This window comes from Telmatherina bonti (assembly GCF_933228915.1).
Source record: "Telmatherina bonti genome assembly, chromosome: 6".
Lineage (NCBI taxonomy): Eukaryota > Metazoa > Chordata > Actinopteri > Atheriniformes > Telmatherinidae > Telmatherina > Telmatherina bonti.
Genome location: NC_136624.1, coordinates 32,894,574 through 32,955,521, shown reverse-complemented (window position 1 = coordinate 32,955,521; position 60,948 = coordinate 32,894,574). Strand labels below are relative to the sequence as shown.

Here is a 60,948-nt window from a genome sequence, read left to right as displayed (position 1 = left end):
AAAAAGATAAAATCATTATTTCTATCACTCCAACATGAATTCAACATGTTAGATTTCATGCACCACTTAAAACGACGCATTCTTGGCTTCAACACAAATTGTAATAAAAATAGTACAGAAAAAACTGAAATCAACTGCAACTTTTTGTCATGAGATTTAAAAAAAAAAAAAAAAAAAAAAAAAAAAAAATCCCTCCCATTCTTCCTTCACCCTCTCAAACACATGCAGAAACTATAAAGCTTGGCCTCATTTATATGAGTAGCTGTTAAATTGTTGAAATTACAATATACATAAATCTAGACTCATGGATGGCAGCATCTCAAACACCAAAACGTCACCTAGGCAAATTTCTTTTCTTTTTAAACTGAGAAATCCCAAACGTTTGGCTCCAGCTCAACACTCCAGACAGCTCTGAAGGGCTGTTTATTAATCTAATATTTATCTTTATGGAGTAGTGCTCTATCAATTTGAGAAATATTGTATAGCCAACCATTCTGAGGTGCACAACACCCAGCATCAATTCTTTCTAAATGATATATTTACAGTATTTGACAAATTTAAAGTTTTCAACAATGTTGAGATTTTTTTCATCATGTTTGTCAAAACATATAGATTCATTTGTCTATTTACAGGCTTTACACATTTACACATAGCTTGGAAGTTTGCTTAAGGTCATATGTTAAAAGTCCTTAATATTTTTTGTTATTTTGGTGAAGTTGGGGGAATGTTCTGCTCCTTTCCAATGTGCCGGACTCCTCGCTGAGGGAAGAATTGTTTGCCAGAATTCAGGCCCCCCTGATTTTCCCTTGTGTTCATCCCTGATTCTTTCACTCTGGCTTGGCCAGGTGCTCCTCTGAAGCTGCGTGATGGCTGTCGAGGTGGCCGTTTATTCCCGCGTTTCTCTGGAGGTTTTCTAGAGTTGAGCCGAGGAGCTTCAACTGTGTTGACCTTGAGCTCCTGGAGAGGTTGGCTGTCTGAAGAGGCATGAGAGGAGGGAGAGGATGCTTGTGCCGGTGGTGGCTCTTTAGCTAGCCTTTGGCACACCTCTGCATAGCTGAGCCTTTTTGGTACCTGGCAAGTTAATGGAAAGGAGAGAAAAAATAGGTATGTACACATATATATGTAGACCTGTAAAATGTATGTTTGAGAAACACAAATTCAAGATATCTGCCATAACAGTGGCTGGAGGCCAATGAGAGGGGGGGGGGGGGAAAAAAAAAAAAAAAGAAAAAAAAAAAAGGGAATTTAGAAAGTAAGCCTTACCTGCTCTGAGGATGGAGATGAGAGAGATGGAGAGGACGTTTCCAGATGAACAGCCTGACTGCAAGTGGTGGGGTTATGCTCCAACTCTGTTGCAGGCGGGACTTCTGTGGATGGGAACATTTTTCCCTTTGCAATAGGAGATTCAGTCTTTTCTTCTTTTGTTACCGGTGGAGAAATGCTGAATTAAAAATAAAAGTTATGTTTATGTATGGCCTTTGGTCATTTAATGACATTTTGTTATTCTGAAATTGAACTTACCTTAATGATGATGGTGTTGTCATCTCCTGCATCACAGGTGCAGTATCAGTGGGCAGACTGACAGGATCTGGTTTACTTACAGGATTTTCTGAGCCTTTTAACTTTTGGCTGGATGTGTCCTCTTGGCTTACAGCCTAAAATAAAGGTGATGGGTGAAAAAAACAAACAAACAAAAAAGTTAATGATGTATTTATACTTTGAAACATTCTGCTATTGAAAAAAGAACTTAAAGTCACAAATAAGGGTTAGTCACCTTTGTTGGAACTTTAAGGCCACGCACAACATCAGAAAGACGCATCTCTGTTGCAGTTTCTCCCTGAACAGTGACTACAGATCCTGGCAAAGGGGGGAAATTTGAAGCTGCCAAGTCGAATTTAGGAGGTGGTGCTTTGGTCTCCATCACAGGTTTCTGGGTTTTTTTAGAAGTAATGCCACAGGAGAAAGAGGAGGGAGAGGGGGCAGAAAAAAGAAACCTTAAGATGAAAGTACACAAAGATTTTCAACAAGAAGTACAAGTACTGACATGACAAATATAAAAAGGGAAAATATCCTAACCTTATGTTCTTCTCTGTTTCTCCTCATACCTCTATGGCCGCCTCTCCTACAATGAAATTTAAAAACAAAAAAAAAGAGGGAGGGGGCAATGAGTTTAAGCGACATGGAAATGAAAATGAAGGCCCAAAAATCACTTCATGTCTAATGCTCTTTAGATCACCTTGGTTATTCTTCACAACTAATAGTTTTGGGAAGAACAAAAATGTGAGTTGTGAAAATTACTCAAGCAACTCTCATTGTGTATTAGCTGGTTACATCGCAGACAGAGTTCTTGCTATCAATTGCTTCTTTGGTGTTTTGAAATTATTTCTTGTATTTATTTAGTTTTTTTTGCACTTTTAATAACGTTTTACTTTTTTATAAAATTGTGTACATTGTGTATAAACTTGTGTCACTGCAATATGTATGTATTAACGTATATTTTACTGTCATTTTTGGTCCAGGTTTTCATTGTAATAACTGGTCCTCAACTGACCATCTTGGTTAAATAAAAAAAGCTAAATTAAAAAATAAAAAAAGTCTTAATATGTAAATTTTTTTATACCAAGATAATATTCACTCACCTGTCTCGTCCAGTCCGGTTTAGATCTCCATTTGGCATGACTGCCAATGAAGAACTGTGTTTAAGATTGAAGGAAGACAGAGGAATCATCTGAGGCGTGGTGTCAATCAGTGACCCTGATGTGTGGAGGTCCTGTGGACTCAAGGGACAAGACACGCTACCCATCATGGTTCCTGGATCCAAAGAAGATGGGAGGACATCCTCGGGCCTAGGGTGCCCTTTTGTATAGTTTCTATGTCCAAAAAAAAAAGAAAAAAAGAAAAAAAAGAAACACAATTTACATTATTAAAATGATGTTCAGCCATGAAAGAAGTATACATGATTCCACAAATCTAATAGTGGCACACCATTAGAAGTAATGCCAAACTGTGTCTAATTGTTTCCAACAGATGGTTCTGTCCTTTTTCAAAGGTATTTAATAAACAATATGTTTTATGTGCCTCAGACTTTTCCAAGTATGACAAAATAGTATGGGGAGTTGTAATATGTCAATATAATGAGTACAGAATCCACAAAGAAAAAATGTTGTTTATGACTAATTCCATGAATGCCTGTGATTCTACTTTTAAAACCACAAACTTTGTGTGTGACACTTAATGCTACAGCAAAACTATTCTGTAGTTATGTGCACCTATGTTGATTTATCCCTTAAATGTACCACCAGTTTGTATTAAGCTAGATGTGCTGAGGCCGAAAGTTTGGAAAACAGAACACTAACTAATTTTCCTAAATCTGGACTGCATTTTAGGCCAAAAATTAGGGACAGGAGTGACACCTTTATCATTTTGTAACATGCACTCACCTGTTCCTGCCTATGGGACGGTGGGCACTGATATAGCTTGAATTTGTTTTGTAGCTTCCTGAGGTATGATTACTGCGATAACCATTTATGAATCCACCATTAGGGAAGGGTGCCTAAACACAAAAATATATCAAATAAATAAATCTAATTACATGATTGGCAAAAAAAAAAAAAGCACCTCTGTTGTTCAGAGCATCTCTTGCTCTGAACAGAGATTCTCTGGATAAGACAACTGTAAAAAGACTGAAGTAATGTAGATCATACAGATTGAAATGAGATCTTTGATAAAGGTAATATGTGAACGAATGCCCAGCTCAAAATGAATGATAAATTCTGAGCAGGACTTACCAGTGGTGTTTCAAAATGAGGCATGACTGGAGGGTTCCAGGAAGGAGACACCACAGGATAAATTGGGTATTGCTGCTGTGGACTGTACACCTGCTGCATGTAAACTGAAGAGTCAAATTGGGTCTGCGGTTGGACATGTTGGTACACTACATGCTGGAAGCCATTCTTTCCAAAAAACGTGTTAATGGCCTTAATACGGGCCTAGAGAGAGAGAGAGAGAGAGAAAGGGAGAGAGAGAGAGAGGGGGAACAACAATGTCTTAGATGACTGCAAAACCAACACTTCCAGTATATCTATCATTATTGGTGTTGTTCAGTTGTCCTCAAGTCCCCTCAGATCTCATAATCTCATGGTCATAAGGCCATAAAACACTGCACTAACCAGGGGGAGAAAAAAAAAAGGGGCAAATGGAGGAAATAAAAGGTAAAGGAATACGAAGAAAGGTGGAGGTAGAACATAGAAGCAGATAAAGATGAATACAAAGTTACTGAAAGTTCCTCCCAGATAGCCACAGTGCATATGGGTCCTTCCAAGCGCGATACTGATCATCACTGGGGTACACATAGGACCATTTACAGATAATTGTCTAATTAGTTTTATCACAAGAAAAAAAGAGCAGAACACAAAGTTAAATCGAAAAAAATAAAAATAATTTTTTTTTCCTTTTTAAAACAAAGTTTAAAGATCCATTAAAGACCCTTTTTGACCTTAAACCTCTGCGTCCCAGACTTCTTCAATGACACAGTGACATCTATCATGTGCATTTCTACAGCCGCTACAGCTACAGCTGCTACTCAGCAGCATGCCGAAGCTGAGAAACTGCACTAAACAACTTTTACAACCAGGACACAATGTGATGTTATGCTTTGCAGTATAATAAGGAACTGGTTGTTTTGAACATGCAGCGTTTTAGATTCAGCAAAGAAACGCAAGAAGATCAGAAGAGGGAAAGAGACCAAACACTTCATCGTAAGATCGTCTTTTGCTGGCTGCAGAGCGCCAACAGGACAAGTAGGATGCAAGATGGATGCCAAATTATGAGTCGATAGGGTGCGCGTGACAGGTTTATGGCAAAAGTTCTATAGTGTGGCTTTAAGGAGCTGAAATTTTCACTTTTAAACCAAACTGATTAAAAGAAAAAAAAAAAAAACACAACAGGAGAAGACTAAATTAACCTAGTAACACTGAAAAGAAATTCAGAATATGGGAAATTAGGATAGGAGAGGCACACATGAACAACATCATGGGCATCTTTAAGATAGTCAATACTGTCACAAAGACCCTGCAGAGGTCCCCTTCCTCATCAAGTTTCTGTACAAAACAAACAAAAAAAATAGTCAGAGTGACCTATTAGGCTAAAGTTTGACCTAATGGCTTCTTCTGCTGAGTAGTGATGGAACAGCATGTTTGATCTTTGTGAGCTTCAAAATATTTCATGGAAAAGTAACAGATTAAAGGACAACATCAACATTTAGCAATGCAAATTACTCACCATGATCGGTTTCCCCTGGAACATTTTTACTTCTTCTCGTAGATACCTGTAGGCCTGAATGAGTGGCAAAACAAAAGCAAATGACTGTAAATTTTGTCCCTGTTAGAATGGAAAGATCAAATGAGAATTTTTTACTTTAGGACTAAAATTAACAAAATAAATACATTAAAAAAAAAAAATAAAGGCAGACATACCTTTAATGCATCCATATCCGACTGAAAAGTTATGTACCAGTTGCTGTTGTGAGCAAATTCTGTACTCAGCACTTCTGGGCAGTTTTCACTTTTAAAAAGAGCCTCTACTTCCTGTGAAAAGAATGTAAGGACCCCGTTATTTACTTGTACTTGAAAATATCTCCTTAGTCACCTGCAAGTCAGAATGGAGGAAGGGGTTTCCTACCCATCATTCATACAGAAATAAAACAATTCAGTTTTTAAAGTTTTTTGAACAAGCAGATGCTTTCCAAGAAAGAATGGTGTGTGTCCAAACAATTCCAGTGAAGATGTTGTCGTATTAAAGCCAAGCCTGTAAGTGGCGCTGCAATGCTGCCAAAGATATACACCAATAACTACACTATTCACAAAAAGTTAGGGATATTCAGCTTTTGGATGAAATTTCACAACAAGCCTAAAATGCATTCAAACCTGTACAGGTCAACTTAATGTGATCTTCTCTAAGCTTAAATGCACATGTCCAACTGTTAAATGTTTCAATAAATTTTGCACAAGTTGCTGTTCTCTAACAAGGAGCTTAACGGCAAAAATCACGGCAGGTGTGTGATCCTTGAATTGACCAATAAATGTCCTGGTTCAATTAGAGCTGGTGTTTAAACAGTTGTCTTCATCATGCTGTTCACATTTTGACATCATGAGACCAAGACGACGCCTAACAATGGAACAACAGTCCCTTGCCATTGCGATGCTTCAAACAGGACGTTCTCAGACAGAAGTGGCCACTGAGCTTGGAGTGTCACAGAGTGTCATCAGCAGGTTGCAACAGAGATATGAAGAGACTGGAAGAGTCACAGAAAGGCCTAGAAGTGGACGTCCTTTGGCCACATCCCGTGCTGATGACCGCTACATTGTGAACACTGCCCTGAGAAACCGGATGATGAATGCCACTCAACTCCAGGCACGTTTAAGAGAGGTGAGAGGCACCCAAGTGTCACGTCAGACCATTCAAAACCGTTTACATCAGCGTGGTCTGCGTGCTAGACGACCTGCACGGGTACCTGACCGCACCACCAGGCATCATCGTCTTGCATGGGCCAGGGAGCATTTACGCTGGACGAGGAACCAGTGGGCCTCAGTGCTGTTCTCTGATGAAAGTCGATTCACACTGAGCAGAAATGATGGCCGGCAACGATGTTGGAGACGTCAGGGAGAGCGCTATGCATCAGCCACTGTTGTCACCAGGCCAGCTTTTGGTGGTGGCGGTGTTACAGTGTGGGTAGGGGTGTCCACTTGGTACAGAACTGCCCTACACTTTGTGAATGGTACAGTGACAAGCCCATACTACCTGAATAACATAATTAATCCAGTGATTGTGCCCCTACATGAACAGCACAGGCCTAATTTCATCTTCATGGACGACAATGCTCCTGCTCATCGAGGCCGCATCATCAGGGAACGGCTGTTGGAGACTGGTGTACCTCAAATGGAATGGCCTGCACTCTCTCCAGACCTGAATCCCATTGAAAACCTGTGGGATCAGCTGAGCTGTCGTGTAGAGGCTCGAAACCCTGCACCCCAGAACCTCAATGACCTGAAGGCTGCCCTTCAAGAAGAGTGGGATGCCATGCCTCAGCAGGCAATAAAGTTGCCTTGTGAACAGCATGAGACGTCGTTGTCAAGCTGTAATTGATGCTCAAGGGCACATGACGAGATATTGAGACGTTCAAATTTTTTGTTGTGGTGTAACTACCATTGTTGTTACCTTTTGTGTTGAATGAATTTTTTGAGATGAGGAAATCAGTAGTGCATCCTTCTACTTAAATGTCTTACTTTTATGATATTATATCATTGTAGCATGAACATATTGCATTTTCCATAAATTTCACCTGAAAGCCAAATATCCCTAACTTTTTGTGAGTAGTGTAAGTAAGGCCATGTTCACACTGCTGCTGTTTGATCCTCTAAGCGGACCATGATCCACTTCCAGGGATGGTGGGATTCGTTTGGTGCAGAATGAACATCAATCCCACTCTGATGTGGAGCAAATAAGTGGACTCTGGTCTATTTAGAAGCTGTGGGTTTCGCTTCACTTGCAAACAGACTATCCAGTGCCCAAAAAGCAAGTGACGATGCCAACTGCAATAAAGCATCAAGAAGAAGGAGCGAAAACTGCATATAGTTTGTGTAGGAGCAAAAAACAAAATCTGATCAGTGAAACACTCATGTCCCAAAAAATAATAAAAGAGGGGAAAAAAAATAAAAATAAATAAAAATTCAAGCAAAATACACGCACCAAATAAATGTACATATTTGTCATTTTTACCTGTCAAAACTGTGTTTTTTACACAAGTATCACCCCGTAGCCAACAATTGTTTTAACCATGTGACGTTTCCCAGGCCGTTTGGTCTGCTTGAGTCAAGTGCAGTTTGAACACAAACCAAAGCACAGAAAGATACACAAAATTATATTTTTTAAAAATCTCTACCCAGCTGGACCGAGTTCCCCAGACTATCCTGGTGTGAATGCCCCCTAAAAGCAGAACCAAACCACCAGAAATAAAGTTCATGGTTAAGCTGTTGAGCTCTGTTACTTTTTAAAAATTGACCAAAAATCCCTAAAATTGTCTGTAGACAGATGGAAAAAAAAGGGAATTTCATCAGATGTTTGGATGTAAACACAACCTTATAGAAAATTTCCTACTGAAATTTAAAAATTGGGTGCCTTCTCATTATTTTACAGAAACTATATGCAATGCAGCATTGTGTGATTGTGACATTGTTATTACTTATAATAAAATACTGATAAAATCTCACCTCAACTGGGGTAGTCTCTGGCACTTCTCTTAGAATAATAATACAGCGACTGTGGTTAGGTCGAACCTTCTCACCAGCTTCATCAACTTGCACCATGGGTGAAGCTGTTAAGCACAGGGGGAAAAAAAGTTATTCTCCAAGTTATGAATGATAATAACAAAATGATGTAAAAACACATTTTAAGCCAAAAGATTGTGTAATTCTAGAAAATTCACAAAAATGGAATTGAAAAATAATAATGCAAACAATGTGTTTCTGAAGCGGATCTTGCTGTAAATTAACCAACGTTGCCAACATTAAACCACTTGAAAAACTAGCAAACAAGCTTGTGCATTGCTAACTTATACAACCCATCAGGTCGACAGCTTGGCCAGAATCTTCAACTTCACTGGTCTTCCTGTAACATGTTGCTCAACCAGCATGTCAATTTTACACTAAACTTTAAGAACAAGCTCCTGCTTATGTTTACATAGTAACAATGATACCAGTGTAATGTATTGAAAAACTTACAATGATAAAGCAATGTTAGCAAGTGGATATCTTGACATTGCATCCAAGGTTATTAATAGTTAGGAATGCAAAAATCCACGAACTTTACATTATCTGTTAATACTGCATTGGAAAAATAACTTCTCCAAGGCTCAATTTTGTATACCATCAGTAAAAATCGTAGGGTACTAAAATAAATTTCTCATACTGATGTCTGAACTTGTATCTATACATCTGTAAAGGCTTCTACAAACAGGGGAAACAGAACAACTGTAGTACCTCTTAGTACATCCAAAATTAGGTCCACATCAGTGGTCAGAGCTTTGATGTCCTCCATGCAGGCAACAGTCCAGATTGGAACAAACTGATCACCGTCCATCTGCGATATCAGGTACAAGTCCTTAGACAGGTTCTCTCTGTAAAAAATCCAAAATACAGGACATCATTCAAAATGTCTTGAATGATGCATATGTCCACATAATTTCTCTTGCAGTGTTAAAAGGATAATTCACCACAACATTAGTAGCTTGTTGAAAAATAGTTTAAAACTACACATTAAATCAACCTCTTTAATAACTCAAATGAATTGATTCGATGCCTGCACTCATATTTCAAACTTAGATCAGGATAAACATTTTAACATGCAGCTTAAAACATGACTCTTCTTATCATCTTGTAAGAAAATACACATTAAGTTGCAAATAGAGATATATGTATCTACATTTGATTTTAGGCAGTTGCAACAAGTAAACGTTATTGAATTTAATCAATTAATTAAAATAATTTAAAAAAAAACAGTATTTAACTGAAAATTAAGACAAAAAAACAAAAAACTTGCACATAACCACACTAACCTAGAAAAGCAGAACTCCAGTCGTTTTTTTAAAGACTCTCGCAAATCCTCTTCAGTCACTGGTTGTTCTTTGGGCACTTCAATATTTGTAGCAGATTCACCTTGTGGGTTAAAGTCTAAATACCCCAAGTCCTGCTGTTCAATGTCATGAGCATTGCCTGTGGGTACAGGTGTGTAGTCAGTAGTGGTGTCTAGATATTCGATGTAGTATCCTTTACCTCCTGAAGAGGGAACATCTGAGTAACAAAGCAAAAAAGAGAAACAGCAAGAGTGCTTATGAAATAACTGCCATGTTTACAGAAACCACAATGCTCTAAATAAGTTTCGTCATGCTTTACATTTAGGACAAATACCATATTCAACTTTACAACGACAACTTCCGACAAGTAAATACCATTCATGTCTATTCTGGTCACAAAGTCTTTCCACAGTCTATAGAGCTGTGCCAGAGCAGGTGCACTAGGGTTTTTTTTTAATTTTTTTTTATTATTATTTACCACAGGACATGAGCTACACACACAGATCATTTATGACACTACAAAAATAATAAATTAATAAAAATGAATACCTTCTGTCATCTCAGCAGGAGGAGGGTAGGCCTGTGGCCAAGGTGAGTCCTCTGCTTCTCCTGAGAGCTCATTCTGTTGAGCAGGAATTTCTTGCCAAACTTTGGCATTGGGATTTAGACCTGCTCCCTTTGTGGTCACCTGCAAGATTATCAGAACATTGTGGAGTTGCACTTCTTGCACCCAATATCAGACAGGCATGATTATACCTAGAGAATGGGATAATATAGCGCACCAAGTTGCAAACAGGGACAAGAGCACCACCTTGTGAGCACTGATGCTATCTGCACAAAAAGTTTTATTTGACTTAGAAGTTTGTTCAAAGTCATACATGTGGTTTTTGTTTAGGTACACTGAGTTCCTCTTTAAAAAAAAAAAAAAAAAAATCATAATAGTTTCATTAATGTTTTGAAATTCAGCGTAGTAAGTGGCTGTCTTTGTGTTGGCCATGTCATAGACTGGCTATTTGTCCAAGGTGTTTTCTGGATCTCACCGGAGCAGCAGAGTAGCTGTGATGTGCTTTAATTCATCTGCGATCCCGAATTGTATTAAGCAGAAGTAGAAAATGGATGAATGGAAATTGGCCAAAATGGTCAAATTTGGTGGAAACACAGAGGCATGCACACGTCAATACAGAGGACCTAACTAAGAGAAACTCAGTCACAAACAAGGAACAAAAAAACTGCAGTAACTTGTGGTGTGGGCAAGACTGGAAAACCCCAATATGCAAGTGTTGTTCATTCTCATGCATAATGCACAACTATGAGTGTAGTGTCCAGACTTTTTGGAGATCCTTAAGAGTTAAAGGCCTACAGAAGTTCACAGTTTTGCAATGCCTGAGTACACTCTGCAAAATATGAAATTCATGTGCCTAAATCTGATACCTGGCAAAGAGGCAAAGCTTTGAGTATGAGCAACACATTATCTGAAAATGATTATGCAGGGTCCCTGAACACTAAAGACAATCTCTGCTAGTGTAATTCTTACAATATGGTAAATAAACAAGTCCAACTAACCAAAATTCAACACAACATAATGGCAGCTTTACATCTTCGATTATGATCAAAAGAAAATATTCAATATTGAAACATTACTAGTTTCAAAAGTGGACTAAAATCTTTTTTAAAAAAAGGTGTCAGTGGTGAAAATGTGAATAGGAAATAAGTTTACTTGAAACTGTCGAACACCATGTATTTTGGTTACCTAATGTAAAACAGGCAAGTGGCAGAGAGAGTAAACTGAGCCTGTGTGTAACATGACCTTCCCCCTATATCCATGTCATGGTATAGTTTTGTCACTTCGTCACACATTTTGGAAGCAGCCTTTATATATATATCTCTAGCTATGAAAAAAAGGAAATTGTGTCGATATACCATTGCCTTTTTTTCTTTTGCTTTATAAAAATACATTTTGTCAATGTCAGATTTAAGACAGAAAATTTATATTGCCAAGAAGACACAAGATAGACGCTTAACATCTTTTGAGGTGGAGAAAGGAACAGCTGATATTAAGGGTGGCAAATCCACAGAAAAAAGGTTAGCAGACCATATTTATAAACTGGGTGACCAGTTCCATAACCCTACTCCAAAGAAAAGCTCTAAATTTGTACACAGACAAGATTCACGTTTCCAAAAACTGGAAGGAACAGTTTTGCAGCTAGAGTATGCAGACTACCTGATTCAACAGGTAAAAATAAACTCGTTACACAGTAGGATTGTGTTTTAAAAATAAATTCTGTTGTTTTAAGAAGAGATTAGGAGAGGATCAATTTATCCCTGAGGCAGGGCAAACACTTTTTTTTTTTCCTTTAAAAAGCTCACATTTTGACATTGAGACATTCTTACAGTTTCCACCAACATCCTGAAATAATGGCAGGTGTTTTTGTTTAAAATCCTTTAAAACTATTCTTTACTCAGTGGACAGTAAATGTAAACACATGGCTCATCTTATCCCATTCTTCCCACTAAATCGTCTAGTATACAAGCCATATTTACATTTGCAAGAGCCTTAGACAAAAAATATTTTAAAAAGCACATTAACATTTGATTAATATGGCAGAGTATAATGTACTTGCTTAAACACAAATAGGTACAAAAATTTCATTTTGAAAAAGTACATGGATGAGGGATAAAAAAAGAAAAAAAAGATATAAGGAAGATTATAAGTGGATGGATATTCATGCAATATTTTGTAGATATGGCTGTAAGTATATGTATGTATGTAGTATATCTGTGTGGGTGTGTTTATATGAATGGAGGTATATGGAAATGTGTGTGTAAGTGTTCATATGTGAATGTAAATATAGATAGTAAATTGAATAAGTATGTTGTGACGTGCAGCAACAGAATGGAAAACTAGATGAGTAGAAAGGGGTGGGAATACCAATCAAGTGTGCACTTCTTCCCACTCCTTTTATCTCATGAATTTATTTAATTATCAAATTGATGAGGAATTATTAGTTATTAATATTAATATTTGTGATTATTATTTTCTTGATTAGTATGCATATGTATATACGTGTATATGTATGTATGTATAGGTATGTACGTATATTTTTCTTTTATTTTCTTTCATTTGTTCGAAATAAATAAACTAAAACTAAGTACTCATTATAGCTCAATATATTATCTCTATTCTAGTGAATGAAGGACTTCAGAGTCTAATCCTTTCAAGGCTTTTCCACCCTCGCCTTAGTGCGCAGACACATAAACCTGAGTAGTCATTGGCTCTTTGTTCCTCTACCTCCGCCTCTCCGTCGATCACATGCAACCATACATGGCGCGGATCCGCCTCTGAGTTTCAGCGTGGTTACAACAAGGCGCTGTGACCTGTCATCATCCATTACAAAACTATGAGGGCGTAGCGGTCATTGATGAAAGCTAATGACTACGTTAATCTCAACTCCCACAACCTTCCAGCTTAACCAGTATTACAAAAGTTTGGTTTGTAAATCAACAATTACTCTGGAGTTAACAAAGTAACATATGAGGCTTGGGAGGAGCACGTGGCGCCAATGTGCCACTACTATTTTAAAAACATGTCACGACACCCAGAAAGCTTTAAGCTAATTTCAAACCCAAGTGTTGCTTGTAAATTGATAACCATGCTATCCCAACACGGATAACCTTTCCCAGTTTATGTCCCCGTCGACCTTTGTCTTCGGTAGCCGCTCAACTACACTTACGCAGTAGCTAACGTTTAACACAAATCACGTGCCACTTTCAACACGTGCATGTCAAATTATACTTTTCATGTAGCCTATGGCAGGACGATATGCACAAGTTTGACCCAAATTAACAATTAAGAAATACCCCTTGCAAAACTGTGGATGGTTATTTGATAGTTGTCACCGTCTTGTAGCCATATGTTACCACAACCTATACCGGCGTCGAGCTAACTAGCTTCTATTTACTAGCAGACCAGTTGGAACCGGCCTTACTATACTCTGCTAACATAAGCTAATTTATTTGACAGGTTAATGCAAAATATGATGACTTCAAACGGGTAAATGGACAGCACGATTCGGTTGGGAACAGGAACTCTTTTTAGATATATTGTTCAAACAGATGGCTGCGAAATGCTGCAACAATATTGTAAGTGAATCGAAAAAACAACTGAAACAGGTTGCCACTCATTAGCCAGGGTACCCGCTTCCAGGCCCTGCACTTACCATGTTTTCCGTCCTCCTCGGCCGCAACAGACTCAACTAGTTGCACGGCGTTGTTCTTCTGGAGAGACTTTACCGTGAAAAATAAAATAAAGTACTGGTCGCACTTGTTAAGAGTTACTCGCTCTTCTTATCCTCGTCTTGATGATCGTCTCCAAGTCAGCCGGTAAGAATACGCCAGCGCGTGCTCCGATTTGAACACTGCGTCACGTGAACCCACAACTTTAACCAACGTGTAACACTAACGGCTGTTAACGGTGTTTCATTGGAAAGCGTTTCCCCGTCTGATCGATTATCTTCTTCCGCGTACTTTCTCACACCGCAAGTCAGCTTTGCAGCGGTTACCCAGCATGTGACAGCTGCGTCTTTGCCAGCCACACTCCCGAGGCAACAACAGGCGGTACCCCGCCCGCTTCGACCTTAACGGCAGCGCGGCGTTTGTGACCTCTGAGGCGGCGGAGTCAGCACACAGAATATGCCATCTTGGAACGGTTTCACTTTAAGAAAAACTGTCATATAAAACCATCGACAACATTTATGATTGTTCCCTTTTAAAGTGAACTATACCAATATTATGACAGGAACTATCTAACCCAATCAGACTGTAACCAACTTTAAAACGTCACTAATTACCAAATAATAAAGCAGTTTTGCTATTAACAGCGTTTCAAATCGGTCAATAGATAACTTTCAATGCAATTATAAGAAAATAAGTCGGATAAAAAATGGAAGGTCAAAATAAAATGCGTTTTGAATATTAAACTGTAAAAACTGAAAGTATATTGTCCTGTGTACCCAAACTTCTCTTTGCTCTGTTCAAATCTACAGTCGTTTTATTGCATGTGACCTACGTGGAATTGTGGTCAGGAAAAGCCTAACCATTACAGTACACAGCAGATTTGATTCAAGTTCATTTCCATGTTGGCTCACGACTTACAGAGAGGCCAAAGGCAGTGCTATTCAACTTGGTCCACAGTTGTGCAGGTTTTTAATGCGTGCCTGCTTCAACACATTTGGCTCAAATTGATTTAAAAGCCAATGAAGTTCTGCACAATGTCTCATTGAGTCAGCTGTATTGAAGCAGGGACACATGGAAACATCTGCAAGACTGCAACCCTCTTGGTACAGAGTTGAATACCCCTGTTGTTAGTGAACAGTCATTTTAAATCAGTGTGAAATCAAATCTGATATTTGTTTTATTGTAGCCTGCATTAAGTCAAATGTCTTTACAGGGCTAAACTGAGAATAAAATCACAGTGCAGGTGCATTTTAGTTTGAAATTGCCTAGATTTTATTTTTTACTCGACTTTTGTGTACATCACCTTCTAATGAAGCATTCACAGTGCTTTAAAACGTCTAATTTAAGTGGAAAAATGCAAAAAATGAGGGTGTGGCTGCTCAAGAGAAAAAGGTAACCAATCTGAACCTCAAGTCAGATTTTTAATGACGAGAGAAAAACACATCTTTGTAAGAATGCAAGAGTCCTGCAAGTTGCACAAAGTATTTTTTTTAAATTCAAATTGTGAAAATGTTTCATTATCAAGCAAGAACAGAAATATTAATTCAACTCACTAACAAATGACAGTGACACACTTTAATGTCCCTTAAATCCACAATGACTTCTAATTTTCAAAATGTAGACACCCAATTTAATTAATTTAAAATTAATTATACATTTCTTTATTCCAACAATAGCCTACTTATATCAGACAGAAAATTTGTGCATTTCAGATTTTGTCTTATATAGACACAAATTTAAAAAAAGGCCCTGTCCCAAAGAGGTCAAACAGTTTTTGTCCTAGGCCTTGGTGCTTCCAACCATCTGTGATCCTTGTTGGCTCTGTTGTAACTGCTGGATCTTCACATTCATTACCTCAATCACAGCTGCAAGACAGGACACAATCCATGAAGTAAATCTGCATGTACTATATGGTCTTCTTTAAAAAAAAAAAGAAAAAAAAAAAGCTCCCGAAAGGATTAAATGAAAATATTTTCCAATAAACATTTCACTACACCTACATCTAAAATACATTTTTAGCTGCATATTTAATGCACCAAAATTTACAGTCAGCAAGGGCTAAAGTTCACTTCTCTCGTATTTAGTTTGTCTTGATTTAGAGAAATTGCTTTTTGATGGCTTGGTATATAGAGAACTACTTTCTCTAACAACTTTGTTATAAGTTTCCTGCTCTGTTCAGTCAGTAAGGTTCCTTTTTTATCTACACCAAAGCATTAGTGACCTCAAATATTATTTTTTTGTTTCATGGCATCTTGCAGATGCGGCATGGGGTGAAAGCCAGAGCTCTGTGAGAACTTTTTTGACTTGGCATCCTCAATCCTGGTCTTTGAGGGCATGTTTTTAGAAGCTTACCTGCTGCAACAGAACTGAATCAAATCAATGGGTAAGTAGCATGCACAAGTGTGAGTCAGGTGTATGGCAGCAAGAAAACTTCTAAAACCTGCAGGAGCATCAGCCAATGAAGGACAAGATTGAGTAACTCCGTCTTAGAGGTTAAATTTTTGGATTTAAAGTACTTTTAGCAGCACACGCTGAAATCGGTTGGATCAATTGTTCAATGATTTCCCATGAATCAAATTTCAGAAAAGTTATCTTGCACTTCCAACTAAAACAGATGCAAGCAAAATAGAGAATTGCAATTCATTTTAGTCCTGTGGGTCAAATTAAATGGATTCAACTATGAAGTTCAGCAGAATGACTTACGGAGTCAGGTGTGTTGTAGCAGGAAAATGTCTAATATCTGCAGGGCTGCAGCCCTGATAGGACAGAATTGAACAATTTAGTTCAGAAGGTATAGCTAATTGATTTTTTTTCTCTCTTTTTTTTTTTAAACTTAAAATAATAATTAAAATATATTAAAGACGTGATGCCAAACAAGAACAGTGGTCTGAATCTTCCAGTGCTTAGATTTAAAATTGCATCTGTATATTAATCCCATTTTTCCTCTGACACCTGTTTCTTATCCTTTTAACCATTTCTATTGGTGCACACCTCTATGACAAACCCCTGCAAACTGAATAGAAAGTACTTCAGGTCTACCTCTTATTGAATTTGTCATACAGATTAACATGAAACAATGAGTTTGATTCAAAATGTTGAGGCAGGTTAATCTTCAGCACTAAAAGACAAATGTCTTTAAAAAGGCTATGATTTTTTTTATGAAAATGAAAAGTCAGAGATACCCTAGAGAATTCAACACAGAGTCAAGGCTGTAAGACAAAAAAGGGGACTATGGTCCTAAGAATTATGGAGAATAATTTGTTCAGTAAATGGATTAAATTAAGAAAAACATAGGAGGAAACAAACCATAATAAAATCTTATAAAAAAGAAAAAAAAAATTCTATGTCCTCTTGGCTTACCTTGTTTCATAGCATGTTTTTCTTGAAGAGCTGGCTGAATTTTCTCTATCTGCTTTGTGAGAAAGTCTATTTTGCGCTTGAAGAATGCCTTCGAGTCCTCTACATTCTACAAATGTAAATAAAATGAAGACGACAATGTTCTGTTTAATTAAACTGAATTCAATTAGTTACTCAATAGTGTATCTTTGGTCTTTCAAATACAAATATACTTTACCTTTTCCACATAATAGCCTGTTCCCACATCCACTAAGACATGCTCCACATCATTTAATGTTCCTGGGACATACATCTTTTTAAAAGCAATTGTCAAGGACAACAATAAAGATTTGTTTATGTATGTATGTATGTATGTATGTAAATGTGACTATCCTATGGGTTCTTATAACAGATAAAACACATTTTATGTGAAGCTGCGTTGTTGCACCATGAAGTTTAATCAATGACGTCCATGGCAATAGATATTTGAACTATTAAAGAGGATACAGAGCTGGTTAGAGGCACAAGCAATTCTTTTCCTGTAAACAGAGAGTAGGAAGAGATGGTCACAAGAAAGGCAAGTAGGTGAAGATTATTATTTCTTATATTTATTTACAAACTACCGTGCTTAAAATTTAAACAAATATGTAATGCACCTAATTTGTTTTACCCATTTTTAAACTAGGCTGATCAAATTGCTCATTTTTCAACATTTCCTCTGCCTGTAATACACAAGTTTCCCATTAAAACTACATTTCGACTATACAAGTATGTTGAATAAACAAAAAAAAAAAAATTCACTGAACATAAATTACTCACCTTTATTGTTGGCGTTCAGGACATTTAAACTGTCTTTTGCGTCAACATACTTTGTCTGCACAACTTTGAGCTGACCTATTGAAGATGTCAGGAATTCAACCTCCTAGGAGAAACGTCAGAAATGTCAATATTAGCTACATAAATTGCAAAAGACTGGAAATGACTGAAGTATTGAGGTACACACAATAAACGCATGATGACTGGGTGTTTCTATGAAGCTAAGCGCAGCGTCTGCTGTGCTAGTTAGCTTAGCTAACCTGCGGTCCTGCTATCAGCAAGATCGTTGCTTTCTTGTAGCCAGTTTGTAAAAACGTAAACTTTTAACATGTACAATAAAATGTATATAATACCTGATCTAATTGGCTTTTCAGTCCCTCTAACTGAGGAAGGGAGAGGTCTGTGAGATTCACTGCCATATTGGAAGCGTGACAACAAATGGCCTTTTCCCGTTTGGACTTCCGGGTGATACATATGAGGAGTTGTCAGTTAAAACACCGCCACCTTGTGGACAGGATGAATATTGTCCTGAAAAAATATGTAATATTTTACAAGCAAAGGTAAATTACATTGCTCACCCTTTTACAGACCAGAAATGGTCATCTAATGTGTCAGGTGGGTTTTAACGTTATTCCTACAAGTAGTGCATGACCTATATTTATTTAATGCTTTCATTTAAAAAAAAATTATTTTCACAATTACATACGTGCAAACTGAAAATAGCTGCTACCATACCATACCATGCCATACCATACCATATCCACATAATGCTTCCAAAAGGCCTACTTATATATCCAAATTAGACTACTTTATTGATCCCAGACTGGGAAATTCTGTTCTGGGAAATTTTATGCAGTGTTATTCAGTGAAAAGAAAATCAGAGTGAAATTAAACTATATGACACAAAAATTTGACAAAACCCTTAGATTGAAAAATATACAATAAAAAGAAGTTAAAAAGAAAATAAATATAAAAAAATATCCACAAGATGCAAGCAAGATCACTTATGGCAGCAATCAGGTCAAGGAGGAACACAACTATAGTCACCAGAACCAGAATGCCAAGAGGATAGCATTAAAACATTGAAGCAGACTGTGATTTTAAGGGTCTTGAAACCAGATTGAAAAACCTCAAATACACTGTGCTTATTCAAAAGAAAAAAAACCAAAAAAAAAACCAAACAAACAAAAAAAAACCTTCAAATAACCAAAAACACATTTTTCTCCAATCCACACTTTGGAGGAGGGGGGGTCTAAATTTTAGAGAGAGCATGCAGGCACATGGAGTTTAGACACACAGCATCATTTTGATTGATCTTGAGGAATTTTCACAGTTGCTGGGTCAGCATGTGATCCAGACCTCCATGGATTAATGATTTTGATTTCCACTGATCATTTGTATGTATTTTTGTTGTTCACACATTCCACTCTGCAGTTTAATCCATTAAGATCTAAGATGTGCTGTTTAAATGTTCCCTTTATTAATATTGACCTTTAATTCTTTGACATTTAGATGACATTCTTGGTAATTCACTCATCTGAAACATTTATCAAATTAATTTTGTACAACAAAAAATGATCAAATTGGAAAAGAAAACACTTAAAGTATTCCAAAAGGGTATTTAAATCAAATGTTTTTGTTCCTATTTTTTTCTTGCAGGTATATTACCATTAAATATTGAAATGTGAACTGTTTTCTAGATGTAATCCGTTTCTTCATTGACGTCTTACACCGTCAATACTCCAGCTTGATCAAATAAGAACATTCTTATAACCATTCAAGATTCAAGTTCAAGTTTATTTATATAGCAGTTTTTACAGCAGCAGCTGCCCAAAGTGCTGCACAATAAAACAAACACTACTCCACAATTCAAACCTGGAATTAAAAACAAAAAATAAATGTAAAAATGATTTTACTTTATTCATTTTTATACCACTTTATCCAGTTCAGAGTTGCATGTAAGCTGGAGCCTATCCTAGCATTTAGCAGGCAAGAGGGCGAGTACAATCTGAACTGGTTCTTCAGTCCATCACAGGGCCAAGAAACAGGCAATGAATGGAGCATAATCAAATTGGTTGTCAACAGATTATACGTTTTAGTTTCATATGTGACAACAGAACTTCACTGGAGTCTGCAGTGAAAAGATATCTCCCAGATGGCGGTGGCAACTTTCACAGCACATTTCAAGCTTTGAATGCCACTTCTCAATCATTTCCACAGCAGAAACAAATGATGTAAAAACTCATTTATTAAAAAACAAGCAGGAAAAAACATTACAAAGCTATTCAAAACATTGAACATGTTTAGTTTAAAGTTAAAAACGTTCATTTTAAATAAAATTTATGCAGTAATAGGGTTGGGGGTAAAAAAAAGTTATCATTTAATTCCAAACTTAAGTCCTAGCCTCCAGATTGTCAGGTAAAATGATCAAATCAAGATGCTGCATTTGCTAGTTGGAGTTTCAGACTTTCAGTCTTATTCCAGGTGAATTGGTAGGCCATAGACAACAGGTGCGGCTCCTATGAGGTATTTGAGGTGTGTGGCCTGACGTGATGAAGCCATGTACTCCAGGAGAGGTGCGCCAGACCCAGCAGAGAACCATGACTCCAGCAAGGCTTTCGTGAAGCGATCAATATCTCGATCCGTTACATCCCACAAGTTTCCCAATATGAAGGGACTAGAAAACAACACAAACATATTAATGACGCAAAAGGGAGTCATTAAATTGGACAACTAATGCCAAGTCAGCATATTTTAAAGCCAATGACATGCCATTTACAAAATTAAACTTTACCATTCACTTGTGTAAAATCAAGCAGATACTTAACTAAATAAGCTTCTCCAGGATTCAACATTTTCAGACATTTCTGGTAACTATGGACACACAAGACACTAAAACTTGACATCTTACCAGCCTGCAATGAGGTAGTTGAGAATGATGCCTTGTCCCTCCTGATTGCCCCGTACAGCCAGAGCAGCGCTGCTGCAGCCAAACAGCAGGGAGGCTGCACACATCTGCTGCTTGAGAACCGACTGACTGTCCAGGAACCTTGCGCCGGCACCATGGCCCACATAACTTAAACACGTACAGAGAGATTCAGAAAATTGTTCACTTTAATTGTGTCTGCCAGTCTACAACAATAACTTATTGCTAAAATGAAGGCTTCATATTTAATAATATGCAGGGGATTCACACATATGGTACCATACTTCTGACCACATCCATTTTTCATTATTATGTAGAACAGATCCAACACAGAGAAGCCTATAACCAGAATCAGTGGAGCAATCTGCCTCAGACAGACTCACACTGTTAAGACATGTTAAAAACTAATCTCTTCAGTTTGATTTACCTCTTTATTTCTATCTGCAGTTCAAAGTCATACACCAATCCTGAAACTGAATGGACATGGCCTTGATGTGAACATGCAGGAGCTTTTCTTCATGTTTTCATTCTGGCTTTGCCATCCAAGACTCATTTCCAAGTCACTCCTGAACTGTTTCACTGTATGCTTTGGGTCACTATAGCACGAAAACGTAAGCCATTAGAGCAATCTCACTGTTCTATGAATTTAGTCATAACTGTTTTGCCCCTCAGTTCAGACCCGTCTCCTTGCGACTGAGGCCATGTACACATGTTGCCAGGTTTTTGTAAAAGCGTTTGAGTGTAAACACTGGCTGCACATTTAACTAGGGGTGGGAAAATCAAATATCAGGATTTTTTGCATCACAATTTTAAATATATATATATATATATTTCTTTTTTTCCTAACAAATAAAAATATATATAGATTTTTCCCCCAAGTAAATAAAAATGATTCATGATAAAAATTTGTCCTTTTTTTTTGTTTGTTTTGTTTTTATGGATCTTTTTACTTGTCTTCTTGGGCATTATAGCAGCAGAATGATGGTCTGACTACTGTTATTTTTTCCTAAATGAAATCAAGAAAAATAATGAGGAAAAAAAATTGTAGATTTTGTTTTGTTTTTAGTCTACAAAAATCAGCAATAGAGTGAGAATCGCAATCTAAATCGAATCGGCATCCAAAAAATCTGAATTGAATCAGGATGAAAGCATATCGTCACAGCCCTACATCGAACGATGAGCATTTTCTTGTCCCAGGTAGTAACATTTTGAAACCATAAACCCAGGTTATGCATGTCCACAAACGTAGTATTTGTAAATCCTCACTTTGGTTGAAGGTCTTTGAAAGAATAACTTTTCTGCGCTTTTCGTTGATGACGGGTCAAATTGTAGAAAAATTTCTTCGTTTAATGAGATACCCTGCTACGTTCAGTGGACATGGCCTGAGAAGCACACTTCCATCATGATTCACCAGTTTGGTGCTTGGTCTGGTCCAAAGTGTTTAAAATTCTGCTGAGTGACATTTCTAATATTTGACAATTATAATTTTTTGTTATTAAATGCAGATGAATACAAAATGACAATCATTCAGTATTAAAAATCAACCCATTGGAGAAAAATATGAAGCAGTCCGACTTTTGGCTTGTATAATTATGATTAGAATATTTTCATCTGAAGCTTACATGTACAAATCCTTGGTTGCAACAACTTCTTGTATTTGGACCAGATCAGGAGCAACTCCGCACACACCTTGCCAGTCCAGTTTACTGAAACAAAAATGTTTTTTTTTTTTTGGTTTTTTTTAATAAAAAAACAGAAAAAATACAAACCATTAACAGAATTGCATGAAAACATTAAAATCATATTACCCATTATAGCTTGTCTCACCTGCAAAACCATTCGTTGAATCGATCCCGAGTGTTTTTTAAGTTTGCATCAGGGTCCAAAACATAAAATACCTTCCTTGAGTTCACACCATGGTTTAGGATGGACCGGGGGTTAGTCTAACAACAAAGATTAAATCCATGAGAAAAATATAATGAAATGAAGTGTTATGGAGTGAATTATCTGCACCACAGTCAGCGATGGAACTTAATTTTTTACCTCTTTCTGAATGTTCAGTCCCAGCAGGGAATGCAGAGAAGGCATTCGGCTCATAGAGCAAGACCTTAAGATGGACATGCTTTCCCATGGCAACTTCTGAAGGTACTGCATCACACAGGACAGAGAGGCTGATGTTCATTAATACTTTCCATCTTCACACTGGTAACTAATTACACTTTATCTTTGACTGATGCACAACCAGCTGTTTAGCATTACATAGAGATAATAATACAAACCTTGTCCAGGATGAGAACCACATGACCACGGGGCTCATCTCTCTTTGAGAGCTGGGACACTGCAGTATGGAGAAGACGATCACACTCAACATCCCACTGGGCAGAAAGCCCTGCTGCAAATGCTTGAAGATTTTCCTCAGACAGCCCAGGAGATGCAGAAAGCACAACCTAAGAGACAATTCAGAAGTTTTAGTAGGCAAGACAAGTTTATTTTTATAGCACAATTCAACAACATGCAGTTTTGGAATAAAAATGAACTCAATAACTGATTAAAAACTCCTGAAATGCAGCTGAAAACAGGCGGGTCTTTATCCATGATTTCAATAAACCATTTCAGCTGATCTGAGACTTTCTGGGAGTTTGTTCCAGACATGTGGAGCATAGAAGCTGAATGCAGCTTCTCCATGTCTTGTTTGGACTCTGAACTGATTTAAAAAAAACAAACAAAAAAAAACACAAAAAAAAACACAAAAAAAACAAACAGATGCCGATGACCTGAGGGGTCTGGTAGGTTCATAATGGGACAAGAGGTCTCTGATGTACTTTGATCCTAAAACATTCAGAGCTTTATAGACCAGCAGCAGAACTCTAAAGTCTATCGTCTTACGTACAGGCAGCCAGTGTGACGACTTCAGAACTGGACTGATGTGGTCCACTTTCTTGGTTTTAGGGAGGACTTGAGCAGCAGAGTAGTTTCTGCTTTACAGAATAAGACCATGAAGCAAAAGACAAACCTTTAGCATCTCTACACTGACTGTCACTCCTCGTGCAGACAAGGCCTTGCAAAGTTGCTTGGCCTGTATGGAAAGCTCAGGATCTGATGAGATGGGCAGAAGAAGGCTCTTCCAGCATCCAAGCAATTCCTCCATTTCCTTTAACAGACGCTGAAACAAGGCCATTGGTTTCAGTTTTCACATTTTATGTCAAAGCATATCTGAACATAACCCATGGAAGCACATTTTCTAAATCTATGTCTATGTGATAAATTACATAAATTGTTTTAAATGATAAAAATAAGGTATTACAACCCATAAACCTCCACAGCAGTCTCATTCTGCAGCTCTTACCTCAACTCGAGAGTCAAGAGCCCGTCGGTCTTCCCACCACTTTGCTTTCTCAGCCACGCAGCTCACAACCTTTTGTTCCACCAGAATACTATCCATCTCCCGCACCAACCAGCTAATGTTGTGCTGCACATCAAAAAGAAAAAACTGTTAACTTGTAGTGACATAAAAACCTAGAATGAACTCTGGCGGAATGAAAAGTCCTTACAAATTAAGTATTTTAGGTCAAAATACTAAGGTATGAATGGAAATTTAAGCTGGTAGTATTTATCTTAAATATTTTTCATTCATTCATGTAGCTCATTTCAAGATAAAAAAAAGAAAAGAAATTACAATAAAAACAAAATATAGAAAAAAAAGCAAAAGGATGTTTAAAAGATGCTTTTTTTAAAGCTGCATTTTAAAAGGAATCGGTCCACAGATCTTAGGCTGAGGGGAAGGGAGTCTATGCTGCAAAAGCTCCGTCACCTTGCTAGTTTCCAGCCATGTTTACTTCAGAACCAGCAAATCCTGATCACTTTATCCCAGCGACCTGCTGGGAATATAAGGCTGAAAATGGTCGCTGGTGTAAACCTGCAGCCAGTGGTTACACAAAGCTGAATTGCACCAGAACAGAGGTTTTCTACATCTTTGTAGATGTTAAAGCTGGGGTAGGTAATCGTGCTCAAGGACATTTTCTTTTTACTCTGGGTGAAGTGGTTCCTCATCCTGACAGTAGTCTGTACATTTTGTCATCATGAACAATAGGAAATAAAGTTAGACCCTTCAATTTACTGTAAATCTGTAAAAAGTCTGGCCAATCCAAACGTTCGGGCCAAATTGAAGTTGTTAATTTCTTATATTTTGTAAGCTTCTTCTCCCCACTCCCCTCCTCCCCCTCCCACAGCACATACCCGATAGCCACACTCTGCATATAAATAGCGTGTTAGGATGAAAATACAAAGTAGTGAAGAAGAAACTCGGAAGGCAAACATGGCTGAAAAAATGCAGGAAGAATTTCCTGCTAAACAGCCGAGAAAGAGAAAATCATTGGTGGAAAAAGTGGAGAACTAGAAAAGCACTCAGAGCGCAAACCTCCGCCAAGGCCTTTAAAAAAATTCCTGGATCCAAACGGTGATCTGGATCACAACCAAAATTAAATCATTTCTTCCTGAAAATTTCATGAACATCTGTTCATAACTTTTCGAGTTATCTTGAACACAAACAAACAAACGCTGGTAAAAACATAATCTCCTTGGCAAGGGTAAGAAAAAGGTCTTGGATCACGCAAGGAGCAAATACCAAAGGGAGAGGAGCCAAGACAGGGTGCTACTTTTACATCTTGCTAGCTCCCCAACATTACCTACCCCAGCTTTAAACTCTGATCACACTGTTTTCATTTAGTATCATTAACAACTCGCATACAGATCTTAAACTTTCAGATACCCTTGTGTTGGATGAGAGGCTTTTTTTCTGCTTGTATCCAACAAAAGCAGTATGAAAAATTGTATGTTGAGTGGACAGTGAAAACGCAGGACTATAAACAGGCTGGTCTGCACGTCTTTCTCACCAAGGGACTGAGGTCTGAAAGTCTGACTGTTTCTCTTTAAAAATAAATCTGAAAAACAAAGCAGCTGTGTAATGTAACAACACTTTCCACATATGTTCTTCCTCACCTGCCATTTAGAGGTGGAGATATGCAAAGTGATGGGGGCAGAATCCTTCTCAAGACGAGACAGTAAAATGCTGTCTCCCATTTCACCTGGTTTTATTCCAAGCATCGACATCAAACAAACCGTCACCCCTGGAGAGGTTAAGACAGGACAGAGAACAACCTAAATGTCACGACAAGTAGGATTCAATTAAGTTTTACTCAAGCATCAAAGATTAGACATGGGAATTTATCAGTGAGGTTAAGACCTCTTTACCTGGAGGAATGTGTTGAATTTGTTTGATAAACTCTTGGCAGTGGTTCTGAGGGAAAGATGAAGGGTCGGCAGTGGGAAAGGAAAAGATGTCCTCCATCTGAGACAACCTCTGCTCAGTGGAAGCACTGGACACATTCAGACTCAAGGCATCCATCTTGTCTGCCAGCTCGCTGGATGCCTTTTTCAGCTTACTGTTAAAATCACCAAAGAATACAAAGAGTTCATTATTTAAAAACTATTTGTACAGAAACAGTGGCGAGATTATGCAAAAGTTACCAATCACAAAGTAAAAATTCATTTGTAGAGGATGTGCTTACTGCAGAGAACTGGACAAATGGCGGACTGTGCGATGACGACTGGTGACTCCTAAGGACTGGGAGTGGAGCATTGCTGTTGTTACAGGATCTTGCTGTCCCAAAGTCAAGGCAAGAAGAGCGGAAAGGGTTGGATAGATGGTGGGGCTGGGAAAGTGCTGGAGTGTCAGCCAGGCTGAGCGGAGCAACAACTGAACATCCTCCAGAGAAAGGTTGTCTGATTTTAAAGAAAAAAAAACAACATAAAAATAAAGAAGTTGTCATCTTATTTGTCACTTGGACATTTGGGACACTTATTCCACAGATCTGAGTCTAATCTAGTGGGTAGAAATGAAGGAAAAAAACCTAAGTAAACTAAGTATCACAATAGTGTTAAAAAGAATATTTCTCCAATACAACAAAGAATAAACCCAATTTTTATTAACATCAATGACACATAGATCAAATCTGAGCCTGAGCTCAACTCACCTGGCCTACAGTCTGAGTGAGAGATGTGGGTTCGTGCATCTTCCTGAAGATGGCCTCTGCTCCTCAATTCCAGCAGATCATCTCTGTCCAGGTGACAACCCATATCCCTCCGCAACACCTCAAAATCTATGTCTAAATGAGAGAAGAGAGCTTCGTATGTTTTTTGTTGACATATTACACATGCCCAACAGCACCCAGCTTCTGCAAGTGGCTCAGAAGACCCACTAATCCCGATTAGCTACAGTATGGCTGCAGCTTCTCTTCTTGGGGTCCGCAAACAAATTTTTGGCTAAAAATTTTCTTAAAACAGTTGACAGCTGACACAAAAACCACCAAACATGGCAGAGGCACTAAAGGAATACATAAAATGTTTCAGTATCTAATTGGTATCACTGACAGGGATAACTTAAAGAGTTGCTCGTGGGAAAGCCGAACAGTATTTAAGTCCAGTTTTGTGTGTACAAAAGACATACCAATTTCTTTACTTGAAGCTCCGTTATCCTCAGCCTCCATGTCTGATGTCCGAAGCTCCTCGATGCTCATGTCCAGGACTTCATTTGTTTCCTCCTTAATGGTTCTCATTGTGTCTGGCTCCTCCACTGCTTTTTCCACTTTGGAAAGATTTTTTCTTGTTCTTCCTCTTCTTGTGGAGACAGGCTGACTGATCAAAGTGTCGTCATCCTCAGAAGAACAAAAAGGAACTGAAGCGCTCTTTTTCCCCTTTGCCTGCTTCTTCAGTGGCATCCTCTCTGCAGGAGGATCCTGGGCCGTTTTAGCGCAGGAGGCAGCTTTTCTTGTGGTTGTTTGCTTTTTAGGGACATTTTTTATTCTGAGTTCTCCTTCGGTTTGGGCCTCCGAGTCACTTTCATCACTAAATTCCACCTGTATTAACACATTAAAGAGTTAGATATTCTTCATAAAAAAAAAATGTAAGTAAATTTCAAGATCAGTCACAAAAAGAAAGCCTTTCTCCAACCCATCTAATTGTCTAAAATTTATTCAACTACTGGTAGTTTGGAAGTACTTTTCTAGTCATGAAATAATTCCAATAACCTGTTGAAGAATCCAATGAAATACTGAATCATTTTAAAAGCAATAAATCCCTTCCTTTTTTTTTTTTTTTTGCTTACCTTAAAACGTGATTTTTTTGTCCTTTTAGGGGCAGCAGGCACACGCTGGGCTTTGTCCTGAATTGGCGACACATCTTCATACACATAAACCTGAAGCTTCGAGGCGGTCTTTGGTGCTTTCTGCACCATGGCTGGGCATTTCACTTTCTGAACAGGGGTACAAGCCAAAGTAGGTACCACTGTGTTGAAGTCAAATGGGTCAAGTTTTCTTACAGTGGATTTAGATTTGGTCATTACTGGCGTCTTGGGAACAAGGCTCTTCTCTTTGGTTGAGGAGCTTTTCATTTCAGTCTTTGTCTTGACAGCCTTAACTTTCCTTGTTTCCTTTTTATGGTCAACGACATCTGGGTTTTTAAAAGATGATTTAGGCTTTTTAACGGAGGATGAGGGACAGACTGTTTTCTGTTCTAGTTTGATTACTGTTTTGTCCTCTGGTGCATTCCAGGTCCAGACTTTTGAATATAGTTCCTCTGGGCTGCAGCCTTTTTTGGCAGCCAAGATGACCATCGATGCAATGGCTTTAGTTGCCATTAAGCCAGCTTTCACAGGCCTCAGGACAGGACGGGATGCAGAGTCGACAAATGCTAAGCCGGCTTCTAGTGTTTTCCATATACCACCGACCTTGTTAAGCCTTGTTTCCAGCCCAGTTTGGGCCATGTGGAGATACACATGGCCTATGACATCCTGCATCAGGGAGGGTTTAGGGATATCTTTAGCAGGATCACAAGAAGGGAAGAGCTCAGCCAATTTTCCTCTGAGTCGTGTGGTGATATTTTTAGATTGAAATAAAGCTGCCCAGTGAAGTTTGGAACTGACACTGATTTCAGTGGGATCCAGCTGGAGAACCAGATCAGCCTGTGTGGCTGACCAGCAAGCTATGGAACGGCTTAAACAGGGTTCAGAGCAGCAGGGGCATTGACAATCAGATTTATGGGCCAATGAGGAAAGCCAAAGCCGAGGTGGAGCTTTGAGAGGTGGGGAGCTGGTCAGATCCTTCACAACAGGCTCTTTGGCAATCCACCTGGTGCTCAGGATGTCCTTTAGATCATCTTCCACTGTTGGAGGAGGAGACTGAGGTCTCCGAGCTGGACGTCCTTTCCTTGGCTTGATTTTAACATCTGTTTTTGGAGCTTGATCAGAAATATCTTAAGGGTGGGGAAAAACAAGAGTGAAAAACTAAAAACAAAAAAAGATAAAATTCATCCATCAATCTAAAATAAAACCCTATCTTATTACCAACACATTTTCCTGGATAGATAATATATTATGGCAAATGTACAAAAAAAAAAAATTACATTTTTTAAATTAAAAAAGGCCTATATATATATATATATATATATATATATATATATATATATATATATATATATATCTCTCAATTGACTTCATGATGAATTTCTAGCATGAAAATAATCAACTGCTTCATCTGAATTGATGCACCTTTGCAGATACAGACCTGTGCAGTGCTCCAGAAGGTTTTTGACAATATTCAAATCTGTTCTGCTTTCATCTTTCTCCCCCTGCATCAGCTCCAACTCTGCTTTGATCACCAGCAGCTCAGCACAACTACAATGGGAGCAAAAATAAAAACAATTAATCCCAAAAAACATTTGAGGTGGAAAGTCGGAAAGTGACATTCGTAGCTTTAGTATATTTAACTTGTACAGCAAGATACAAGAATAATATACGTCAAACCGACCAATATTCTTTTAAAAACTTGTTCCCCCATTCCATTTTCTATATACATACTGGCTGAGTGCTTGGAGCTTGATGGCCAGTTTCAGGGCTTCTAGACACTGGAGTCTAGCATCGTTGATGGCTCCGCAGCTGCTACGCATAGCCACCATCTTCTTAGAGCAGTTCAGCAGCTCTGAGAGCAGCTGCCACTTCAGCACCAGGTTGTCAGCTGTTCATAGACAAAAAAAAAAAAAAAAAAAAAAGTGTCAGAGACTCAAATGGACCAAAAATGCAAACAGATACATTTTACCATTTGTGGCGAGCGTACCATGGTAGATAAAGCGCACATCTGAGTTGCTGCTGTTGGGACCGTACAGGCCTTTTCCGGTTAAGGTGACCAGCAGGCTGCAGAGAAGCTTCAAGCTCTCATACAGTGCAGCATCAGGTGATTTTAAGCCTGAAAAAGTCACTTGGTTATATCGCTGATGCACCCTCACATTACAAATGACAATTACAAAACCATCTACGTACGCTAAATGGTGCAAATAGTTTGACTAACCATGCTGTGTAACATGGTGTCGCTGGGCTTGTGGTAGCTGAGCTGAATCCAAGTTTAGATAGGAGCTGCAGACCTGGAGAGTTTGTGCACGCAGCAGGTACCAGCTCTTTGACTGTTTTTGCTCATTTACTTTTGCAAGCACTTCACACAGATGAAGCAAGCCACGGTCAACCTGAAACATGGCCAAATATTAGATCAATGCCTAAAAACTAGAAACTGACATATGACAATGCCACATACCTGTCCTACACTGTAGAAGTACTGAGCTTTCAACAAGACGACCAGCATCGAGAGAGCAGAAGGTCCCTCATCTGTGGGGGCAGAAGTTAGCATTTTCTCTGCTTCTTCTAGCTGGGCCTGAAAAGAATTGGTTTTAAATCAATCAAAATATATACATGTGAATACACTATAAAAAAAATGGGGAGGGAGGGGGATTATTAATAGTTTACCGGTTCAACACAGATATAAAGTAGGATTTATTGTGTTTACAGAAGAAAAAAAAAAAAAAAGACAAACAGTAAAACAGTGCATTACCAGAGCCAGTTCAGGACTGCCAATATCCAGGAGGATACTGGCTGACTGGCAGAGACAGCTGGCACAACTACGAACATCAGCCAGTTCACGTGAAAATCCAATTCCGAGTTTGTAAGCATCCAAAGCTTTTAGAGGCTAAACAAGAGAACAATGTGATTTTTCACAAAAGGGATGAATGCACATAAAACATCTTGCTTTAACATATATTAATCTAGAATTTTTTGTCATGCAAGAAGTTTTTTTTTTTCTTTTTTATAGTGAGTGCTTTTTTTTTTTTTAATTTAAACATCGTAAAAGAAAAAAAAAATTAGATCATGTTACAAGGAAGAGTTCAGACAAATCCTGTGTCATCACCTTTCCCATGAGTCTGAAGAGAGCGGCAGCCACCGCAATGGAGCTGCAGGTCTGTTTAGCATTCCTGACAGAGGGATGGGCTTGACTTTTGAAAAGAGCAGACCACATGTGCAGCGCTTTTTCCAATGGCCGACACAACTCTGGATTTTTTTTTTTTAAGGGAAGCAAAAAACAAAAGAAACAAAAATAAACCCAACAACAAAGTGTTAATACATTTTATGCTCAGAATATAATAAAGATCTGCAAAGCAGGAGAATCGATCTTAAAAAAGTTGTATTCCTACTGATTTCTGCAGCCAGGTTGAAATGTAGGCCTTCATAGACCAGAGTGCTGTCCTGTGTCTTCTGCTTGTCTTCATAATCAAAATCATTGCTACCGATTGGATCAGACACATACTGCGTCTGCTCATGCAACTCCCGCCGTTTTTTATCACTCCCAATGGCCTGGCCAAAAACGACAACAACCCCAACACATAAACACACAGATTTAGTAATAAAATGTTAACTATCATTATTTTAGAATAATATGAAAACAAATAGTTAATCAAAGAGGTCACCTCCTGGAGATTCTTCTCCAGATTGCAGATATAGAGCCAAAGTAAAGCATGAGCTTTGTCATCCTTCAGTCTGTCAGTGTTCTCCGGAGTCTCTGGTTCGTCTTCGAGAAGTCGTAAAGCTTCGTGGGTGAAGTCCACTGCCATGCTGTGTCATAAACAAATTATAGAAACGAACACAACAAGGTTTCCCTTGAATGATGCTAAAACACTTTAAAATATTATTCTGGTGATACCAAAACCAATTACATCACACCCAAAACAGCATAAATTTGACAGTTTGGGGACGACATTCAGTTATAAATCAAGTATATAAATTTTTTACCAGTCAGTCTGTTCACTGAAATCCTGGAAGCAGACAACTTGGGCCATTTCACAGAGGTACACGGCACGCAAATGGGTGTGAGAACTCTCTTCATGACAGATGTCCAACAGATCACAGAGAGTGTTGTAGCGTTCTTGAGCCGTGTCCCTCGCCAACTCCTTGTAGGCACGCAGCTCTTCCGCCAAAAGACAAAGCATGATCGACTCATCAGGGACATCAGGACCGAAACCATCACGCAGCGTCCTGCTCAAGAACACGACAGCACAACACAAAGACTTTCGAGTTTAATTTTAATTTCTATTCAGCAAAAAAACAACAACAAAAAAAAAAAAAAGAGAGAAAACACTCAAGTGAAGCCATGGAGCACTTTTGAGTACCTGAGTCGTAAGTCCTCATCAGAGTCATGAGCTGCATCAGTCTTTGTTTTCACCCAAAGAGAAACGGGTTCGGCCATGTGAGTAGTGATGTTGTCCCCAAGCGCCTTCAGCCACAGGATCACCCAATCCAGGGCTTGTTCCAGTTTTCCAGCCCGACGTGAAGTTTGCACAGCCAGCATGAAGGGTCGACTCAGCTGGGTGACACAACAACAATACTGAATGCAAGCCATTGAACTGCTGAATAATAGAAACGCTAACCAACTTTGCAAATGTAACAATGAATTTCCCTTTGAGAGGGCTTTAAGTTACAAGTAAACTGAATTCTAAAAACTGGGAAATGCTGAAACCAATCACTTCATAATGAAAATGAATATTCCAGTCTGATAAAACAGAACAAAAAGAGGGTCTAATGAACTTACTCTATCAACGGACAATGATGCAGGACATTTCTTGGATAGATCCCTGCAGAGAATCTCAACCAGTGTGAAGGCTTGGTCATAGAGGCGTTTGTTGTATAAGCCACAAGCCAAGTTGCTCACAGCAATCACTACAAGGCACACAGCAAACACACAATAGTTACAACAATGATAAAAACAACAACAAAAAAAAACTTTCTGCATTTTATGAGAAGGAAAAATTCCAGATCATCTCAACTGCCCTGCTGATGTTACTAATGGAGATAATGAGATCACCTCCTTTGATGAAGAGGTTTTCATTAGATAACTTATGCAGATGTGTCATCAGCAGCCCAGCTGTGGCATGGCAGTAGAGCAAAACTCTATCCAATGTGGCTGTGTCCTCCAGCTAGACACAATAAACCATAATAATTAGTACTAAAATCAACTCACATTGAGAAAGAAACATTGTTATTGTGGGATTCGTTTGTACCATAACTAAGAAAATCATGAAGAAAGTGTGCTCTCACCTGTGACGCCAGCATGCTTTCATAAGCAAAGACAAAGCCTTGGTAAATGCTCAAGCACAGGGTAGTCTGTAGTCTGCTGCTCTCAATCTGCCATGTTGAATTATGGGGGGAAAAAGGGAAAAGTTCAAATTGATTGGTTATAAACAAAACAAACCAAAAGAAAATATTTTTTCCCGTCCTGGAGACCAAACTAACCTTGCTAAGCATCTTCATTATCCACTCTTGGTGCTCCTCAAGAAAGGAAAACAAAGCCAGGAGCACAGGCCCAGATAATCCCTGATTGTGTCCATTTTCAACAGCCCACACCACCAGGCTGCAACCTTCCAGAAATGCATGGCGCTCTCTGTTGCCCAGGTCAGCTGAGAGAGACCTCAGGGCTCTAGCACACTCAGTAAATGCCAGCCCGTTCTCTTTACCAGCTTTTATTGCTGAATGAATTTTTACTCCCCATTTGCCAAGCACCAGTGGTGTACACTGAGAGCCAACAAAGTGCGAAATCTTGCTCTCCATTTCAGCTAGGAAGATAGTGGCCAGGCTGTGATGGCCAGCCTTACAAAGCATCTTCACAATAAGCAGTGCCATTTCAGATAGCGTATAACAACTTGTGGTCTGCAAATGCTGTTTGAGCCCATCCCTCTGGCAGACTTGATCACCAACAAGGCATCTGTTAAAAAGCGTATTTATTTCTCTGAGAAGAAAAGACGCATCCTCTTCAGTCACTGCTCCACAGTTACTCTCAAACTCAGTAATTGCATTCTCTGCATAAATGGGGACTTTAGATAGAGAGGACGCAGTAGTTTCTCTGTCCAATAACAAGAGGAAGCTTAAAGCTTGCATCTGGCAGCGGAGCTTATCCCGAGGATTCAAAGTTTTCTTGTTTTTTGCTGCTGATAATCCACTCCAAAGCACAGAGAAACAGTTTTGCACGAGGACACAGTAGTCTTCCTGTACCTACAGATCATAATACAAAAAAAATAAATACATTTAAAAAATCTTAAAGCTATTGGAAATAATCATGTCCATAAATTGTAGATCAGGTGTGTCCAAAGTTGGTCCTTAAGGTCCGATGTGCTGTATGTCTTCAATGTATTCCTGTTCCAACACACCTGACTAACATTAAATGGATCCAACATCCAATGAAGTTCAGCACAATGACTGTTTTGCTTGAGTCAGATGTGTTGGAGCAGGGATACATAGAAAACCTGCTGGACTGTGGCCCTCACGGTCCAGAGTTGGACACCCCTGTTGTAGAAGATATGAAAAATAATTACTTTGTGATACATACCTGCTGTGTTGTAGAAAGTCTGCTATAAAGCAACCCAGCGACATGGTCACATAGCGTGTGAACTTCTAGGGAGCTTAGCTTCTTGACAATATGGAAAAGAATTTTTTCCATGTAAAATGGGCTGCTGTGACCCACAAGTTCTGCATAAATATCATAGCCTTGAAGAGAAATCTCCACCAGCTTTACTAACTGAGTGATATGATCAAAGTCTGGGGATCCAACTCCCAGCTGATGATGACAGGCTCTGATAACTCTGTCGCACAGAGTACGACCCAGAAGTCCAGGCTGACTCCTGACATATTTCTGAAAAAAGTAAACATGATTTTATTTGTCAGCATGAGAAAACACAGTTATTGCACACTTGACGTATATTCTTAGTTTTATGTACAAAGCATTGGCAGCTTACACACTTCAACGAGACAGACAAATGTCTTTAGTTGAGCAAATGATGTGAAATTCCAAATATGCGATTCTCAAGTTGAAATTGTTATCATGCTAACCTCTAGTTCCTGGTATAAAAGCCTCGACTCCTCAACAGATGAGGTCTTTTTGATGTATTCTTCCACTTTCAAGCACTTCATGTCGACACCTGAAAGAGATACGTTAGTGAAGGACAAGTGAAGTTACTCGAGATGAAGCTCAGACGGTCTTTTACAGCGCGTGACCAGCATTATATCAATTTAACATTGGAACTTACTTGAAGCGCTCAGCGTTTAGTTAATTACTTCCTTTACCAGAGAAGCAATAATTTACTGCTCGTGATCAACATTTTGATAGCAGTTACACTTCAAAGTTTATTTGGTACGCAGCTTCCAAACTTCGTCTTCTTCTTGGCGTTTTTCGAACTTCTCCTCCGCGCACTGTTTTTGAAACATCTCAGGTAACCAATCAGTAAGTACATCCGGTTTCAACCGGAAACGCGGTGACTTGTGGGCATTGTAGTTTTCCTTTGTCGCCCCAATCTTGTTGGAAAAATTCTTTAGAAACCTGACCATTTTGCTCACAAGAAACTTAATACGCTACGTATTTACAAACAATCAAAGGTATAGATGTTCATTTCGGAATTACCTTAAACTATGGTTTTTATTGAAATGTCTGTGTCACACTTCTTTTCTGACCAGTATTAATCAGTGATTTCTCATACATATATGTTCTCATACACATATCATACAATAATGATTGTTATAGAAATATATAACATAATTATGTTAATAGATTTTTACAAAATTCCATGCAATCAAATTTTTTAACTTGATTGTTATTATGATTCAGTGACTGGAAATGATAAGACTGGTAAAAAGAAGATTTAAAGGGTTGGATGTTTTTTTTCTTGGTTTTTTTTGTTTGTTTGTTTTTTTACATGAATACAGTGTAATGTTCAGATCAAGCCATCGGACTGAGCCATTTATTAGTGGTGGTCATAAGGTGGCGCAGAGGTTTTACATCATCACGTTGGTATAGTTGCAGGAATGGAAGCATGTGGGTTTGGTTGTAAAAGGGGAGTACAAGTTTTTTCAGCAATAAAGAACGCACATGAAGCTCCATCTCTGGATTTCATTTCAGGCTTGGCAGACATCCTAATAAAATGTCACATACAGTACAGGGATATTTTCATAAAGAATGACCACTTTAGTGATTTGTAAGTTTTATTGTCAGACTCTGTTCTTTTTTTTAAATTTATTATATCAGTTCCTTTATTCATATTAAATTCAGCTTAAAACAGAGTTTAAAAAGTGCTTTTAAGGAAGACAATAAATTCATGTTCAGTCCTGAGTAATGACATAGAGAGGCTACTGAGAAACCAAGCCTTTCTTCCTGACAACATGTTCCATTGCAGCTGTCTCAGAGGTGTCCAGGTTAATCTTGTACTTAGCCAGGATTTTCAAAATGGGTCTCAGTTTCAGCCACCACTGGACCTTTGGAAGACGATGGCTGCAGATGACAACACTCATCAATGATACGAGCAAAGTAAAAGTAACAATATAGAATTGTTCAGTGTTGCGAAATGTTTAAAGAACTAATTTTAATTAAAACTAGATTTAGATGAGGATATGGAAGCTTAAAAAAAACTTCAGAAAGTGTCAGACAGTGCCAATTAGAGAAAGTGTCAAGAAAATACATTGAAAGTTAACAAATAAATCCTCACTCAACGTCAGTCTCCTCCTTAAGTTCTGCCAGAGGCTGAAAAACCAAGGCTCTTTTCCTCATTCCCAGCACACAGGCTGAATCTTGAGAATTGGCAAAGATGCGACCTAGAAGGTTGAATTTAGAAAGCAGTTACTAGCCAAAGGGCCAAAAGGGAGAGAGCAGTGGACTTCAATAAAAAAAAAATCATGTTTTGAGCAATATTATATCCTCACCATGTCTATAGCATTCCTTCAGCTTGTCGGTTATCCAAAGGACAGACTTCATCCCCATCTTTGTGCCAAAGTTCCTGTCAAAAGGAGTGGGTGTACCACCCTATCCCAAAATATTTTGTTACCCTCAGTACATTACAGTGGTTTGCATTTAATACTGGGGAAAAAAATAGAAAATGCAGATGAGTTGCACACCTGTTGCATATGACCAAGCACATTCTTCCTGCAGTCAAACACACCCTTTCCCTCCTCTGAGTACAGGTTGAAGATAAAGTCAGTGGTGTAATTTGAATTACATTTCTCATTTCTAAAACAAAAGAAGAGAAACATAAGAGACAGAAGAAAACATGATCAATGTGAAATCTACTGTGACAATTAAAAAGAATCGTGCCAATTCCCCCAAACCTCAGAATCAATCCTCTCTTCACTGTGGTTTTCATCTTCTCCACCAGATGTTCCACATTCATCTACATAGAAATCAGCTATCAGACCAATGGGTCTAAAAATATTCATTCACCACTAATTTATGATTGTCATTGTTGCATTTCTTCTTTTTGGTTAATTTGTAAGGAAGCAGACTGACCTCAAGCTCATGAATGTTGAAGGGCTCTTCATAAATGTAGGCAGCATCAGCTCCAGATGCTAACCCAGCCATGGTTGCCAGGTAGCCGCAGTATCCTCCCATTGTCTCAACAATGAACACTCTTCTCTTGGTGCCGGCAGCAGATTGCTTGATCCTGTCACATGTCTGCAAAAAGTAGGCATGTGTTTGGGAGAATGCAGTGGTGAAAAGGATTATTTCACGTTGTTCTATCTTATCAAATAGAGGTATACCATGGTAATGGTGTTGAGGGCTGTGTCAGCACCAATACTGAAGTCAGATCCCGGAACGTTGTTGGACACAGTAGCAGGAACAACGACAATTGGAATACACAGTTCCTCGTACTTTTGTCTAGCTTGAACCATCTCCAGACCTCCCAGGAATGCCTGGTATAGGAGAAAAGAAGTAAAACAATGATACATTATTCTTATTTGAAGATAGATGGTAAAGTTCTAGCAATTCAAAGGAAGCCTTTTCAGGGTCACTGAGGTGCTGCTTACCTCAAAGCCACCAATAATGACAATACCATGGATGTTGAACTTAGTGATGGACAGACTAATCTCTTCCATTAACTCACGTGGCAGTGATCTTTAAGTTAGAAAAAAAAAAACACAAATCACAATAGATTATAATATGTCTGACTTGTAAAATAAAACTAGCAGCACTAATATCAGTGCTACCATAATAAAATCACTGAAGGATGGACTGTCAACATTGTATCAATATGGCTCACCTCTTTGTGCCGAGCATGGAGCCTCCCTTTCCAGTCCATCCTGCCACTCCAGACCAACCAATAGGCTCAATCTGTGCAAGGACAGTGTGTGTAGAGTTACAACTAGGCATGTAGAGAGTGCACAGTGCATGCACTTCTCGGGTTATATACGCCTTGTACAGGCATGAGGTTTTTAGATTTCATAGGAAGCCCCCCTCGATAGGCGTGCGTCTGATTTTTGTAACCATTTGTATCACAATAAATGTATGTTTTAACCTCTGGGGGGATCTCTCCTCCTCCCTTCCCCCTTCCTTTACACAGCACTGCCTTCTCAGTGGATATTCTGAAATATTTTTTTAATACAAACCAAAACAGTTTATGTTTCATCATTTGAGTAGGTTCAGCACAAAATCATAAAATTGATTCACCATCAAGCATTTTGTTTGGTCATGATGTTTGCCAGTATCATATTTTACCATGCCATGAGCCAAGCCGTCAAAGCCATCATGCACCGCCAGCATCTTGTGGCCCTGGAGGAGGCCAATCCTGACAGCTGCACGTACTGCAGCATTCATTCCTGCACACGGAGCACCAACGTTCAGTATGGCAATGTTGATGTTACTCTGGTAAAGACAAATTCAAAGGCATAATAATTAGAGCAAACCTATTTTCTCAAAGAATTTATATTGTGCTTGCAATAAAACAGAAAAAAATGTTGATTCTGACCTTTGTTTCTGGTGGGTGCACATGAGCCAGCATTCTGTAAGTGTTCCAGTTGTTCTCAAAGCTCCTGTTGTCAAAGTAGCAAAAGTGTGTAGACATTTGAATCCCAAGACAACACAAGACTTATAAATGAACAAAACAAATGTGTATGTCTCACTTTCCCCTGAGCTTCACCGCATCATCAAACCGTCCTTCAGCCATGGCTGTTGTGACATCTTTAGTCTGTTTCCGAAACAGGTAAAAAGAATTTAATTACAGGTAGGATATAATAGAAAATAGTACTAATAAATACAGTCAGTGTTTAGCTAGTGTACAGTTGTGAAGGTCAACAAACGTCCCACAGTTAATGTCACATTGACTCAGTAATTCTATCTTGGGTGTGCAAAGGGACTGACTCACCACTTGCACGCACTCCATGAGAGGCAGCCTGACAGCCATGTTTCCAGACAAGCTGACAACACAGGCTGGGGTTTCTGGTGTGGCCTCCAGAAGAGCCATGACAGCTTCAACACCCATTCTGCTCGCCTGAATCATCACAGTGACAGAGCTCATTGAACAAGCATGAGATTAGCTGATGATAAATTGTAATGATTAAGTGAAGTCTTACCAGAATTCTATCAAAAGCAGAAGGGGTACCTCCTCTCTGTACATGACCCAGGATGGTGGTGCGAGTGTCAAAGCCAAGCTTTTTGGACACCAGCTGGACAGACAAATGCTTTATAAGCAATCAGCGTTAAACAATCTGTATCTACATGCTGGTATATTGTCGGACTGTTGTTACTGACCTGTTTGACATGATCACAGGTGATTGGGTTACCTTTGCGATCTATTGCTCCCTCTGCCACAATGATGATATTCAAACGGGAGCCACGTTCTCTTTGCTAAGGAGGACAGAGCAAAGATTTAAGTTGAAGCCAACCTGATAATGTGTTTGATGATGGAGAACCAAACATTTACATCTGTCAATCTTCTGCACAGATGCTCCTCCCATCCTTCTTCTGGGGGCATCTCTGGGATGAACACCCAGTCAGCGCCACAGGCCAGGGCAGTCACCAAGGCAAGATAACTGGACAAATAGGCAAATCATTGATCATTCACAAATTATCATTCACAGCTTCAGTGACTTTTGCCATTAAATAAAACAGGTCTTTGGCATATTATGCAGTATTGTAAAGGTTAATTCACATTGCATCACATTGTATATGGTTATCTAACTTTAGAAGTTGATATAAAGTAATGGTCAAAACAACATTATAGCAAAATGGAATTTGTAAAAAAAATAGTCTTTTTTTCTACTTTCCTGGCACTTGCTCATATAACACCAAACAGGCACTATGAATGCATTTTATAACCCTTCATATTGATGCTGACAGAACGCCCTCACAAGCTATACTCACCCACAGTGTCTGCCCATTACCTCCAGGATGAAGGTCCTCTGATGGCTACAAAAAGACACATTTTTTTTAGTTGCCTGAAGTATCCATCTTTCAAATATATTAAATGTTTGCAGGTGTACCTCTGTGCTGTGGTAGTAATGGCATCCACTATCTCTATGATACGATGCAGAGCAGAGTCAGTGCCGATGGTCATGTCTGTTCCACAGAAGTCATTGTCAATGGAACCGACCATGCCAACAATGTTGAGGTGGGAAGAACTCTTGGCCTCATTTGCTGTGATTTTTCCTGGGAACACATTAAAACTTCACAAATATGCTAAGGGTGGAAACACACAATATCAGTTGTGCATGTATGATGTGGTGGTCACATATCTCACCAGCTTTAACCAGGTCTGTCAACAGCTCTTTCCACTCTGTTCTGAACTGGTTGGCACCTGTAAGACTGCCATCACCTCCAATGACGCAGAGGTTGGTAATACCAAGCTTGACCAAATTGCACGCAGCCTTGGTGCGGCCTTCCTTAGTGCGGAAGTCCTGACAGCGAGCACTACCAATCACAGTTCCGCCCTGAAGTGTTAGGCAAGGAGGAAGAGGGTTTCAGTTACAGACAAGTGTGGGAGGGAGACGGGTGAAGAGAGGGAGAGTGGTCCTGTGAAACCTTAGCACTAATGTTGACGTTCCATGAAGTATTGCTTTCTAATGAACCTTGGCATTTAACTAATAATTTGACCGACCGCACAGCAGCCAGCACATGAACATAAGACTGTAGTTACAAGTGAAAGACTGGATATTAGATGATAAATATTCTGACTTGGCATTTTTGCGATTGTTCTCACCAGCTGCAGCATCATTGAAACACTCTCCCAGGTCGCAGGGCGGATATGGTCACCCCCATCCACCAGACCCTGGTAACCCTGTCGGCAAACAAAAACACAGCACACAGCACAATATCACTGCCTAGAAAATAGATCATCGCTATGGATAAGCTGCTGTCGTAACAACACAAGCATACTTTTACTAGAGTAAGCAGCCAGTCCAGCAAATGGTTTGTTAGCAGAATCACTACTACTGATGACAAATGAGTTATCAGAAGCCACATTTAGAATTAATTGATTGTTTAATAATTTTTTTTAAACTGAAATGGCAAAGAATCTGATGTCTTGTTGTCATTTGGGAGCATTTGTTGCTGTTTTTAACTTGAGTTTTTTTAAAAGAAAAAATTGATTTTACCTCATGGACAAAATACACCTTGGCTCCAGTGTACAGTCCTACTCGAACCGTAGCCCTCACCGCTGCATTCATACCTGCAGGAACAGAATGTATATGTGGATCGATACAAAAATACAGCATTCTTGTACAGGGGTTAGGAGTTTTACATTAGTTTTCATTATGTTACTTCTGTCTAATGTATATCTATGTGCAAAAGCATGTTTGTAAAGCTGTAGCTGAGCAAATGACAAGACTTGGGACAATGTACTTTGAAAAAAAAAAAAGATCAAACAGAAGGTGTATGACCATTTTACACAGTACATCTTTAGGTGAAAACAAAACAAAGAGTATCAGCAATGATCAGAAGAAGGAGGATCACCAAGCCATAAATTTTAATACCGAAGTATTCCAGAGTTGAATCAAGTCCAAAATATTAAGCTTGACCATGCAACAGGACAATGGCTCCAAACATAATACAAATTTATAAAAAAAAAATTTAAAAAGGCAAACAAAAAAGAAAAAAGAAAAGAAAAAAGAACTGAAATGCTGAAAAGTCAAAGTCCAGATTTCAGTCTGATTTAAAAGGTGTGGCAGGACGTTAAGACAGTGGTATATGAAAAAAAATCCCTTAAACTTAAATAAAAAAAGGGAAAAATTGTATATAATCTGTCCATAAGATTGTAGGAGATGGATGACATCATATAGAGGACAGTTTCAACTTATTTTTTTTCCCACAAGCTAGCGAGTATATGCAATTTTTCACACATTACTTCTGCTGTTTTTCTTTTTTCTCTTAGTTTTGTAAGACAGCACAGGATGTAAAATATGTTGCTCATCTGAAGTTCTAGTTAACTAATTGCAAGACCTGGTAGGAAGCGGGTATTTCTTAATTTTTCCTTTTTGTTCATTCATTTCACATGATCCCATAAAATGTTATTGAAAACAAACAATAAAACATACAATCAAAACTGACAGTGTGCTCTCAAGTTCAATCAAGCTCATCTGATTTAAAAAGTCTTATTATAATCTTATAAAGTTTCAACTTAACTGATAACAGAAGATGAATAGAAAATAAACACTATATTTTAGCAAATACTTTATTTAATCTTGAACTATCTATATATTTGTACATCTATGTCATAAGTTTAATTCATATAAAATTATATGTGATAACTAGAAGTAATATTGCAGTGTTTCTATCTAAACCCTGCATGCTCTACCAATACAGTATTTTAAACATTATAAAATAAACTGAGATCAGAGAAAGTTTCTCCTTGCTGTTGGTTCTACTATTAAAACTTCTGCTCCTTTTTAATTTCAATAAAATGCTACAAGACAAGATCTAATATACATTTCACTCTTGCATTGGCTGGCTTTTGATCTCATTTGAGATTGAAAGACCTTCTTCATATGGCTATGAATTCCTTGAGTAAATTTAATGTTTATTTTAAAGGAGCAAAAGGGAGTTTCAACTTGTCAGCAAAACGAGCCGAATGCTTCCTCTCTTTTATTCTGCCATCCCTGTGTGGTTGTTGTTTGGTGCATCTATTTCACTCACAGTTGTCTCCCAATACTGCCTCCAATTGTAAAAAAAAAACAAAACAAGGACAAACAAACAAAAGGAAACAAACTGTCAGCTATCCTCAATCAGTCATTTTCTGAACTGTTAGTGCAAATTAGAGTCACAGGAAGCTGGAGCCTATCCCAGCAATCATTAGGCGAGAGGCAGGGTACACCCTGGATGGGTCGCCAGTCCATCACAGAGAGACAAACAGCCATTCACACTCACTCCTAGGAACAATTTATAGTATATCTAGAGAAAACAAACAAACAAGGCAAAAAACACAAAATAATCATCCTCTGGTGGGTTATTCTAAAGCTGGAGTAGGTAATGTTTGGGAGCTAGCAAGATGTGAAAGTAGCCCCCTGTCTTGGCTCCTCCCCCTCTGGTTCTGCTCCTTGCATGATTACCTCCATCAAGGAGGTTATGTTTTTACCAGTGCTTATCTGTCTGTTTTTGTTCAAGATGACTCAAAAAGTTATGGACAGATTTCATTGACAATTTCAGGAGTTGTTGGAAATGTGAAAAAGAAGAACTGATTTAATTTTGGTGGTGATTCGAATCACCGTTTGGATCCAGGAATTCTATGGCGGAGGTTTGCGCTCTCTGAGTACTTTTCCAGTTTGCAGCTTTTTCCACCAATGATTTTCTCTTTCTAGGCTGTTTGGCAGAAAGAGGCAAATAAACCGAGCCGGGTTGAGAAATCCTTCCTGCATTTTCTCAGCCATGTTTGCCTTCCGAGTTTCTTCTTCACTACTTCGTATTTTCATCGTAACACGGCATTTATATGCAAAGTGTGGCTGTCAGGTATGCACTGCGGGAGGGGGAGGAGGGGAGCCGGTAGAAGAAACTTCTGAAATATAAGAAATGAACAACTTCAATTTGGCCCAAAGATTTTGATTGGTCAGAGTTTTTACAGATTTATAGTAAACTGAGGGGTATAACTATATTCTTATTGTTCATTATAACAAAATGTGTAGACTACTATCAGGACGAGGAACCACTTCACCCAGAGTTAAAAAAAAAAAAACTCTCTGAGCAAGATTACCTACCCCAGCTCTAAGTTACAGTCTAGTCTGTAGTACATTTTTTGACAGTCATTGTGACAACTTGAGTGGGTTCATTTTATAGTTATTCCAAGTTGCCAATTTGTGTGATTATAAGCTCCATGAATGTCGCACAAGTCATCTGAACTCATGAATAATTTTAGATAGTCTTCTTATAGATCTTACATGAACTTGTTTCTGTAAATGATAAACACCATATGGAAAAAACAAAATCCACGAGGCAGGTAATAATCCAAAACAATGCCCCCTTACCACTTAATTTTATTATAATTTCTTTCTTAGTAAACACTGATTGTAGTAAATGTGTTTACCTGACACATTTTGCCGGCTCTCCCAAAGGGCAAAGGGGAGTGTCACTTAAAGGACAAGATGTGGATAGATGAACTTTAAGGGAGCCAAGAGCATCTCCACTTACAGTGAAAAGGAGAAGAGGATAAGAAGGAAGAGTAGAACTACACCCCTGATCTACCTCACCAATTTACACATATGACATAAAGGTCATGCCTCTAAAATTAGCCTTTTTAACTGCTACAGTCGTGGAGAGAACTTAGGAAAGGAAGGAGGAGATCATTAGGATGAAAGGATACCAAAACTGTCATGAGAAAAAGAAAAGTAAGTGACTGCCAGATTTGTGCATCTGTAGGTTAATGCAGTTCAGACAGGCAATAAAACTGTTGGCAGATAGCTTTACCTCTCATATGCTCACACTACAGGGGTGTGGGGTCACTGACACACCTTGCAAAGGTCACATTGGACATGTTCCTCATCAAGTTAAAGGTCAGGCGACCGTCTGCATCACACTGTGCTTCTAGTAACTCATGTTGCCTTTTTACATAAATAACTTTGCTCTACAAAAGCTAAGAAGAATGTTCTGGCAGAGAAATCACAAAAGAAGCAGTGATAAATGATGAAAAATTAGATTTGATATGGAAAGCTGGAATCATGCGACTGTGGCTGTTGAAGCAGCGTTTTGCTCTTCTGCTTTTAACAGTGTAACTGTGGGGATTTGTTCAGAAAAGCTCAGAAATACTTTATAATAATGGACATAATTTTCAGATCTTTTTGGCTCTATGAAGTTAAATCACAGGTTGCCTTGTAAGTACATCAAAAGTTTGATTCTGGACTAGCTGACATTTAATTTCCTTTTTGACGCGAACACTGGTGTCACCAGGTACTGACCTACAAAACAACACAACCTCCAACAACCCTGCTTTGTCAGTTCAATCCTTTAAAACCCTTCACTTACCCTGTGCATCACCTCCAGAGGTCAGCACGGCAATTGCCCGACCCTCACCCATCTTGGTGGGGTCAATGGGAGCCTGTTGTGCCATGGTCCTGGAGCTGGAGCTGAAGCTGGCTGAGAGAAAGAGGCCTTGAGTGGAAAAATCCCTGCCACTCTGCTGTACTGTGTGGAGCACAAGGTGCCTCAAACTCAGCCTGCCTCTTATGGAAAGTAATAACAGTTGCAAAAGTGCCCAGCTCAACTATCCACTTGGCAGACATGGGGGCACACATAGTTGTGCTGACGCATTTAGACATACACACTCACACACACACTCTCTCACACACACAGCCTATTATAACCTTTTTTTTTTTTTATTAGGTACTGTATACCCCCCCCATCCCTTACACTAATATTTTCCCCTGACAACAATAATATATATTTTTTTACATTTCACATTTTTTATTATTCTAAAATATTTCATCACTGGATTATTATCATGTCTATTGCATATCTGTCAAAAAAAAAAAAAAAAAAAGGGAAAAGGCCTGAAAATGTTTTTTTTTAATGAGCTCAGGATGTCACAGTCTGGATTCTTATTAATCCAAGACAATTGTAATCAAATAATGATCAATTTTCTCATGTTAATACATCTGTGTTCATTCATTTTCATTGGTCCTTGTAAAGAAATTGGATGGGATCTTTTGAAAAAAGGAATCACATATGTTTCCATAGATTTTCCTAAATAAATAATTAAAAATAAGTCGCCAGATGGAGGCAGTATCAGCTACGATTACCACTGGTTCAACTGTAAAAGTATTTAACAGTATTTTCTTCTAACTTGAATAATCCCAGACAAATGTTCAGCTTCTTTCTACAATCAGGTAAATATGATAACATCAACCATTTGCAGCAGCAGATATTTACATGGTCTGTTCTGGTTTAATCCTAAACTGGAGCTGCTCAGATTTAATGAAATCTAATACTGAGTTGCGTAAACATTGACATTTTACACACATGGGAATGTCATGGACGGCTCTACCTCCATTTAAAACAGTTATTTCCTTCACACAGATCTGGAAAGTTATAATGAAGAGGTTTTGCATTAAATAATTTGAACTAATGGAGATTGTGTGTCAAAAAGCTGCAATTCTTTATATCTGTTATGATGTTTTCCTGTTATCCATATTATAGTTTCCCTGGTAAAGGTGAAATAAATAACAAAAACAATCAGCAGTGACAATTGGACATATGAAAAAAAAAAAGTCATTATGTCTTTTTAATACTGGTATTGGTCTAAAATATCTAAATTGATGCATCGCCACTCATTGTAGCCATGTAGTTTTTCAAAAATAAACTTAAATGCAAATATATATTTTTAAATATTCAACAGAAATATCACTGATGATTTAATGCAGGAATCCTCTTCCTGGTCCTCAAGGACCGGTGTCCCTGCTTCAAATCAATGTCTTGTCTGAATATGAATCAGCAGGAACACTTGGAAAACCTACAGGACACCGGTCCTTGAGGACCAGGGTTGGGGATCCCTGATTTAATGGATATCAAAGCACACTGAGAAAAGATGTTGATGTTGTTGAAAATTGCTAACTTCCATTCAGGGACCCCAAATGTCTTTTATTTTAATGTCAGTCTTACCAGCATGTTTTGCTGAATCAAACTCCGAAGATGTATCACTTTCACTTTCAGATGCAGAGCTGCCATCACCACCTGAGGAGGGAAGGTGATGCTATATTAGCCAAGCTGTGCCATACTCCAGTTAACTCACTTTTAAACTGTAAGGTTTCATCTCACTCACTTGATAAACCTTCTCTACAAAAGACAACTTGCTCAAGCATTATTCCTTTATCTTCTATTCATTTTGTTATTTACGGGGTTTGTTGTCGCTCTATAAACTCTCTATCTTTACATTGCAGACGTGTTTACTCCTGAAGGTCTTATCTTTTTGCAGACAAGTTACAGTTGATAGGCTGCTGCTGCTGCTTAAGAACAGATGAGGTGGGGGAAAAACATACCTGAGAAATACCTGTTTTACTTTGACTTATCAGGAAAAAAAAGTCTTCTTAATGTTTCAATGTATTTGCACCAGAAAAACTGCTAGGTTTTCTGAATGGAAACACAAACTTCACACAAACTAGGTCCTCATCTTGGAGACACATAATTTCATAGCTCACTTGTAATGTCAAGCATGCTGATTCTTGAGAGAAATTAGATTCAGCCCAGTGTTACAACTGTATTTACAGACTGGTGTATTGGCAAAAATATTATGTCAGAAAAATCTGAATTCTATCAAGCTGTTCCCACATAGCAGATACTTTATCTACAGTAGTGGATATATATTACTATACAGTATGTACAATAACAGCTTTACTCAACATTTAACACTGAAAGTCAAATGCATCAGCGTTTGATTGATGCATAAATGTTTGATTTTAAAATTGAACACAATAAATGACAACGGAGGCAGTTTGAGTCTCGCATGCTGCAGGCAGTTCGCTGAGACTTACTGTAAATAGAAACACAAGCAGCTATCTAAAAAACAGACAGCAGCCCCTCCCCTTTTTTCCTCCTCCATTGCTGTAAAACTGCACAGTCATCCCAAGCAGATATTGCAGGAGGATATGTCAGTCTTCACTATGTGATATCAAATAATAAAAAAATATATATTTTAGAAGTTCAGGTGGGAAAATACTCAGTGCCATGACTGGTCTCCTATTAAAATTTCAATCTTATGCAGACTAAACAAACATCATAGGTCTACCACAAACAAACAAAACAAAATTAATTTGCATACCTTGACCTTTCTTTCTGAACCAGAACAACAGACCAGCAAACAGTGCAACAAAGAAGAGCTTCAAGGCTGAAGGGACATGCAGATACCACATCCTCACACATCGCTCCTCTTGGAGAACCATTGTGGATCTGATCTGTATTAATAGCTTTGATATCATTTCTTCATTGTAGAGTAATGACCCTCATCGTTAAGGCATGTCGGGCAAGCTCATTCAGCCTGCCAGCGTATGGAAAGAGTCAAAGTTTTCAAAATGAAACAAACTAGAGTGGAACTATGTACCCTGAAATGCCGTTATATTAACCTCATATTGGTTGTTTCATTACAAGAAAGTCGTCAATAAATAAACCAAAAGCCAGAAAAGAAACAAGAAACGGCATGAGGTGATATTTCGAAATATTTTTCCTCTGATGTAGCTATGGATGTCGTCATAGCACGTAAGAGTTGTGATTTTGCTTTGTATATGTGCATATATATATATATATATATATATATATATATATATATATATATATATATATATATATATATATATATATATATATATATATATATATATATGACATATACAATGTTACTAAGTTCTGATGTTATAATAATTTTCACATTTTTTCATATTTCAGAATATTTTTCTAACCTCTCATACTTAAATTATAAAAAAAAAAACAGGGCTGCATTTTTTTCCTCATACAATATTTTACCACAACATACACCTATTTAAAGAAAAAAATATAATTAAACTTTTCATTTAGTTTATTTATTTTCATTGGTTGAAAAAATCTGAGTAAAATTATATGGTATCTTATTTATAGAACATAAATATTTTAATAAAATATATAGGTGCATCATTTTATTGTCCTGTTATCACCGAGGCAAACTGTGTAGTTACAATGCTTGTAGATATATTACATTTTATAATATAATTATTTATTCTTCAGTGAATGCTAGTGCCCTTGATGATTTCCAATAAGGGACTAATTTGCAAATATACCTTCCACACTCATGCATATAATAGAAAACCGTCTTTAAATATGCCTCATTATATCGTTATCATGTTCTCAATCTACCTCCAAATCTTCTCTCAGTGGATGGATGGATGGATGGATGGATGGATGGACTGACTTTCTTTATCTGGCTGTTCAATCATAACGTGGATGAAGTGCCGTGTTCAGGCAAGTAGCCAACAAGCCATTAGTCATCCGGACTGGGATTTAGCCTTCCATTGATGAAATGAAATGGGGGAAATCTAACAGGAGACTACACAACCAGTACAACACCAGGACAAACAGCCTTTCTAGTACAGTTGTCAGACAAGCCACTCCTTGCATGTCAACACCACAATAAAGCATATCAAGAAGAAAAACAAACAAAAGAACAGAAGAGTAAAACTGGTTGACCTTTGGAGTTTACAGAATACTGACAAAAATAAATATATTATCTAAAAATAAATGTTAATATTGGTAAAAATTTCCATCTTTTTGAATTTTTTTTGGATAAAGTCAGTTATTTGTCTCAAACACGGGCATGAGTTACACTGCCATCAACTTAAACTTTAATAACTATTTCAAATCAAATAATTTTGATGAGTGGTAAACAAAAAAAGTACGCCTGCAGTGATCCGTGGTCATTCAGTTTGTTTTTGCTAACTGTACACAAGACATTGCCATCGGTCTCAAGTTGTAACTGTGACATCAACTAAAGCAGGGTCAGTGCTTCTAAACTACTGACCCTCGCCTCTTGCAGATTCCCCCCTCCCTCCAACAAAATGACCTCTAAAGTAGATAAATCACTGCTTCCAAAAGGCACCTTGTCATACTCACACACCTCAGGTGGCCTTTGTGCTCTGGTTCTCAGTGCACCATCTTTTAAAGAATTGCACGCCCCTGGCGGGTTGAGTGACATGCAACTCTCTCCTGAGGCAACCCCCCCCACCCAAAATCAATAGCACCATGTCCAGGTAATCCCTGCTCCTGTCTTGCCAGACACTGTTAACATTCGCATCGCCTGTAATAAACCAAATGGATCAATACAACACCAGTCCAACACAAAACACTTCCACCTCAGCTAATGCAGTGAAATGTGGACTAGACATCCTTTCTGACCCAGCTCCTGTTAAATGATTCTTTAAGCAGGCTGTTTTGTGTCTAATTGAAGCCGATTCTCAGAAAATTTCTATTTGGTATCTTTGGTTTCAGAATCCTGCCTGAGACACAAAAGGGAAAAAAATCATCATCATGCCACAAATCCTGTTCAAATAACTATTGCACTTTGTTTATTTTGCATATTTGTTGTCTGTCTTTAAGAGATAGTTGCATCTTTGGTTTTTAATAATGAGCTCTAATGTCTTATTGCTGAAGTTTCTGTACCCTGCAGGACAAATCCTGTATTGTTTGGTACTAAATAAAAAAATGCTAAGATAATCTGCCTAAATGACCACATAATATCATTGCAATTGTATACTTATAAAAGTTTAATTGATGAAAATAACTGTTTGCTGTAGTATCTCTATTCTCTTATGGTCTGTGTGTAATAACAAAAGAAATTAGACTTTAAGTTTGTTACAAAATCAAATTATACCTAGATAAATGAAAAATACTTAATAATCCAATTGAATGAATTACATTTAACCAGTTATCAGTTTTAGCAAACTGAAACATGAACTGGTTTGACTTGTAGGGACTAAAAAGTCTATTAGTATTGCACAGATACATTAGTTTTAGAGCAATGAGAGACAGATACAAGTGTGTGCCTTTATGTCAGCAACAAATAGGTTAAAGAATAAATGTATAGAATCCCTTTAGAATCAATTCCTTTCTCTATTTGATTTCTCTAAATTCAGTACTTTTTTGCTGTCTCTGGAAAATATTCCTGTAGCCAGCCATGAGGTGGCAGCAGTATCTGATATTTGCTATTTTCTTGTTTAATCAGGGCAGGAAGAGGCACACGCAAGGCTCTGGCCTAATGAATCGTACACTGACACTGTCAGAGGAAATTTTTGTTTGATTTTATTGCAGTTTAATCAGCTCAATGAATGTTTTAACAGGATGAAATATTTCAGAAATGAACAGCAGTGTGATGACGAACATTTGTGTGGGTTGAAATACCTCTCCCCTCCTCTTGCTTCTCTTTTAGCCTCAGAGAGCGGAGGTCTGCACAGCTTTTTGCTCACTTGTTAATGCAGGTAAGTTTTGTGATACAGGTTTATTAATATTTCCAAGAACTATCGACTTTTTTGTAACATACATGACTACGTTGATTACACGATGACTATGTGACAGAGAATGATTTGTGGATCATTACAAATCCTGAGTTTTATTTAAGGAAATTAATTTTAATTTATAAGTAGTGTGATGCAAGGACATTACTGATTATTGTTGAATTACTTTGGAAAGACATCAGGATAGGCATACACAAGCTATGAGCTTCAGCATATTTCTTTTTTGGTTATTGAACTTCATGTAATTGTTGTGATAAAATCTGACAGTGTACTTAACCAAATAAAAAGACAGGAGACAAGAGAACCACCGCTACAGTCTAATTGCTAATACTGCTCCAACTTTCTCCTTTCTCTGCATTTTCTTACTATTTTTCTTTCCTCCTCTTTGTGTCCAGGGGGTTTTAAGGATTCACAGGGCTCCACCTTACTCAGGCCTTCCACACCATTCAACATGTCTTTACCCCTCCTCTCTCTCTGGATTCTTCTTTTTACATTTGTCATTTCCTGTCCCTTATTATGTATATCTTAAGTCCATTTCCCTCCTTTTTAGATCGGAAACTTTGTGGTTTTTTTTTTTTTTTCCTTTTCAGCTGCTTTGCTTCATAACCTTATGCAACCGTATCTCTTCTGTTTTTTGTTTGTTTTTTTGTCTTTTGTTTTTCACCCTAAAGTGGTAATGGGATGCAAAATGAACGTGGCTGTGACATTTGGTACATTAGTTCAGCTTCGTCTCATATATAGTCTTATCCTCTGCCCACATAGATGTATGATGTGTGGTATGACTCTTCTAATAAGGACATGGATGAGAGAATGGAGGAGACTAGGGGCTGTAATTAAAGACCATAGGGTCTCTCTGAATAAGTAGGGAGGGGAGGTAAAACGTTGGCTATCTGCTGCTGCAACAATAAATCAACCTACCCCTTCAGCCGCCCTCAACACAACATCACTGCACGGTATTCAGCCCCCCTCTTTGCAAAAGCAATTCCGTCATGTCTTGTTAGCTCATTCGTCTTCATCAGCACCAGTGGGAGGTTCAAACCCCATCTTTAGTCTAACCCCCACCCCACCCCCACCCCCCAACTCAATGCCAGGCGCCATTGGTCAAAGCAAAACCAGCCTGTGTATCAGCATGGGCATGGGTGTCACATCATTCTCAGGCATATTTAATATAAAACACACACACACTAAGGGTGTCATGCAACAGCAAAAGAATGAGACAAAAACTACATCTTGGCTTGGCCATGCAGATCCAGGTTGCCCCGTAATGTTATTAATGAACGCATGGTTAACAAACACGATGCGCTAATGGTATTCAGGGCCAATTAAAGGATGACTAATTAATGAGACATTTCCTATAAGACTTATTGATATGTTAATTTGGATTCATATAAATCACAATCTTAATTGTGCTGGCTTGAGCTAATAAGATTTTCATTACGTTTAATGATGTATTGTTATGCCAGCTGAATTGTTAGTTATATTTTTAATTTTTTTTTCAAACAAACAATTTAATTTGCAACTATTTAGAGCTGGGAGGATACCAGCATTATGGACATGAACACTGTTTTTGCTGATGCAGTTGTGATGTTGTTGAAGTGGAGCTGTAAATTACCATTTACAAAAGATGCATAAAACCATGAACGAAAGGGAAGATTTCCAGGAAAGAAACGCACTCAAAGCAAACATGACATATTTTGGATTATCCTGACAGTGACACTGAACAAATTATTTCAAAATCTTTTACAATCTTGTAAGTTGTGGCTAAACTGATACAAGGACCTGAAATCATAAATGCAGGAAAATGACATTTTACCAGTTGCAGAAGAATAGTGACATTTTATTTATTTAATTAGTTTATTACAGTATTTCAGATTAATTCCGATTCTAATACTAATTTCTCTTATTTAACTGCATTCATGTTGTTACTTAATTAGTTCCTTCTTGCCTTTTATATACGAGGACTTTACTAAATGAATTATTTAACAAGGAGAAGGGAAATAATTGACTTAAAAGAGACAGTTTAAACTTCTTTATTGTGACCAGCTTTTTGAAACACGACAAAGATTAAGGATGCGCTTGGTCCAAGTTGCATTTTTGATGCACGACTTGCAGGGCTGAAATTCCTGAATAATTCATAATTATTGCTCAACGTATTGTACATTTTACCAAAATACAAGATGAGAGAATTCTCAAGAATCTCAACTCTCCCATTAATCACTTTGTAATCTTTCAGGTTTATCTGGTGTCCCTGCTAATAAAACAAATCCACCTGCTGCAGCTACAACACAAATATTCAGCTGCTGCCATGATTGCTGACACACCACAGAAATATTGCTATATATCTGATTCTCCCCGTTTGCAGTCTATTACTCACATAGCCATTATTATGTAGACAGAGTTGTAGATTATGACCAGAGACCTGGCTGCCATGAACAGAAGTGCTTGATCGCATTGCTATATCATTAGTGGTTTGGTGCCAGTTAAGAATAATAATGCAGAAAAACAATGGATGTGCCTGTTGCTCCCACACAAACAGAGAAGACCTAAAAAATCTGCTATGCTTTACCAACAAACAAGCAAAACACATCGTTTGTTTGTGGAAGTAACACACATATTTAAAGTAAACACAGTCACTGAACTTTCTTACATCTCGCTGACTTTAACAAATGTTAACTCTGCACAAATAAATGTGTCCAAAAATTCAATCTATCAAATTTAATCAGATGCTAAACTCCTATAAGACACAGTAATGTGTCACCACATGGATCAATAGACACTTTGTTTGTTTAGTTTTTTGGGAACTCTGCTATTAAAGAGGCTCATTGTTGAAGAGTGTAAACACACTAACAGAGTGACTGTCCATCAATGCTTCCCCCTGTCACACCACAGCGCAGACATTTGATTGTCAGCTGTCAATCCAGTTAATGAGAGCTGACTGAAGGGGTCAGATGTGGAACCAGTGGGGACGTCTGTGTCATCAGTGAGGGACTGGGTGAGAAGTGGATGGAAATAGACAAGGTTCTCTGTGGTCTTCTGGGCTCTCCTTTGTCTCACCCTGAAGGGACAGACTGGTCAGAAGGTGAGTCACTCACAGTCCTGTTAAGTGCAGACACATAATGACAGACTCCCAGGGGAAAAAAAGTATAAATTTTGACTTAAATACGTGCAAAACCTCTATCTGTCCACCAGTCTTATTCAGAGAAAGAAGGAGAAAGAAGATGGTCTGAAAAGACAAATAAATTAATTCAGAAGGAGAATGCATCTCACGTCCCTGCTCTTGCCCACAGGATACAAACAAGTGAAAAGGAAGAGGGAGAATTGAAAGGAGACATGAAACGAGAGGAAAAGCTAAATGGCTGGAGGGAAGCATACAAGTGTGCTTTTTTAAAATAAGACGATATTTTTGGTCACCGTCTCTGCAGTGGTGAGAAAAAGAAAAGACAAGAAGGGAGAGAGAGTTTATAAAGCACCAAGAGAAAGTGTCAAAAACAGACAGCTACATCGACAAAAGCAGGATGCTGAAAGTATTCACCTTTAAAAGGTAAGGAGCGCGCGGGGGGGGGGCACAGTCAGAGAAAAGACTTCTAGCACTGACAGAGGTTATTAACAGTCAGATGATACACTGAAAGACTAAGAGGGGAAATGGAAAGATCAGGCTGTATTCACAATAAAGATGGAAAGTGTCAATGAAGAGCAAAGTGCAAAGAGAAGCGAGGAGATGTAAAGGAGGAGAAGCTGTCAGTGATCTTTGGTCCTTTGGTTCATGCTAACCTAAACCTCTAACACACACACACACACACACGCACACACACACACACGCACACCCATACACACACACACACACACACACATACATAGATTCATTCCTCTTCCAGACTGTCTGATCCTGTCCCCCGAGGGGGGTGTTAGTCAGGAGGAATCTAAGGGGCTTCGTTTGGACACCAAAGTGTGGGTAGTAATATTTCTTCCTCTCCCATCAATGCAGACCTTCCCACCAAACCAAAACACACACAAACACACACACAAATCCACCCAGAGGAAGAAGTGTCAACACAGTAAAGATGAGTGTGTAACCGTGAGTGTTGTTATCATGACGGTCCGCTCTCACATGAGATCTGACCCAAATCCCTCAGCTCTTCACGGCAAACCAGAATTGACAAATAGCGCCAGGGGGAGAAAGCTTGTTAGAGGTTTGTTATAAAGAAGAAAAAAAAAAGTGTTTTTTACAGTGATTGTTGATAAATTGCAGCAAGTAGATTTCTGTCTTATTTCAGGGTTACATCAGTAAACATCAATAGGCGAGGTGTGAGGAAAATAAAAAGCATTTGAGTCTGAAACCAGAATAAAATATAAACAATGCAATTTATTCCATTTAACCCTTTGATGCATGGATTGTTTATAAAACAATGCCACATTTTTTTTTTTGCGCAATGTTTTACTTCTACAGACACGTACTGAGACACTTTTCTTTGTCTTTCATATTATTTGACTTTTAATTTAGTTTATTTTATCCATTGTACAGAAATATTTATAAAATCATATATTGCCATATTAATATAAAAGAAAATATTCTATAAAAATGGACAAGTATCATTTTCTTGTCCTTTTCATCACTGAGGAAAAGTTTATTACACACACACACACACACAGTCCCCATGTCACCTTTTTTACAATTCATTATTAACAAGCTAGCTGAGCCTCATTAGCAGAGGGGCACACAATGCTGCTTCCACAAACAAAACAAAATGCTCCACAACAGTAATTGCCTTCTTTCTCCATGTCTCCGCCTCCAAGCTTCCTTCTTCAGCTGACACCTGCTGTGGACAAGTTTCACAGGAAACAAATCCCCCCCCCCCCCCCCCCCCCCCCCCCCCCCCCACACACACACACACACACTAGAGCTGTCTATCTAGTGTCATTCAACAGATATTTACAATAAAGTCGTTCATTGCTTAAGCTTGTTTGAACGTGAATACAGTAGACACATCTTACAAATAGTAAACTCTTGCGTTTGATTGTGTTTCTATCTCCAGACAGTTTCATACATCTGTAACTCCATAATAAAAAAAAAAAAAAAAAAAACCTGCTGTAAAGTGACAAAATCAATCAAAAGGATAAAGAAAAACATATAGGCGTAAACAGGATAACAGGGGTGGGAAAAAGACAGCAGGAGCAACAACAAAAATAGGCAAAATAGACAGAAGGGATGCTCCGCTGCTTGGCTGACACACATGGGGTCTCTGCAGACTGAGAAGATGCAAGGAGAGGAGGGGAAAGAAAGACAGAGCTGTGCGGTGTGGCAAGCAGCATCCACCCCTCCTTCGCTTCAAGCCCCCACCTCCCTCTACCCCTACGGTAGAACTGTATGCTTGGCTTCTCCTGGTTTCTTTAGCATTCCTCTCCATCCTCCCCGAAAGCCTGGGAGAGGACAGAGGCAGACAGCAGGGCTTGTCATAGTCGCAGGCCTCAGTCCAAGGAGTATGTGTGTGGCTGTGTTTGTGTGTGTTGTAGCGATGCACATGAATCTATACTGTATTTGAATGTTTGAACTTGTGTGTGAAAATAATTTGTAAAAGTAATGATGCTAATTTGTCTCTGCATGTAGGCTGATCTCATGGATTATTCATACTCTGTAAGTGATCTTCATACACTAAATACTACATCATAATCAACAACTATGACGGATTCCAAACTTACATCATTAAAATAAAGCCAAAGCCCAGCCAAAACTACACAAACTCTAAGTGTTTTTTTTTTCCCTCAGGATCATGTTTAAGTAAGTCTCAACTTTTATTTGGCTTCTACTGAATCTAGGGATGACTAATAATAATAAAAATAACTTGTCAGTGTCAGAGTTCACGGCATCTTGCTGTGTTCAGGTTACCTTCCTCTTACCTACAGCTTTGGTCACCTTATCACAGGGGTGTCCAAAACCGGTCCTGGAGGGCTGCTGTCCTGCAGGTTTTCTCTGTATCCCTGATCCAGCACACCTGGCTTCCTTTAAATGGATCCAACAGCACAATGACTGATTCATTCAGTGTGAATGTAGCTGATTTGCTATATTTCAAACCTGAATGAAATAAAAGGTAAACTGAATGTCAAGGTTGTGGTGGAGGTGTGGACCCAAATGCAGGAACTGGAGCCAGGGATGCAGAATTAAGATTGTTTATTTCATTCCAAATAAACAGGGAAAACAGGGTTGACCAGAAGACGAAACACATGCACACACAATGGACCAGCAATGGGGAACAGAAACCAAGAAACTGAGAAACAGAACAAGACACAGGTGAAATGGAATAAACTACGGAGACCAGGTGAAGCTAATCAACAGGAACAAAGGCTAAACAAGAAACAAGACACAAGTGAACTAAACAGGGAAGAAACAAAAAAGAAAACCAGAACTGAAGAAACAAAACACACATCATGACACTGAAGTGCAGAAACTCTTTAAGCATATGGTTCCAGTCTGGATGTATGAGTTTAAAATGTACTAATGGCACCTAAAACACACCTGAAAATATTCCTCTCTCTTTCATAAGTTGGTGAAACTCTGAATTTCATAACAGATCCTATTAAACTTTCTGTTCCTGCTGAAGAAGTGAGAAGACCACGGAATCTGTTTTATCGATGTGTGTTTTGGCGAAACACATAGACTCCATGCAGAATAGTACCAGTTTTTGGCTGCAGCTGATGGGGATCCAAGTAAGAATGAACTAAATAAACTCCATTTTGTTGTTGTTATTAATATCTAAAACAGATAGATACATAAAAACATAAGAATTGGTGTAGAAGCTTTCTTTAGGTAGACAATGTTCACAGATTTTGCGTACACAGACCTTTGGGAAGCAGACTCTTGTGAACCTCAAAAGGATAAAATTGATCTAGAAAATAGATGATAAAATGGACTGTAATATTTTAGCTGTCTTTTGGCAAAACCATTAATAACATGCACTTTATGTCATATTTTCTTTCTCTCATCTCCTAAATGTTATTTTATCCTTCGCCAAAATATTGTATAAGTTTTGTAGAAACAATGTAAGAACAGAACAAAACAGTATGTTTATTTTAATACATGTAGCAAAACAATGACCTGCATATATGTTTTATTCAATTTATTTAAAAAAGAAAAGAAAATGAATCAGTTAGTTAAAAAAAAGGGACTGCATTACATAAAATGTCATTCTGGTTAGGGAGGTAGTTGGGAACAAAAATGGAAAAATGTAAAACATATGCTTGTGTGAGTATATATCAATGTATTTCCTCATTTTGTGTACCGTTATGTATACATGACATGACTCGTCATTGTGGGCAATCTCAGCTTGTTGACAGAAAAGCTCCCTCGACTTGTGGAAGCTTCAAAACTCACACCAGGGACTTTGGTTGCGTGTACACACCCTCTGTCAACCGTCCCCTCTCCAATATCTATAAATTATTCACCAAGCTTCGACTGACAGGACAGAGATTCTAATGAGAAAAATGTGGTGGGAAGACCCTCAGCTGTGTCCCTGCATGCACGTAAGCATGTGTAAAGTGTAAATAGAAACCATGTCTTTGCACATGTCCGTGTGTGTGGACGGGACTGAATGCAGAAACTAATTAGTATCACCAAGTATCCTCTTCTGGACAAGAGGAGTGATTAGGCCCGTGTGTAATTAATTAATGGTGGGAAAATGACACACTCAGAGCTTCAACACCTACAGTCATTAAAAGGGTCGGACAGACTCGCATAGGTTGGCTCTTAAATTCATAAACCTTAGCAACAGTGTTCATAAAAAAAGGAACAAGATGAAAAGGTACCTGTAAAACCAAAAACTGTACAAAGAAAATGTCAGCAGTTGACTGTTAAGAGACTCACTAAGATTCAAGGTTTCACTTCAGCCACTTCAAATAAGATAATAACTCTTTATTATTGAATTACTTTCAAATAAACCATAAGCCATCCAACATTAATTAGAAGAAGAGAAATTAGCATTTGTTAACATAAAAACTGTATTAACTTGGTATTTTAAGAAAAAGACAACTTTGTGAACACGAATCGTTTGCAGGCAGAGCTGCTTTGCAGTCTGGAGAGGTTTTGTGGTTGTTAAGCAAGTTTCGCTACATGCTTTTGTCCTTTGATTAAAGAAAATGACCTTCTGCTGCTAAAAAGCTGCTTGTTTTAACAAGCAAAGTGTTTTTAAACCAAAAGTTTTACACCTTTGTTAATATAAAGGTACTGTTATATAAAATTACAATTAACCTTTTTGCATGACAACAACGTTATATACAAAAAAAATATATATACATGTTTTAGTTTTTTAAGACTTTTCTGAGATTTTTTTTTTTGATAAATTGCAAGCATTTTTTATTTATTCATTTTTTCATTTTCTGCCATGTGTACCAGTGCATATTTACTTAAAAATGTATTTTGAGGCTAATCATTGAATCTCTGCATTGATGTGTGTCTAAACCCCATCAGCAGGTTTTAGGTGTGTGGAATTGAGTCTTACATACTTAATACAGCTTTGTAAATTGATGGCAATGATTATGTTTTTTTGTGTGTGTGTGTGTGTGTGTGTGTGTGTGTGTGTGAATATTATTGACAGTATGATGTTTGTGTACTAAAGGAGACACTGCTGCTGAGGAAATGGTTCAGCCATGTCAGTAGCACAGTATGTAAAAGATAGCCTGTTCATTGACTGATGGCTGCTGGCGGTGGGTGAGCATGCCCCTTAACATCTCTATCTAAGTCCCTGCTCTGCATAGCTTGAATAAAACAAATGTTTTGCACTGTATTCCAGCCTGGTTGCTGAGGCCACACACACATGCCTCCTTGTCACAGAACCTATGCCTGAAGATGCCTTGTTTGAGTTTGTGTGTGGAGGTTATGTGTGTTGCCCATTATCCTGACCAGCCTGTGCAACATTTTTTAAACCTTTTCACCCTCTGCCTTACTTTTTTTTTTTAAATACTTCTTGAAGCTGAAACAACTACCTAAATTTGGTTAGCTGAAAATAAAATGGGCATTAATGAATAAATAAAAGAATTGAGCCTTCAAAACTCCTGCTGTTGCTGAAGGAGTAAAAGTAAAGAAATGCAAACAATTACATAAACCATGACAGATGACTTTGATCTTACTGTCAAGAAAAAAAAAAAAATCAAATAAGCATGTTGACTAAATTGTTCAACTTTTTTTTCTTTAAATCACATCCTTCCAAAGCCACAGGGAGTCTGTTTTCTGTGCACAGCAAAGCAAACAGACAGAAGGGCAGATGACACAGATACGATGAAGTTTGTATCTCCCTTACCTGTCGACTTTCTCTTTCTCCTTTCAACAACCCCCACAACACCTCTCCCCGTCTCCCTCTCTGTTACCTTGGAGTCTGGCCGTCATGCTCCTGTGGC

The 60,948-nt window shown here is 38.3% G+C and overlaps 4 protein-coding genes across 4 annotated transcripts; all 4 read right to left on the bottom strand.

Annotated features, from left to right (window-relative positions):
* Positions 1-229: 229 nt before the first annotated feature.
* On the bottom strand, positions 230-14,228 carry larp4ab (La ribonucleoprotein 4Ab). The gene is made up of 15 exons (XM_079242522.1): positions 13,846-14,228; positions 10,178-10,316; positions 9,611-9,845; positions 9,036-9,172; positions 8,268-8,371; positions 5,475-5,585; positions 5,281-5,334; positions 3,789-3,989; positions 3,441-3,553; positions 2,640-2,870; positions 2,077-2,122; positions 1,775-1,930; positions 1,522-1,655; positions 1,264-1,441; positions 230-1,071 (listed from the first exon to the last, which is right to left on the bottom strand). Exons 1-15 carry the CDS (start codon positions 13,846-13,848, stop codon positions 703-705), a joined length of 2,211 nt encoding a protein of 736 aa, XP_079098648.1. The 5' UTR covers positions 13,849-14,228; the 3' UTR covers positions 230-702.
* Positions 14,229-15,134: 906 nt separating this feature from the next.
* On the bottom strand, positions 15,135-18,459 carry pfdn5 (prefoldin 5). Its single transcript, XM_079242530.1, has 6 exons — positions 18,367-18,459; positions 18,017-18,119; positions 17,705-17,736; positions 17,436-17,510; positions 17,222-17,327; positions 15,135-15,726 (listed from the first exon to the last, which is right to left on the bottom strand). The coding sequence occupies exons 1-6, from the start codon at positions 18,430-18,432 to the stop codon at positions 15,641-15,643; spliced, it is 468 nt and encodes a 155-aa protein (XP_079098656.1). The 5' UTR covers positions 18,433-18,459; the 3' UTR covers positions 15,135-15,640.
* Positions 18,460-20,373: 1,914 nt separating this feature from the next.
* espl1 (extra spindle pole bodies like 1, separase) lies at positions 20,374-35,271 on the bottom strand (the record flags this gene model as incomplete). The annotated part of the gene is made up of 30 exons (XM_079242127.1): positions 20,374-20,690; positions 20,925-21,089; positions 22,562-22,645; positions 22,767-22,882; positions 22,983-23,087; positions 23,219-23,386; positions 23,953-24,102; positions 24,286-24,408; positions 25,938-26,065; positions 26,190-26,380; positions 26,507-26,720; positions 26,972-27,103; positions 27,445-27,853; positions 28,102-29,246; positions 29,558-29,667; positions 29,851-30,007; positions 30,107-30,235; positions 30,338-30,509; positions 30,578-30,694; positions 30,872-31,006; positions 31,226-31,365; positions 31,509-31,668; positions 31,782-31,926; positions 32,104-32,346; positions 32,481-32,674; positions 32,900-33,027; positions 33,173-33,284; positions 33,406-34,356; positions 34,691-34,993; positions 35,191-35,271. 30 exons carry the CDS (start codon positions 35,269-35,271, stop codon positions 20,489-20,491), a joined length of 6,609 nt encoding a protein of 2,202 aa, XP_079098253.1. The 3' UTR covers positions 20,374-20,488.
* Positions 35,272-36,318: 1,047 nt separating this feature from the next.
* Positions 36,319-45,757, bottom strand: pfkmb (phosphofructokinase, muscle b). The gene is made up of 22 exons (XM_079242521.1): positions 45,563-45,757; positions 41,710-41,783; positions 41,316-41,393; positions 40,857-41,046; positions 40,600-40,765; positions 40,481-40,525; positions 40,041-40,149; positions 39,869-39,964; positions 39,691-39,783; positions 39,483-39,608; positions 39,241-39,305; positions 39,087-39,150; positions 38,837-38,983; positions 38,382-38,452; positions 38,149-38,236; positions 37,882-38,034; positions 37,631-37,795; positions 37,453-37,514; positions 37,243-37,354; positions 37,051-37,150; positions 36,837-36,942; positions 36,319-36,622 (listed from the first exon to the last, which is right to left on the bottom strand). The coding sequence occupies exons 1-22, from the start codon at positions 45,645-45,647 to the stop codon at positions 36,481-36,483; spliced, it is 2,337 nt and encodes a 778-aa protein (XP_079098647.1). The 5' UTR covers positions 45,648-45,757; the 3' UTR covers positions 36,319-36,480.
* Between the last annotated feature and the right edge of the window lie 15,191 nt (positions 45,758-60,948).

Coding starts and splice junctions, on each gene's coding strand:
- larp4ab (XM_079242522.1), bottom strand. Junction 9,846..10,177: donor TCCTGCTGAGATGACAGAAG/GTATTCATTTTT, acceptor TTTGTTACTCAG/ATGTTCCCTCTTCAGGAGGT. Junction 1,072..1,263: donor CATCTCCATCCTCAGAGCAG/GTAAGGCTTACT, acceptor TTAACTTGCCAG/GTACCAAAAAGGCTCAGCTA.
- pfdn5 (XM_079242530.1), bottom strand. CDS start 18,432: ATGGCAGTGAATCTCACAGACCTCTCCCTTCCTCAGTTAGAGGGACTG. Junction 18,120..18,366: donor TGAAAAGCCAATTAGATCAG/GTATTATATACA, acceptor CGTTTCTCCTAG/GAGGTTGAATTCCTGACATC. Junction 17,328..17,435: donor CAGGCTATTATGTGGAAAAG/GTAAAGTATATT, acceptor TTACATTTGTAG/AATGTAGAGGACTCGAAGGC.
- pfkmb (XM_079242521.1), bottom strand. CDS start 45,647: ATGGCACAACAGGCTCCCATTGACCCCACCAAGATGGGTGAGGGTCGG. Junction 39,784..39,868: donor CCTGTGATCATGTCAAACAG/GTCAGTAACAAC, acceptor TTGTCTGTCCAG/CTGGTGTCCAAAAAGCTTGG. Junction 36,623..36,836: donor AAGGAGGAGACTGACGTTGA/GTGAGGATTTAT, acceptor TGTCATCTGCAG/CCATCGTCTTCCAAAGGTCC.